General features: G+C 39.6%; 1 long non-coding RNA gene across 1 annotated transcript; it reads left to right on the top strand.

Annotated features, from left to right (window-relative positions):
* Positions 1 to 48,132: 48,132 nt before the first annotated feature.
* Positions 48,133 to 57,432, top strand: LOC147340966 (uncharacterized). The gene is made up of 3 exons (XR_015158973.1): positions 48,133 to 48,218; positions 56,158 to 56,245; positions 56,972 to 57,432. It is a non-coding gene; the product is annotated as an uncharacterized LOC147340966 (long non-coding RNA).
* Positions 57,433 to 72,089: the final 14,657 nt, after the last annotated feature.

Genomic DNA, 72,089 nt, shown 5'->3' with positions numbered 1-72,089 from the left:
GCTGGAGAGGGTGTGGAGAAAAGGGAACCCTCTTACACTGTTGGTGGGAATGCAAACTAGTACAGCCACTATGGAGAACAGTGTGGAGATTCCTTAAAAAACTGGAAATAGAACTGCCTTATGATCCAGCAACCCCACTGCTGGGCATACACACTGAGGAAACCAGAAGGGAAAGAGACACGTGTACCCCAATGTTCATCGCAGCACTGTTTATAATAGCCAAGACATGGAAGCAACCTAGATGTCCATTAGCAGATGAATGGATAAGAAAGCTGTGGTACATATACACAATGGAGTATTACTCAGCCATTAAAAAGAATACATTTGAATCAGTTCTAATGAGGTGGATGAAACTGGAGCCTATTATACAGAGTGAAGTAAGCCAGAAGGAAAAACATAAATACAGTATACTAACGCACATATATGGAATTTAGAAAGATGGTAACAATAACCCGGTGTACGAGACAGCAAAAGAGACACTGATGTATAGAACAGTCTTATGGACTCTGTGGGAGAGGGAGAGGGTGGGAAGATTTGGGAGAATTAAATAAGATTTTTTTAAATTCACAGTTCTAATATAAAAATTTTATCTGAGACCATTTTAACAGCACTCAAAGAATTCACTCATTAAAGGTGTACTGAATTTTGAATTAGCCTATGGATTTTAACTTATATAGAAATCATCTTCTCACCTCCTTAGTTATGAACAAGAGAATATATTTATGGTCATTTGTTTCTGAATCTACATCACTTAAAAAAAGAGTATATCACTTCAAGGTATATTGTCTATTGAACACACAACATATTGCCCCTAAATTTAGCAGCTTAAAGTAATTAAAAGTATTTGCTGTTGCACACAGTTTTTTTTTAATATAAATTTATTTATTTTAATTGGAGGCTAATTACTTAACAATATTGTATTGGTTTTACCATACATCAGCATGAATCCGCCACAGGTATACACGGGTTCCCCATTCAGAACCCCCCCTCCTCCCTCCCCATACCATCCCTCTGGGTCGTCCCAGTGCACCAGCCCCAAGCAACCAGTATCATGCATCGAACTTGGACTGGCGATTCATTTCATATATGATATTATGCATGTTTCAATGCCATTCTCCCAAATCATCCCACCCTCTCCCTCTCCCACAGAGTCCAAAAGACTGTTCTATACATCTGTGTCTCTTTTGCTATCTCGCATACAGGGTTATCATTATCAACTTTCCAAATTCAATATATATGCGTTAGTATACTGTATTGGTGTTTTTCTTCCTGGCTTACTTCATTCTGTATAATAGGCTCCAGTTTCATCCACCTCATTAGAACTGATTCAAACTATTCTTTTTAATGACTGTATAATATGCCATTGTGTATATGTACCACAGCTTTCTTATGCATTCATCAGCTGATGGACATCTAGGTTGCTTCCATGTCCTGGCTATTATAAACCATGCTGCAGTGAACATTGGGGTACACGTGTCACTTTCAATTCTGATTTCCTCGGTGTGTATGCCCAGCAGTGGGATTGCTGGGTCGTATGGCAGTTCTATTCCCAGTTTTTTAAGGAATATCCACAATGTTCTCCATAGTGGCTGTACTAGTTTTCATTCCCACCAACAGTGTAAGAGGGTTCCCTTTCTGCACACCCTCTCCAGCATTTATTGCTTCAGACTTTTGGATCGCAGCTGTTCTGACTGGCATGAAATGGTACCTCATAGTGGTTTTGATTTGCATTTCTCTGATAATGAGTGATGTTGAGCATCTTTTAATGTGTTTGTTAGCCATCTGTATGTCTTCTTTGGAGAAATGTCTATTTAGTTCTTTGGCCCATTTTTTGATTGGGTCGTTTATTTTTCTGTAATTGAGCTGCAGGAGTTTCTTGTATATTTTTGAGATTAATTCTCTGTCATTTGCTTCATTTGCTATTTTTTTCTCCCATTCTGAAGGCTGTCTTTTCACCTTGCTTAGAGTTTCCTTTGTTGTGCAGAAGCTTTTAACTTTAATTAGGTCCCATCTGTTTATTTTTGCTTTTATTCCCAATATTCTGGGAGGTGGGTCATAGAGGATCCTGTTGTGATTTATGTCAGAGAGTGTTTTGCCTATGTTCTCCTCTAGGAGTTTTATAGTTTCTGGTCTTATGTTTAGATCTTTAATCCATTTTGAGTTTATTTTTGTGTATGGTGTTAGAAAGTGTTCTAGTTTCATTCTTTTACAAGTGGTTGACCAGTTTCCCCAGCACCACTTGTTAAAGAGTTTGTCTTTAATCCATTGTGTATTCTCGCTTCCTTTGTCAAAGATAAGGTGTCCATAGGTGCGTGGATTTATCTCTGGGCTTTCTATTTTATTCCATTGATCTATATTTCTATCTTTGTGCCAGTACCATACTGTCTTGATGACTGTGGCTTTGTAGTACAGCCTGAAGTCAGGCAGGTTGATTCCTCCAGTTCCATTCTTCTTTCTCAAGATTGCTTTGGCTATTAGAGGTTTTTTGTGTTTCCATGCAAATTGTGAAATTATTTGTTCTAGCTCTGTGAAGAATACCATTGGTAGCTCGATAGGGATTGCATTGAATCTATAGATTGCTTTGGGTAGTATATTCATTTTCACTATATTGAGTCTTCCAATCCATGAACATGGTATATTTCTCCATCTATTAGTGTCCTTTTTGATTTCTTTCATCAGTGTTTTATAGTTTTCTATATATAGGTCTTTAGTTTCTTTAGGTAGATATATTCCTACGTATTTTATTCTTTTCGTTGCAATGGTGAATGTGATTTGGGAGGGGTTTAACTGTGTCTTTCTGGCTCAAGATCTCTCATGAAGCTGTGGTAAATATGTCTGCTGGGGTTGTAGTCTATTGAAAGCTTGACTAAAACTGGAGGATCCTCTTCCAATATGGCTTTCTCATATGGCAGACAAATCAGTGCTACCTGTGAATGAAAGTCTATAACTTTTCCTTACTTGCTCTGTTTTTAAGACTGCTAGGGTATCCCCATGATATAATTAACTGCATTACTTAGAATTAATGATCCAAGAGACAGCAAGGTAGAAGTCATAATACTTGTTTTGATCCTAGTGTCAGATGTCACACTCTGTTATTTCTGCAGTGTCCTATTGGTTACACAGTGTATTACAGCTGGTCCTCCAAGAAAACTGACACCAAGATGGATTCAACCATGTAAGAAATTTATCAAAGGAAACGTCCCTTAGAAAAATCAGGGAGGGAGATGGTAGTGACTGGAAAAACTGATAGTCCATAAGGACACTGACAGACTATGGAAGTCTGACTCCCAGTTAAGAAAAGAGGGAAGGAAGGGAAGGAGGTCAGGTGGAAGCATTTTCAACTGTAATGCAGTTCAAGGAAAGTTTCACAAAGCTGTCAAGAAATCTTGAATCCAAAGCAGCCTATTATAAGAGGCCCACATCTCCTAGAGACAGGCCTGCTTTAGTTTCTCAGCTGTACTCAATCACTGGCTGGGATAAGCCCTTGGAAACCATGGGCCTTGACCTAAACATTGTCAGATATTTCCAGACAGAGTAGATGGGCCTCTTGATCAACAATGCACCCTGTAGTAGAGATCTAGAAGATGCATTCTCTTGGTTACCACAGTCAACCTCTGGGCCCACACCTCTACTCTTCCACACATGTATGAGAAGAAGCTCATCTATAGTTCCTATGCTCTCTATCTGAGAGGAAACTTAGAATACAGAGGTTAGTGGGATGAACTTCAGCATCAGACTCTGCAATTGATCTTTGGGCCACATCTGAAACTCATCCTATCCCTCTTCTACTCTAAATTCCCTTCACCCTCCTGAATTACTTTTGCAGGTCTTAATGGTGGGGTTCAAACCTTCATTCTCAAGGAGTCTGGACCATTGATGATAATGGTCTCCTCGGTCTTCAACTTCTGTACTTGTCTGCTCAGAGTTTTGATGGATCAAGGAAGTGAAGGGAGGGACCTTCCAATTGACCAATTCATGGATCAATTGATTTCTCCATACATTCCTCCTGTTATCCATTTCATAAAAGAAGCTCTGCTGTTTAAGCTCAATGATACTTGCCAAGATATGTGACTCCTCTTCTTGCCTCCTTTTTCCTAGGTGCAAGTAAGTGTGTCCTGGTAGCAGCTGCAATCTGTAGTTCAGTGGAACTTTTATTGTGTCCCCTGGCAAAATACCTTCTTTGGTGACCAGACTCTAAACTTGCAGAGTCCAGCGTTGTGGGGGCAAGAATCACAAAATCCCATAATGGGTCATTGGAAGTGATGGTAAGTGAACCCACTTCTGATTCTATCTTTTGGTCCTAGGACCCATGTATTCTTCCTGTGCATGGGTGCATGCTAAATTGCTTCAATCATGTCCGACTCTGTGAACCTATGGACACACCAGACTCCTCTTTCCATGGTATTCTCCAGGTAAAAATACGGGGATGGGTTGCAATGCCTTCCTCCAGGTGATCTTCCCAACCTAGGGATTGAACCCAAGTCTCTTACATCTCCTGCCTTGGCAAATGGGTTCTTTACCACTAGTGCCACCTGGGAAGTATTCTTACTACTGGGTACATAAAACCATATAGGGGTATCTAATTTAATGAATACACTGCATCTGGAAGTATGGCACTCCATTCTTTGAAAGTTTTGCCTTAGATTTCATGCTTCAGTTACACCTTCATAAACCAAGTCCATAATTCTGAGTTCAGCTAATTACGGATAGTGAGGTATATTGATCATGCTACTGCACCTCTTTCATTGTGAAGTGAGTCATCTGGTCAGATGCTATGGTATATGGAATTTTTGCCTATGAGCAGGTATTCTGCCAACCTATAAGTAGTAGTGCAGGCTGAGGCTCTGAGAGCAAGAAAAGAAGACCTATACCCAGAATAGCTATCTATTCCTGTGAAGATAAACTGCTGGTCCTTCCAAGATGAAAGGAGTCAAATATATTCAATTTGATTTCCTTAATAAATAGTGCCATACAGGGGTTTCAGGTTTGGTTCCTACTGCTCAATGTTTGGACATTCAGAGGCCATGTTAGATTAGTTTTGGGAAGTGGATATCCATGCTAGTAGGACCTTGTGCACTCTGCCACTGTGGCTTCTATGTTGATGTGTCCATTGTTTAAGTGTGAGCTGGCTGATGATAAAGGCTAATTAATATCAACTGGTACAGTCATTGTGAGCTTCCCTTACCATATTCTTTAGATGGTAAAGAATATATCTGCAATATGGGAGACCTGGGTTCGATCCCTGGGTAAAGAAGATCCCCTAGAGAAGGGAATGGTTATCCACTCCAGAATTCTTTCCTGGAGAATTCCAAAGACAGAGGAGCCCGGTGGGCTACAGTCTGGGGGGTCATAAAGAGTTGGACACCACTGAGTGGTTAACATTACTACTGTACTCATTTTGAGTACTTGGCTGTTCAGTGCCTCTCTGTGGTGGATGTTTTCTTGCCGGGAGCTGGTGAGAGGCACTCCACTCATGACAAAGGTCATGAGGAAGGAGGCTTGGCATACACAAAGGTGGGATCGAGCCTCAGGAGTCTCCCTGGATATTCTCGAGCATCTACCCTCAAAAACCAGAGTCTGCCTACTTTACTGCTTTGTGCTCTCACCTCTGACTTTACTGGGGGCTGTCCCCCACCACCATCTCGCTCTCTGACAAAGAGTTAACTTACAGCTCCAGTTAATAAGTTCCTGGGCATTAGGAGTGTTTAAATCTAAACCCCTCAGATAGCTCTCTAACTCGCCTGACAAGTTTACCTGGACTCCTACAGCTATGCATACGATTGTTTACAGTCTCTCAGCCTCGAGAGGCACGGGAAGCTTAAGATATTCAAATAGCTTAGAGCCTCTCAGAGATTTAGAAACTGTCAAAATAAAACTAGTAAAAGATTTCATTGATGAGCCAATGCTTGCTGCCAAGTTTCCACATCCCCTGTATTGTATCCTTGAATGTGTATTAATTAATATAGTTGGTATGTAGAAAAAATAAGTAGTGGCCTTGGTGTTAGCAACTTTAGACCCTTAAGGTAATAAATTCTTTCCTTTGTTGTAAACCCACTGCACCTCTGCCCTATAGGAATGCAACTTTGTCTAACACCTTTGGAAGATGGCGCCAAACCTTAAAATAATTACTCTTAGAGAAAATAAGTCTTAAGGTTGATAAACCTTTGTCAAGAGTCATAAAATGTTAATAGGCCTTCTGGCCAGAAGATGATGTAAATCACCTAAACCATTTGTATAGGATAAATTTGCAGGAAAGAAACCCTGGTTTTGGATAAGGATCAAAGACTGCTGACTTTGCATGATTTCACATCCCCTATTATCCTCTATGTGTAACTTAGGGTATAAAAGCCCCTGTTGAAAATAAAGCTACGGGCCTTGCTCACCCAAGCTAGGTCTCTCCATGTCATTCTTTCTTTTCACATTCTGGCTGAGTCTCCACCTGGAGCGCAGAGGTCCTCTGCAACCATTTATTTGCCTGGGCTTCTAAGACCCACTCCAGAAGGTGTCTAAGGTGGGGCATCTTCTGCTATTCAAGATGGCACCTGTGGCCTCCGTGGTTAGAGCTAACCTGGTGTCATAGGTTATATTGATTTTCCACGTAAACCAAGCTACTCAGCCTCTTTTCTCCACTGAATTTTCCTACTGAGCTATCCTCATTCTATTACTCTTTATATCTTTGTTGAATATTTAAATAAGTCGCTGATGCCATCTCCCCTTCTAATACCCTGGATCAGCTGGGGCTGGACCCCAGCATTTTCTGGTGAGCATTACTGTGTGATTCAAAAAATTTTATACAGTGTGTTTCCACTCTTATGTTCATCTACCTGCCTCTATTAACTAAATTTAAAACTCACTATAAGTAAAGCTTTCCTAGTTGCCATTGTAATATTGTTGTTTGCTGTGGCATTTGGCAGTTAAGCCATGCCCTACTCTGTTATTTCAGGACCTTATCATCCCCATGGATACTAACCAGCCCAGTTCTGTGACCACTTTTCCTATCATCATCCCTACTCTGCACAGGAGACCCATCACTATACTTTTTAGTGTGGTTGGTGCCCCTCTCTCCAGTATATTCCTGTGACATTGGTGGAATGGTCTATCCTCTGGGTCATTCATATCATTCTCAGCTGGGTCCTTTGGCATATTGGAATATAGTCTTTTCATTCTGCTCACCTCCCTGAGACTTTGTATTTCTTCCTCTATTTTATGTGAGAGAGCCTTAGTCATCTCCACTTCTTCATCATGGGACATTGTTTTCTCTATGTTTCTAAGAATCACCATCAGAAAAGAGGTCCTTCATTCCCTGGGATACTTGCTAGGATATTAAAGCCCATTTCCCAAAGAATTGCTCACAGGATAACTAATTCTTGCATATCCAGTCTTACATTCCAGCCTCTTTAGATAAAACACTCTCCAAGTCCTATCTGAGGAGTACTCACTGGATCTTGCAGAACATAGGTACTTTCTGTAACTCTTTATGACATTTTCTCTTTCTTTGAAGGCCCAACATGTTCTCAGCTGCATTATTCTTGGATTCAATCTGTTATCATCCTGATAATCAGGACAGGAGATGTGGGCAGTTTCTGAGAATATTCACTGGTTGCTTTGTGAAAAATAGTTCTTATCATTGTCCTCTAGCACAGGGGAAGTGCTAGATTTTACAGAAGAAAGCTAGGCCATGTCTTCAGGGCCACAGAATTTTTGGGGGTCCACCAACTGTAGACCCAACAGCATTAGAGGCATATATCCAGATACGCTCATTTAAAGGTTCAGAGATTTCAGGTTTTTTTTTTCTTCTATCAAGGCCTTGACTTTTCCATAACTGACTTGCCTTCAATAAAAGTTATGTAAACATAATAATTAGATATTCATCCTGCCACTCATTTTTGTCTCCCCTTCTACCTAAGAGCTAAGTACTTGAAAATGACCAGAGGCCTATGGCTGTAATACTTAAGTATTAATTACTTGTTAATGGTCCTTAGTCTCTTTTTATCCTTTTACAGAGTGTCAATATGACTTACTATTAACCAGCCAGCTCTGCTATTCTTGTAGGCATTTGCTCTAGTCTAAATATTTGTGTTCCCCCAAAATGCATGTTGAAATCCAAATGCCCGGTGCTATAGAGTTGTGGTCTTTGGGAGGTGATTAGTTTATCAGGGTAAAGCCCTCAAGAATAAAATTAGTGCTCTGATGAAAGAAGCCCAGGAGAACTACTTTGTCCCCTTTTCCATGTGAGGTTCAGTAAGAAATCTCCAACCTGGAACAAGACTCTCACTCTACCATGCCGACACACTGATTTTGAGCTTACAGCTTCCAGAATTGTGAGAACTAAATTTCTGTTGTTTAAATGCTATTCTGCCTGTGGTACTTTGCTATAGCAGCATAAATGGACTAAGACTTTTCCATGTTTACATCATTATATTCTCCATTGTCCCAATGGAGATTGGGACATTTTCTTAAGACAACCATGGTAAAATATTTAGTGATTGAGTCACCATCTTGTCCCAGTGACTATATGTGATTACCTACTAACTAGTTGTTCTCTTTGCTCCCAGATGCTAGATACGACTGTTCCAAATCCATACCTTACTATTTGCTTTCTTGGACCACTCCTGGCCCCACTTTTGCCAGTTTGGGTCATTTGAGAAGCAAATGCCAAAACACAAAAACAGGATTGCTTATGAAATACGTTTTATTAACATGAGTATCTGTGAGAGGAAAATGAGAGGAAAAAAAAAAAAAAACTAGAAGAAGCTCGGAGAGCCATTAAACCATTATTTCCTTCCCTCTATGCTATTATATCTCTGAGCTCATCTCCTGGATCTAGGTTAGCAACATATTGTCTTTAGGCCAAATCCAGTCTGTGGTCTGTTCTTATACAACCCAAGAATTTTTTTTTTATATTTTTAAATGTTTGAAAAAAATCAAACACAATATTTAGTTACATGTGAAGTTATATAAAGATCAAATTTCAGTGTCCATAAATAGCTTCATTGGAACACAACTACTCTCATTCATTTCCATATAGTCTATGGCTGCTTTCATGCCACAGGCAGAGTTGAGTAGTGACATAGACTATATGGTCATGAATCTAAAATATTTACTACTTGGTCCTTTACAGGAAAAAAAAAAACAAAAACAACTTTGCTGATTCCTGGATTAGATATTATTTCATTGGTCCACTTGGTTCCAGCAACATTGGCTGTTCTAACACTCTTGTCTCAGGGCCTTAGGATTGGCTGTCCTTTCTGCTTGAAATATTCTTCATTCAGATATCAGCATGGCTCGCTGCCTTACCTCCTTCTAGGCCTAAAGTCAAATGCCACCTTCTCATTGAGACCTACTCTGGTTATTTTATTAAAAATAGAAATCTGCCGACCCTATATTCCTTTCCAATTCCCCTTGCCCTGCTCCATTTTTTTCATAACACATATCATATTCTAATGTTAATGATTAACTTATTTATTATGTTTGTTTTTATTGCCCATCTCTCCTCACTAGGACATAAGCACCATAAGGCAAACATCCTTGTATGTTCACTGATACATCCTCAGCTCCTAGAAGCATGTCTGGAATATACTAAGTGCTCAATAAATATTTGATGAATTTGGGGAGGTTTCCTGACCTCTTAGCCTTAGGTTCCTCATCTGTAAAATGGAGACAGAAATGCCATGTGAATTTATTATTTGTTTAAAGATTAACTGAGATTAATCTTTAGTGTGATGCCTGACATATAGCATTGGGTTGGCCAAAAAGTTCATTTGGACTTTTCCATACCATCTTACTATGTTAATTTTTCCATACCATCTTCATTGGAAGGACTGATGATGAAGCTGAAACTCCAATGCTTTGGCCACCTGATGCAAAGAACTTATTCATTGGAAAAGACCCTGATGATGGGAAAGATTGAAGCCAGGAGGAGATGGGACAACAAAGGATAGGATGGTTGGATGGCATCACCTATTCCATGGGCATGAGTTTAAGCAAGCTCTGGGAGTTGGTGATGGACAGGGAAGTCTGGCGTGCTGCAGTCTATGGAGTCAAAAAGAGTCAGAAACAACAGAGTGACCAAACTGAACTGATACCATCTTAGAAAAATCCCTGAAGGAAATTTATGGCCAACCCACTATATTCCATTTTGTTATATTAATGAAAATATCCTTTTCATTATTTTTGCATACAAATGGAAGCAGTTGATGAGCATTATTTTATATTTTGCTTTAGAGGCCAGTCCATAGCATAACGTTATGTTATCCTTTCTCACAGCTGCATAATGTTCCACAGAATAGATATATCCTAAAGTTATTTTTTCTTTCTTTTTTTTTTTTAACTTTATAGTATTGTAGTGGTATATGCCACAATTTGGTGTGAATCAGCCATGGGTGTACATGTGTCCCCCATCCTGAACCCCCTTCCGACATCCCTCCCATTCTATCCCTCAGGGTTATCCCAGTGCACTGGCCCTAAGTGCCTTACCTCATGCATTGAACCTGGACTGGTGATTTATTTCACATAAGGTAATATACATGTTTCAATGCTATTCTCTAAAATCATCCCATGCTTGCCTTCTCCCACAGAGTCCAAAATCTGGTCTTTACATAGGTGTCTCTCTTGCTGTCTCACATATAGAGTCATCGTTACCATCTTTATAAATTCTATATAGATGCGTTAATATACTGTATTGGTGTTTTACTTTCTGACTTAATTCACTCTGGATAATAAGATCCAGTTTCATCTGCCTCATTAGAACTGATTCAAATGCATTTTTAATAGCTAAGTAATATTCCATTGTGTATATGTACTACAGTTTTCTTATTCGTTCGTCTTCTGATGGACATCTAGGTTGCTTCCATGACCAGGCTAATGTAAACAGTGCTGGGATGGACATTCGTGTACATGTGCCTCTTTCAATTCTGGTTTCTTTAGCGTGTATGCCCAGCAGTGGGATTGCTGGGTATTGTGACATTTCTCTTTCCAGTTTTTTAAAGAATCTCCAAACTGTTCTCCATAGTGGCTGTACTATGTTGCATTCCCACCAACAGTGTAAAGGGTTCCATTTTCTCTGCACCCTCTCCAGCACTGATTGTTTTTAGACTTTTTGATATCAGCCATTCTGACTGCATGAGATGGTACCTCACTGTGGTTTTGATTTGCATTTCTCTGATAATGAGTGATGTTGAGCATTTTTTCATGTGTTTGTTCAGTTCAGTTCAGTCACTCAGTCATGTCCAACTCTTTGTGACTTCATGAATTGCAGCACACCACTCCTCCTTGCCCATCACCAACTCCCAGAGTTCACTCAAACTCATGTCCATTGAGTCGGTGATGCCATCTAGGCATCTCATCCTCTGTTGTCCCCTTATCCTCCTGCCCCTAATCCCTCCCAGCATCAGAGTTTTTTTCAATGAGTCAACTCTTCGCATGAGGTGGCCAAAGTACTGGAGTTTCAACTTTAGTATTATTCCGTCCAAAGAACACCCAGGGTTGATCTCACTTAGAATGGACTGGTTGGATCTCCTTGCAGTCCAAGGGACTCTCAAGAGTCTTCTCCAACACCACAGTTCAAAAGCATCAATTTTTCGGTGCTCAGCTTTCTTCTCAGTCCAACTCTCACATCCGTACATGACCACTGGGAAAAACATAGCCTTGACTAGACGGACCTTTGTTGGCAAAGTAATGTCTCTGCTTTTGAATATGCTATCTAGGTTGGTCATAACTTTCCTTCCAAGGAGTAAGTATCTTTTAATTTCACGGCTGCAATCACCATTTGCAGTGATTTTGGAGCTCCCAAAAATAAAATCCAACACTGTTTCCAATGTTTCTCCATCTATTTCCCATGAAGTGATGGGACCAAATGCTATGATCTTAGTTTTTGGAATGTTGAGCTTTAAGCCAACTTTTCCACTGTCCTCTTTCAATTTCATCAAGAGGCTCTTTAGCTCCTTTTCAATTTCTGCCATAAGGGTGGTGTCATCTGCATATCTGTGGTTACTGATATTTCTCGCGCGAATCTTGATTCCAGCTTTTGTTTCTTCCAGTCCAGCGTTTCTCATGGTGTACTCTGCATATAAGTTAAATAAGCAGGGTGACAGTATACAGCCTTGACGTACTTCTTTTCCTATTTGGAACCAGTCTGTTGTTCCATGTCCAGTTCTAACTGTTGCTTCCTGACTTATAGGTTTCTCAAGAGGCAGGTCAGGTGGTCTGGTATTCCCATCTCTTTCAGAATTTTCCAAAGTTTATTGTGATCCACACAGTCAAAGGCTTTGGCATAGTCAATAAAGCAGAAATAGATGTTTTTCTGGAAGTCTCTTGCTTTTCCCATGATCCAGTGGATGGTGGCAATGTGATCTCTGCTTCCTCTTCTTTTTCTAAAACCAGCTTGAACATCTGGAAGTTCATGGTTCATATACGGCTGAAGCCTGGCTTGGAGAATTTTGAGCATTACTTTACCAGCGTGTGAGATGAGTGCAATTGTGTGGTAGTTTGAGCATTCTTTGGCATTGCCTTTCTTTGGGATTGGAATGAAAACTGACCTTTTTCAGTCCTTTGGCCTCTGCTGTTTTCCAAATTTGCTGGCATACTGAGTGCAGCACTTTCACAGCATCATCTTTGCAACTCCATGTCCAAGGAGCAGTGGCTGCATGGGTGCAGGAGGGTGGAGAGGAGCTACTCCACATTCAAGGTCAGGAGGGGCGGTGGTGAGGAGATACCCCTCGTCCAAGGTAAGGAGCAGTGGCTGCCCTTTGCTAGAGCAGCCATGAAGGGTGCCTCATATTCAAGGTAAGAGAAACCCAAGTAAGATGGTAAGTGTTGTGAGAGGGCATCAGAGAGCAGACACACTGAAACCATAATCACAGAAAACTTGTCAACCTAATCACATGGACCACAGCCTGGTCTAAGTCAATGAAACTAAGCCATGCCCTGTGGGGCCATCCAAGGCGGACTGGTCATGATGGAGAGGTCTCACAGAATGTGATCCACTGGAGAAGGGAATGGCAAACCACTTCAGTATTCTTGCCTTCAGAACGCCATGAACACTATGAAAAGACAAAATGATAGGATACTGAAAGAGGGACTCTCCAGGTCGGTAGGTGTCCAATATGCTACTGAAGACCACTGGAGAAGTAACTCCAGAAAGAATGAAGGGATGGAGCCAAAGCAAAAACAGTACCCAGTTGTGGATGTGACTGGTGACAGAAGCAAGGTCCTATGCTGTAAAGAGCAATATTGCATAGGAACATGGAATGTCAAATCCATGAATCAAGGCAAATTGGAAGTGGTGAAACAGGAGACGGGAAGAGTGAACATTGACATTCTAGGAATCAGCGAACTAAAATGGACTGGAAGGGGTGAATTTAACTCAGATGAGCATTATATCTACTACTGTGGGCAGGAATCCCTCAGAAGAAATGGAATAGCCATCATGGTCAAGAAAAGAGTCCGAAATGCAGTACTTGGATACAATCTCAAAAATGACAGAATGATCTCTGTTCATTTCCAAGACAAACCATTCAATATCACAGTAATCCAAGTCTATGCCCCAACCAGTAACGCTGAAGAAGCTGAAATTAAACGGTTCTATGAAGACCTACAAGACTTTTTAGAGCTAACACCCAAACAAGATGTCCTTTTCATTATAGGGGACTGGAATGCAAAAGTAGGAAGTCAAGAAACACCTGGAATAACAGGCAAATTTGGCCTTGAAATACGGAATGAAACAGGGCAAAGGCTAATAGAGTTTTGCCAAGAGAATGCACTGGTCATGTGTTTTTTAGCCATCTGTAATATCTTCTTTGGAGAAATGTCTGTCAAGTTCTTTGGCCCATTTTTTTATTGGATCGCTTATTTTTCCTGAATTGAACTCCATGAGATGCTTATATATTTTGAGATTAATTCTTTGTAAGGTACTTCATTTGCTATTATTTTCTCCCATTCTGAAGCCTGTCTTTTCACCTTGCTTAAAGTTTCCTTCCTTGTCCAAAATCTTTTAAGTTTAATTAGGTCCTATTTGTTTATTTTTGCTTTTATTTCCATTAATCTGGGAGGTGGGTCATACAGGATTCTACTATGATTTTTGGCAGAGACTGTTTTGCCTATGTTTTTCTCTAGGAGTTTTATATTTCTGCTTTTACATTTAGATTTTCAATCCATTTTGAGTTTTTTTTTTTTTTTTTTTTTTGTATGGTGTTAGAAAGTGTTCTAGTTTCATTCTTTTATAAGTGGCTGACAAGTTTTCCCAGCAACACTTGTTAAAGAAATTGTCTTTTCTCCATTGTATATTATTGCCTCCTTTGTCAATGATAAGGTGTCCATCAGTTCAGTACAGTTCAGTTGTTCAGTTGTGTTTGACTTTTTGCGACCCCATGAATTGCAGCACACCAGGCCTCCCTGTCAATCACCATCTCCCGGAGCTGACTCAAACTCACATCCATCGAGTCGGTGATGCCATACAGCCATCTCATCCTCTGTTGTCCACTTCTTCTCCTGCCCCCAATCTCTCCCAGCATCAGAGTCTTTTCCGATGAGTCAACTCTTCGCGTGAAGTGGCCAAAGTACTGGAGTTTCAGCTTTAGCATCATTCCTTCCAAAGAACACCCAGGACTGATATCCTTTAGAATGGACTGGTTATATCTCCTTGCAGTCCAAGGGACTCTCAAGAGTCTTCCCCAACACCACAGTTCAAAAGAATCAATTCTTTGGAGCTCAGATTTCCTCACAGTCCAACTCTCACATCCATACATGACCACAGGAAAAACCATAGCCTTGACTAGACAGATTTTTGTTGGCAAAGTAATGTCTCTGCTTTTGAATATGCTATCTAGGTTGGTCATAACATTCCTTCCAAGGAGTAAGCGTCTTTTAATTTCATGGCTGCAGTCACCATCTGAAGTGATTTTGGAGCCCCAAAAAATAAAATCTGACACTGTTTCCACTGTTTCCCCATCTATTTCCCGTGAAGTGATGGGACCAGATGCCATGATCTTAGTTTTCTGAATGTTGAGCTTTAAGCCAACTTTTTCAAACTCCTCCTTCACTTTCATCAAGAGGCTTTTTAGTTCCTCTTCACTTTCTGCCATAAGGGTGGTGTCATCTGTATATCTGAGGTTATTGATATTTCTCCCGGCAATCTTGATTCCAACTTGTGGTTCTTCCAGCCCAGTGTTTCTCATGATGTACTCTGCATAGAAGTTAAATAAGCAGGGTGACAGTATACAGCCTTGAAGTACTCATTTTCCTATTTGGAACCATTCTGTTGTACCATGTCCAGTTCTAACTGTTGCTTCCTGACCTGCATATAGGTTTCTCAAGAGGCAGGTCAGGTGGTCTGGTATTCCCATCTCTTTCAGAATTTTCCGCAGTTTATTGTGATCCACACCATCAAAGACTTTGGCATAGTCAATAAAGCAAAAATTAATGTTGTTTTTTTTTTTTCCTGAAATTCTCTTGCTTTTTTGATGATCCAGCAGATGTTGGCAATTTGATCTCTGGTTCCTCTCCCTTTTCTAAAACCAGCTTGAACATCTGGAAGTTCACGGTTCACTTATTTTTGAAGCTTGGCTTGGAGAATTTTGAGCATTAATTTCCTAGTGTGTGAGATGAGTGCAATTGTGCAGTAGTTTGAGCATCTTTGGCATTGCCTTTCTTTGGGATTGGAATGAAAACTGACCTTTTCCAGGCCTGTGGCCACTGCTGACTTTTCCAAATTCGCTGGCATATTGAGTGCAGCACTTTCACAGAATCATCTTTCAGGATTTGAAATAGCTCAGCTTTAATTCCATCACCTCCACTGGGTGCATGGATTTATTTCTAGGCTTTCTATTTTGTTCCATTGATATATATTTCTGACTTTGTGCCAGGACCATACTTTCTTGATGACTGTGTCTTGTAGTATAGTCTGAAGTCAGGCAGATTGATTCCTCCAGTCCATTCTCCTTTTTCTAGATTGCTTTGGCTATTCGAGGTTTTTTGCATTTCCAACAAATTGTGAAATTATTTGTTCTAGTTCTGTGAAAAATACCATTGTTAGATTGATAGGGATTGCACTGAATCTGTAGATTACTTTGGGTAGTATATTCTGTTAATTAGATTGATTATTCTGATCCATGACCATGGTATATTTCTCCATCTATTTGTGTACTCTTTGATTTTTTCATCAGTGTTTTATAGTTTTCTATATATAGGTCTTTTGTTACTTTAGGGAGATTTATTCCTAAGTATTTTATTTTTTTTCTAGAAATGGTGAATGGAATTGTTTCCTTAATTTCTCTTTCTGTTTTCTCATTGTTAGTGTACATGAATTCAAGGGATTTCTCTGTGTTAATTTTATATCCTGAAACTTTAGTATATTCATTGATTAGCTCTAGTAATTTTCTGGTGGAGTCTTTAGGGTTTTCCATGTAGAGAATCATGTCATCTTCAAACAGTTAGAGTTATACTTCTTCTTTTCCAATGTGGATTTCTTTTATTTCTTTCGCTTCTCTGATTGCTGTGGCTAAAACTTCCAAAGTATGTGGAATAATAGTGGTGAGAGGGGGCACCCTTGTCTTGTTTCTGACTTTAGGGGAAATGCTTTCAATTTTTCACCATTGAGAATAATGTTTGCTGCGGGTTTATCATATATGGCTTTGATTATGTTGGGGTATGTTCCTTCTTGGAGAAGGAAATGGCAACCCACTCCAGTGTTCTTGCCTGGAGAATCCCAGGGATGGTGGAGCCTGGTGGGTTGCCGTCAGTGTGGTCGCACAGAATCGGACACGACTGATGCAACTTAGCAGCAGCAGCAGCATGTTCCTTCTATGCCTGCTTTCTGGAGGTTTTTTTTTTTTTTTTAATGTCATAAATGGATTTTGATTTTGTCAAAGGCTTCCTCTGCATCTATTAAGATAGTCATATTGTTTTTATCTCTAAGTTGGTTAATGTGGTGTATCACATTGTTTGATTTGTGAATATGGAAGAATATTTGCAACCCTGGGATAAAGACCATTTGTCATGATGTATGATCTTTTTAATATGTTGTTGGATTCTGTTTGTTAGAATTCTGTTGAGGATTTTTGCATCTGTGTTCATCTGTGATAGTGGCCTGTAGTTTCTTTTATTGCAGCATCTTTGTCTGGTTTTGGTATCAGGGTGATGGTGGCCTTATCAAATGAGTTTGGCAGTTTACCTTCCTCTACAAATTTCTGGAAGAGTTTGAATAGGAGAGGTGTTAGATCTCCTCTAAATTTTTGGCAGAATTCACCTGTGAAGACGTCTGGTCCTGGAATTTTGTTTGTTGGAAGATTTTTTATTGCAGTTTCGATTTCTGTGCTTGTGATTGGTCTGTTAAGATTTTCTATTTCTTCCTGATTCAGTTTTGGAAAGTTATACTTTTGTAAGAATTTGTTAATTTCTTCAAAGTTGTCCATTTTTGTGTGTATATAGTTGCTGATTGTAGTCTCTTATGATCCTTTGTATTTGTGTTTTCTGTTGTGATTTCTCCATTTTCATTTCTAATTATATTGATTTGATTCTTCTCCCTTTGTTTCTTGATGAGTCTGGCTAATGGTTTGTCTATTTTATTTATCTTCTCAAAGAGCCAGCTTTTAGTTTTGTTGATTTTTGCTATAGTCTCCTTTGTTTCTTTTTCATGTATTTCCTCCCTAAATTTTATGATTTCTTTCCTTGTTCTAAGCCTGGGGTTCTTCATTTCTTCTTTTCCTAGTTGCTTTGGGTGTAGAGTTAGGTTATTTATTTGATTTCTCTCTTGTTTTTTGAAGTAAGCTTGCATTGCTATCAACCTTCCCCTTAGCACTGCCTTTACTGAATCCCATATGTTTTGGGTATTATTTTTTTATTTTATTTCATTTATATGCATATTGTGATTTCCTTTTTGATTTCTTCTGTGATATGTTGGTTATCCAGCCTCCATATGTTTATATTTTAATAGGGTATTTTTTCCCCCTCTAGTTGACATTTAATCTTACCACATTGTGATCAGAAAAGATGCTTGGAGTGATTTGAAATTTTTTGAATTTACCAAGGCTAGATTTATTGCCTAGGATGTGATCAATCTTGGAGAAGGTTCAACATGCACTTGAGAAAAAGGTGAAATTCATTGTTTTGGGGTGAAAAGTCCTATAGATATCAATTAGGTCTAGTTGGTCAAATGAATCATTTAAAATTGTGTTTCCTGGCTAATTTCCTGCTTAGTTGAACTATCCATAGGTGTGAGTGGGGGTATTAAAGGCTCCAGCAGTGGTGGAAGTCCTATGATGACAGAGGAATAGGACAGGGAGACCACTTTCTCCCCAAAAATTCATCTAAAGAACATTTGAACGCTGAGCAAATTCCACAAAACAACTTCTCAATGCTGGCAGAGGGCATCAGGCACCCAGAAAGGCAGCTCATTGTCTTCTGCAGGAGGTAGGACAAAATAGAAAAGATATAAAGACAGGCAAAAGAGTTAGGGATGGAGACCCATCCTGTGAAGGGAGTCTTAAAAGAGGAGAAGTTTCCAAACACCAGAAAACCCTCTCACTGGCGGGTCTGTGGGGAGTTTTGGACTGCCAGAAGGCAACATAATGGGGAGGAAAAATAAATAAATAAGTGAAATCCACAGATTACATGCCTAATGGCAACTCACAGCAGAGAAGTAGCCCAGACTCTCGTATCAGCAACCAGCAAGTGATGACTGAAAAGGGAGGCATGGGCTGCATTGCTTAAGTTAAGGACCAGGCCTGAATGCCCTGAGGGGAATCTGAGGGAACTACGGTGAGATAGGAACCCAAACTATGGTTTGGGTTTGCCAGAGAGGAAAAAAAAAAAGAGAGAGAGAGAGAAGTTTCCTGCTAAAAGCTCTAATCTAAGGCACTGCCGGGTCTGCACACAGAACAAAGGACTGAGAGAATACCAGAGGAGAGCTAGCCCGCTGAGGACTGGCCCACCCACCACCGGAGGCAGAGAGGCAGGCAAGCAACTGCCAGAGCCAGAGGGAGAGGGGCAATCTCGGCGCCAGAGATGGCATCCTCCCAAACTGTGAGCAGGCCCCTAGTTGCTAACCAAGTCTTCCTGGGATCCTGGACGGTTGACATCCACCAGGAGGGTGGCAGCCAGAGATCAGCTCCCCAGAGGAGACACACAGCACACCTGAGACAGAGCTCCCATTGCACACCAGGAAACCTAGCGGCTGGGGTGGGGGAGGTGATAAGACTCACCGCCACACCTGGGAAGAGTGTGCTTTCAAAGCACCTGGTTGCCTGAGGTGCTCGGACATGGGAAGGGCAAAAAGTGCAGGCCCAAACGAGTCTGTGCCTTTGTGGAGTACCCCAGAACTTGAATGTGTGTGGCTTAGACCTGGGAAGTGCACACAACCCAGGGCCCACTTTAGAAAGTTCCCCTGCAGAGCAACCTGGAGCCTGAGCAGTGTAGACAGGGAAAGCATGCACGCCATGAGCAGGGGTAAACCCAGTGTGGCCCAGACACTGTGAACACTCCTCAACATGCCAGTGATATTTCTTTGCAGTGTTTCTCCCTCCCCAAAGCACAACTGAACAAGTGAACCTAAATAAGTGACCACTTTTGCCCTCTTGTGTCAGGGCAGAAATTAGACACTGAAGAGACTTGAAAACAGAAGAAGTCAAAATAAACAGAGGGAACCGCATTGGAAGTGACAAGTGTAACAGATTAAAACCCTGTAGTTAGCACCAAATACATTGGAAGGGGCCTATACACCTTGAGAAGAAGTATAAGCTGGAACAAGAAACTATCTGAAACTGATCTGAACCCACAGTGCACTCAACAGCTCCAGAGCAATTCTTAGATAGATTTTACTATTATCATTTTATAAATTTTTAATTTTTTTTAAATTTTAGTCTTTCATTACTCCTTTAACTTTCATTTTTATAACCTAATATTGCCTTGCAAAAAAAGACCCTGTTTTTAAGGTAAATATCATATATATTTTATAACATTTGTGATTTTGTTTTTACTCTATTTAATTTTTAATTAATTAATTTATTTTTTGGAGGCTAATTATGTTAAAATATTGTATTGGTTTTGCCGTATATTAACATGAATCTGCCACTGGTATATATGTGTTCCTGATCCTGAACCCTCCTCCCACCTCTGTCCCCATCCCATCCCTCTGCATCATCCCAGTGCACAAGCCCCGAGCACCCTGTATTATGCATCAAACCTAGACTGGTGATCCATTTCACATATGATAATACACACGTTTCAAAGCCATTCCCGCAAACCATCCCACCCTTGCTCTCTCCCACAGAATCCAAAAGATTGTTCTATACATCAGTGTCTCTTTTGCTGTCTCGCATACAGGGTTGTCATAACCATCATTCTAAATTCCATATATATATATATGTTAGTATACTGTATTGGTGTCTTTCTTTCTGGTTTACTTCACTCTGCATAATAGGCTCCAGTTTCATCCACCTCATTAGAACTGATTCAAATGTATTCTTTTTAATGCCTGAGTAATATTCCATTGTGTATATGTACCACAGCTTTCTTATCCATTCGTCTGCTGATGGACTCTAGGTTGCTTCCATGTCCTGTCTATTATAAACAGTGCTGCGATGAACATTGAGGTACACATGTTGCTTTTAATTCTGGTTTCCTCGGTGTGTATGCCCAGCAGTGGGATTGATGGGTTATATGACAGTTCTATTTCCAGGTTTTTTAAGGAATCTCCACACTGTTCTCCATAGTGGCTTTACTAGTTTTCATTCCCACCAACAGTGTAAGAGGGTTCCTTTTTCTGCACACCCTCTCCAGCATTTACTGCTTGTAGACTTTTGGATAGCAGCCATTCTGACTGGCGTGAAATGGTACCTAATTGTGGTTTTGATTTGCATTTCTCTGTAATGAGTGATGTTGAGCATCTTTTCATGTGTTTGTTAACCATCTGTATGTCTTCTTTGGAGAAATGTCTGTTTAGTTCTTTGGCCCATTTTTTGATTGGTCACTTATTTTTCTGTAATTGAGCTGCAGGAGTTGCTTGTATATTTTTTAGATTAATTCTTAGTCTGTGGCTTCTTTTGCTATTATTTTCTCCCATTCTGAAGGCTGTCTTTTCATCTTGCTTATTGTTTCTTTTGTTGTGCAAAAGCTTTTAATTTTAATTAGTTCTCATTTGTTTATTTTTGCTTTTATTTCCAATATTCTGGGAGGTGGGTCATGGAGGATGCTGCTGTGATTTATGTCGAAGAGAGTTTTGTCTATGTTTTCCTCTAGGAGATTTATAGTTTCTGGCCTTACTTTTAGATCTTTAATCCATTTAGAATTTATTTTTTTGTATGGTGTTAAAAAGTGTTCTAGTTTCATTTTTTTACAGGTCGTTGACCAGTTTTCCCAGCACCAATTGTTAAAGAGATTGTCTTTTCTCCATTGTATATTCTTGCCTCCTTTGTCGAAGAATAGGTATCAATAGGTGTGTGGATTTATCTCTGGGCTTTCTATTTTGTTCTGTTGATGTATATTTCAGTCTCTGTGCCAGTATCATACTGTATTGATGACTGAGGCTTTGTAGTAGAGCCTGAAGTCAGGCAGATTGATTCCTCCAGCTCCATTCTTCTTTCTCAAGATTGTTTTGGCTATTCGAGGTTTTTTGTATTTCCATACTAATTGTTAAATTATTTGATCTAGTTCTGTGAAAAATACCATTGGTAGTTTGATAAGGATTGCATTGAATCTATAGATTGCTTTGGGTAGTATATTCATTTTCACTATATTGACTCTTCTGATCCATGAACACAGTATATTTCTCCAACTCTTAGTGTCCTCTTTGATTTATTTCACCAGTGTTTTATAGTTTTCTATATATAGGTCTTTTGTTTCTTTAGGTAGATGTATTCCTAAGTAATTTATTCTTTCATTGCAATGGTGAATGCATTGTTTCCTTAATTTTTATTTCTATTTTCTCATTATTAGTGTATAGGAATGCAAGGAACTTCTGTGTGTTGATTTTATATCCTGAAACTTTACTATATTCATTAATTAGCTCTAGTAATTTTCTGATTGAATCCTTAGGGTTTTCTATTTAGAGGATTATGTCATCTGCAAACAGTGAGAGTTTTACTTCTTCTTTTCCAATGTGGATTCCTTTTATTTCTTTTACTGCTCTGATTGCTATGGCCAAAACGTCCAAAACTATGTTGAATAGTAGTGGTGAGAGTGGGCACCCTTGTCTTGTTCCTGACTTTAGGGGAGATGATTTCAATTTTTCACCAGTGAGGATAATGTTTGCTGTGTGTTTGTCAGATATAGATTTTATTATGTTGAGCTATGTTCCTTCTATTCCTGAATTCTGGAGGGTTTTTAATCATAAATGGATGTTGAATTTTGTCAAAGGATTTCTCTGCATCTGTTGAGATAATCATATGGTTTTTATTTTTCAATTTGTTAATGTGGTATATTACATTGATTGATTTGCAAATATTTAAGAATCCTTGCATCACTGGGATAAATCTCACTTGGTCATGATGTATAATCTTTTTAATATGTTGTTTGATGATTGCTAGAATTTTGTTAAGAATTTTTGCATCTATGTTCATCAGTGATATTGGCCTGCAGTTTTCTTCTTTTTGTGGCATCTTTGTCAGGTTTTGGCATTACAGTGATGGTGGCCTCATAGAATGAGTTTGAAAATTTACCTTTCTCTGCAATTTTCTGGAAGAGTTTGAGTAGGATGGGTGTTAGCTCTTCTCTAAATTTTTGGTAGAATTCAGCTGTGAAGCTGTCTGGACCCGGGCTTTTGTTTGCTGGAAGATTTCTGATTACAGTTTCAATTTCCATGCTTGTGGTGGGTCTGTTAATATTTTCCATTTCATCCTGGTTCAGTTTTGGAAAGTTTTACTTTTGTAAGAATTTTTTTTTTCCATTTCTTCCAAGTTGCCCATTTTATTGGCATATAATTGCTGATAATAGTCTATTATGATTCTTTGTATTTCTGTGTTGTCTGTTGTGATCTCTCCATTTTCATTTCTAATTTTATTGATTTGATTTTTCTCCCTTTGTTTCTTGATGAATCTGGCTAATGGTTTGTCAATTTTATTTAACTTCTCAAAAAACCAGCTTTTGTTCGTTTTTGCTATGATGTCTTTTGTCTCTTTTGCATTTATTTCTGCCCTAATTTTTATGATTTCTTTCCTTCTACTAACCCTGGGGTTCTTCTATTTTCCTTTTCTAGTTGGTTTAGGTGTAGAGTTAGGTTATTTGTTTGACTTTTTTTTTTTTTTTCCTGTTTCCTGTATTGCTATAAAGCTTCCTGTTAGCACTGCTTTTACCATGTCATATAGGTTTTGGGGTGTTGTGTTTTCATTTTCATTCGTTTTAATGCATATTTTGATTTCTTTTAAAATTTATTCTGTGATTTGTTGGTTATTCAGCAGCATGTTCTTCAGCCTCCATATGTTGGAATTTCTAAAATTTTTTCTTCTCTAATTGACATCTAATCTTCCTGCATTGTTGTCAGAAAAGATGCTTGGAATGATTTCAAATTTTTGAATTTACCAAGGCCAGATTCATGGCCCAGGATGTGATCTCTCCTGGAGAAGTTTCCATGTGCACTTGAGAAAAAGTTGAAATTCATTGTTTTTATGTGAAATGTCCTATAGATATCAATTAAGTCTAACTGGTCTATTGTATAGTTTAAAGTTTGTGTTTCCTTGTTAATTTTCTGTTTAGTTGATATATCCATAGGTTTGAGTGGGGTAATAAAGTCTCCCACTATTATTGTGTTATTATTAATTTACCCTTTCATACTTGTTACCATTTGTCTAACATATTGCACTACTCCTATGTTGCTGGCATATGTATTTATAATTGCTATATCTCCTCTTGAATTGTTTCTTTGATCATTATGTAGTGTCCTTTTTTGTCTCTTTTCACAACCTTTGTTTTAAAGTATATTTTATCTGATATGAGTATTGCTACTCCTGCTTTCTTTTGGTCTCTCTTTGTGTGGAATATCTTTTTCCAGCCCTTCACTTTCAGTCTCTATGTGTCCCTGTTTTGAGGTGGGTCTCTTGTAGGCAACATATATAGGGGTCTTGCTTTTGTATCCATTCATCCAGTCTTTGTCTTTTGGTTGGGGCATTCAACCCATTTACATTTAAGGTAATTATTGATAAGTATGATCCCATTGCATTTTACTTTATTGCTTTGGGTTCGAGTTTATATACCCTTTCTGTGTTTCTTGTCTAGAGAAGACCCTTTAGCATTTGTTGGATAGCTGGTTGGGTGGTGAATTCTCTCAGCTTTTGCTTGTCTGTAAAGCTTTTGATTTCTCTTTCATATTTGAATGAGATCCTTGCTGGGTACAGTAATCTGGGCTATAGGTTCTTTTCATTCATCACTTTAAGTATGTCTTGCCATTCCCTTCTGGCAAGAAGAGTTTCTATGAAAGATAAGCTGTTATCCTCCTGGGAATCCCATTGTGTGTTATTTGTTGTTTTTCCTGTGCTGCTTTTAATATTTGTTCTTTGTGTTTGATCTTTGTTAATTTGATTAATATGTGTCTTTGGGTGTTTTGCCTTGGGTTTATCCTTTTTGGTACTCTCTGGGTTTCTTGAGCTTGGGTGACTATTTTCTTCTGCATTTTAGGGAAATTTTCAACTATTATCTCCTAAAGTATTTTCTCATGGCCTTTCTTTTTGTCTTCTTCTTCTGGGACTCTTATGATTCGATTGTTGGGGCATTTAACATTGTTCTAGAGGTCTCTGAGGTTGTCCTCATTTCTTGTAATTCTTTCTTTTTCCCTCTCTGTTTCATTTATTTCTACCATTCTATCTTCTACCTCACTAATCCTGTTTTCTGCCTCCATTATTCTACTCTTAGTTCCCTCCAGAGTGTTTTTCATCTCATTTATTGCATTATTCATTATTGACCGACTCTTTTTTATTTTTTCTAGGTCCTTGTTAAAGATTTTTTGCATCTTCTCGATCTTTGTCTCAAGGCTATTTATCAGTAACTCTATTTTTTTTCAAGATTTTGGATCATTTTCCCTATCATTAATTGGAATTCTTTATCAGGTAGATTCCCTATCTTTTCCTCTTCTGTTTGGTTTGGTGGGCATTTATCCTGTTCTTTTACTTGCTGGGTATTTCTCTGCCTTTTCATCTTGTTTATATTGCTGTGTTTGGGGTGGCCTTTCTGTATTCTGGCAGTTTGTGGAGTTCTCTTTATTGTGGAGTTTCCTCACTGTGGGTGGGGTTGGATGTGTGGTTTGTCAAGGTTTCTTGGTTAGGGAAGCTTGTGTTGATGTTCTGTTGGGTGGAGCTGGATTTCGTTTCTCAGGAGTGCACTGAAGTGTCCAGTAATGAGTTTTGAGATGTCAGTGGGTTTGGTGTGACTTTGGGCAGCCTGTATATTGAAGCTCAGGGCTATGTCCCTGTGTTGCTGGAGAATTTGTGTGGTATGTCTTTCTCTGGAACTTTTTGGACCTTGGTTGGTGCTTGGTTTCAGTGTAGGTATGGAGGCGTCAGATGAGCTCCTATCAATTAATGTTCCCTGGAATAAGGATTTCTATGGTGTTCTCAAGATTTGGACTGAAGCCTCCTGCCCCTGGTTTTCAGTCGTATTCTTACAGTAACCTCAAGACTTCTCCATCTATACAGCACCAATGATAAAATATCTAGGTTAATGATGAAAAGTTTCTTCACAGTGAGGGACACCTGGGGAGGTAAACAGAGTTGCATGGAGAAGAGAAGAGGGAGGAGGGAGATAGTGGTGACCAAGAGGAAAAGAGGGGGAGTCAAAAAAGGAGAGAGCAAGGTAGCCAGTAATCACTTCCCTATGTGTTCTGCCCAGTCTGCACCCCTCAGAGATGTTCATGGAGTTACACAGTGGAGAGAAGAGTGAGAAAGGAGATAGAGGTGGCCAGGAGGATAAAAGGGGGAATCAAAAGAAGAGAGACAGATCCAGCCAGTAATCAGTTCCCTAAGTGTTCTCCACAGCCTGGAACATGCAAAGAGATTCACAGGGCTGGGTAGAGAAGAGAAGGGGGAGGGAAGAGATAGAGGCAACCTGGTAGAGAAAAAGGAGAGTCCAAAGGCAGAGAGAGCAATCCAGCCTGTAATCTCACTCCCAAGTAAAAATGGGTACTGAAGATTGGGTTCTTAAAGGTACAAAATTGATAACAAATACCAAAAAACAAAGATCACAAATCTAGAGTAAAGTTTAAATTCTCAAAAATACAATATTAAAGAAAAAAAACAGTCACAAAAATTATATATATAATTAAAATTAAAGGAGTAATAGAAGACTTAAATTTTTAAAAAATTAAATATATATATATATATATAATAGTAAAAATATATCTAGGACTTTCTCTCTTGTTATTGTTGTGGACAGTGTGGGGTCAGTTCATTTTCAGATAGTTCCTTGATCCGGCTTACAGTTCTCAAGATCTATAGGCCCATTCCTATGTAGTTGGTGCTAACTGCAGGGTTTTAATCTATTGCAACTGTCACTTCTGAAGTGGTTCCCTCTATTTTAGCTTCTGTTTGCTGTCCTTTTCAGTGGCTAATTTCCACCCTGATACAAGGGGGCGGTGGTGGTCATTTTTTTTAGGCTTACTTGTTCAGTCATGCTGTGGCAAGGGAGGAAGACTGCAAACAAATATCACTGGCATCTGTGGGGAGTGCTCCCAGTGTCTCGGCCACACTGGGTTTGCCCCCACTCACGGCGTCTGTGCTTTCCCAGTCTATATTTCTCAGGCTCTAGATTGCTGTGCCAGGAACTGTCTGAGGCCGGTCCTGGGTTGAGTGCACTTCCCAGGTCAAAGTCACTCAGGTTCAGGTTCTTGGGTACTCCATAAAGGCTCAGACTTGATTAGGCCTGTGTTTTGCGCTCTTCCCCGATCGCAGCAGCTCGGGTGACCAGGTACGTGGTGAGCTGTGACTTATCTCCTTCCCCGTCCCAGCCGCTTGGTTTTCTGGGTTACAATGGGCGCACCTTCTCAGGTGTGCCTTGTGTCTCCTCTGGGGATCTGATCTCTGGCTGTGACCCTCCCAGCAGATGTCGACCACCCAGAATCCCAAGGAGTCTTGATTAACAATGAAGCCTGCTTGCCGTTTGGTAGATGATGCCTCTCTGGGGCTGTGATTGCCCCCTTCTGGGTCTGGCTGCCCTCGCTTGCCTGTCTCCCGGGGGGGAATGGACTGGTCCACAGCCAGCTAACTTGGCTCAGTCCTTTGTTCTGTGAGCAGGCCTGACAGTGTTTTAGGTTAGGGCTTTTTGTGGTATAGCTATCCCACAGTCTGTTTTGCTATCTCAAGTTTGTTCCCTCAGATTGCCCTTGGGGCATTCAGGCCCAGTCCTTACTCTACGTGATGCAGCCCACGACTCCCTGCCCAGCCCCCACTTGCTAGTGGCAGATGCAAGTGTCTGTGCTGCTTCTCTGCTGGGAGTTGCCTTAGGTATGTAATCTGTGGGTTTTAATTATTTATTTATTTTTTGTCCCAGTTATGTTGCCCTCTGAGATTCCAAGGCTCACCACAGATTCTCCACTGAGAGTTTTTCTGGGTGTTTGGAAACTTTTTTTTTTTAAGACTCCATCTCAGGATGGATCTCTGTCCTTCCCTCTTTTGTCTCTCATTTTATCTTTTATATTTTTTTTCCTACCTCCTTTCAAAGACAATGGTCTGTCTTTCTGGGTGCCTGATGTCCTCTGCCAGCATTCAGAAGTTGTTTTGTGGGATTTGCTCAGCGTTCAAATGTTCTTTCGATGAATTTGTGGGGGAAAAAGTGATCTCCCCATCCTATTCCTCCGCCATCTTAGGACTACCCCCCCTTTTGTTTAATATTGTATTTTTGAGAGTTTAACCTCTACTCTAGATTTTTAGGGAAGCTTGCTTCAGTGTTCTGGTAGTTGGACCTGGATCTCTTCTCTCTGAAGTATCCAGTATTGATGTTTGAGGTGTCTATGTGCTTGATGTGACTTTTGACAGCCTGTAATTTAATGCTCCAGGTTATGTTCCTGCATTGTTGGACAATTAGTGTGGTATGTCTTGGTCTGAAACTTGTTGGCTCTTGGGTAAAGCTTGGTTTCAGTGTAGGTATGGAGACTTTTGGATGATCTCTTGTCAGTTAATGGTCCCTGCAGTCAGGAGTTTTCTGGTATTCTCAAGTTTTGAATTTAAGCCTCCTGCCTCTGGCTTTCAGTCTTATTCTTACAGTTGCCTCAAGACTTCTCGATCCATACAGCACAGATGGTAAAAACATCTAGGTTAATAGTGAAAAGATTCTTCACTGTGAGGGACACCCAGAAAGGTTCACAGAGTTACATAAAGAAGAGAAGAGGGAGGAAGGAAATAGAGGTGACTAGGAGGAGAAGAGGGGGAGTCAAAAGGAGAGAGACAAATCTAGCCAGCAATGAGTTTCCTAAGTGTTCTCCACAGCCCAGAACACACAAAGAGAATCACAGAGTTAGATAGAGAAGAGAGGGGGCAGGAAGAGATAGATGTGACCTGCAGGAGAAAAAGGAGAGTCAAAAGTGGAGAGAGCCATCAAGGCAGTAATTGCACTCCTAAGTAAAAATGGATACTGAAGGTTACATTCTTCAAAGTACAAAATTGATAACAAATACCAAACATCAAAGATTACAAATCTAGAATAGAGGGTAGACTCTCAAAAATACAATATTTAAAAGGAACAAAACAAAATCAGAAAAACTAAAAAATGTGTATGTATATATATATGTGTGTGTGTGTGTGTGTATATATATATATATATATATATATATATATATATATATGTCAGAAACCGCATTAAGCTTTACTGACAAAATGGAGGCATGGCCCCAACCCCCTCTCCTCATCTTGCAGGCAGGGTCCCGGGATGAAGGAGTTAAACCTTGTGATTCTGACTTGTTCTTTCCTTTCTTTGGTTGAGTTGGCTGGAAGGAATGTTAAAGTGCTTGAGAGAAGCATGAGAAAGGACAAAGCCTTCTACAGTTGTGCCCAGAAAATAATCTATAAAATAACCATTGACATTTGTGCAAGGATCTTTATGAAGAATGCCCCAGGATGAGCACATAGGCCACAGCTTGAGGCCATGGGAAGGATTATTATCTGAGACCTGTTTTGAGGGAAATGTTTCTGGCAAAAGAAATTTGCTGAGTTTAAGGTTTAGGATTAATTAAGAATAACTAGAAGCCATTTTAGGAGATAATGATCTTAAGATGCTAGGGGCAAACAGGATTTAGAAAGATAAGAAATAAACTGAGGAATGTAGCATGAGTTACAATGTAATCACAAGTTAAGCACAGTAAATTTGGGTGGGGGAAACTAAAAATGTCAAATCTCTGACCTAATGCTTTTGTCAAAGTATAAAAGAGAACCTGAAGCTTGAAATAAGCAGGTAGTCCCATACTATGAGTCAGAGACTACGTCATTGTCACCAACACCATCCGTCTCTTCAGATTGAATCCCTGGCTGCTGGATCTGGACTCCGGCAAGTGGCACCCAAACAGGGGACACTGAATAGTAAGTAATTTGTGATTGTAACGCAGGACACTTAGGATTGTACCTGTGGGGGACTGGCACCCCTCTGCAGTTTAGGCAGGGTGAGGAGGGTACAGAATGAATAAGAATATTCTCTAGAAGAATGGGTTTCTCTGCATCTAAGAATAGACAAATGTTTATTGAAATATTACTTCATATGTTAGCCCATAGAGGCAGAGGCGTTAAAGTAAGCACAGGAAGGCTGTCTAAATTTCTACGTTTGTTTTATACTTTGCATGGGCCAGAAAAGATTCCTGTAGATTCTTTTGCTCTGTGGAATATGATTAGAAACATCCTGGACTCCCATCATGAGGCTGTTAGATAGCCTATGGGGGAAGCTATAGTGGTCGATGGTGGGTCTCCACCTTCTGCGCAGATCATATTTTCTGCCATTGATGAAGAAAAGGAGGGAGACTGTGCTCCTCCCTCGAGACTTCTTCCCGAAGAAGGAGAGGGCTTACAGGACGCTGCGGCCAGGTGCACTGGCGAGCCCCCTCCCCCTCTACGCAAACCTTTAAAAATTTATTCACTACTGTCTGGTTCAAGACAATCACCACCACCTCCACTTGTGCCTCCCAGGGCCTAGGAGTTCCCCACTTTGCCCCCAAAGCCTCCCAGAGCATTGCCTAAAGCTCAGAAAGATTAAAGAGTTTTTTTAAAAAAACAACGGAGCTTTTAAAGCAGAAGCATGCACAATATACAGAGCCTGCTCCTTGGAGAAAACCCCCTCGGGGGGCGTCACCCAGGCTAAAGAAAAAAAAAAAAAAAAAAGACTAATCCTAATGGAAATGATTCTACAAATAAAAAATGTTTTTCTTGTGGCCAAATGGGGCTTTTTTGCTGGCAATGTCCTGCCAAGCAGGGAAAACAAGCCTTGACAATACAGACTAATACCAACCCCCCAAAGGCACTTTGCCCCCAGTGCCAGAAAGGGTATCACTGGGCAAAAGACTGTAGATCTAAATTTCATAAGAATGGGACTACGCTCACCCTCCAAGTACAAGAAAGTAACTTTTCCCTGTTTCAGGGAAATGGGCAGAAGGGGCAGCCCCGGCCCCAGACAACCATAAGGGCAGTTGCGTTGAATCCCTTTGTTCCCTTTGTTCCGTCTCGGAACTCCTTAGAGCAACCTCAGGTAGTGCAGGACTGGACCTCAGTTCCACCATGGCAACAATATTAACCAACCCTGATGTATTGGTTAGTCTGATTCCAACAGGAGTGGCTGGCCCCCTGCCTGAGGGCATTGTAGGGCTTGTGCTAGGGTGTAGCTCTCTCTCTCTCTTCAAGGAATTTTGGTAGTGCCTGAAAATCATGGCATCCGGTCCCATCATTTCATGGGAAATAGATGGGGAAACAGTGTCAGACTTTATTTTTGGGGGTTCCAAAATCACTGCAGATGGTGATTGCAGCCATGAAATTAAAAGATGCTTACTCCTTGGAAGGAAAGTTATGACCAACCTAGATAGCATATTGAAAAGCAAAGACATTACTTTGCCAACAAAGGTCCGTCTAGTCAAGGCTATGGTTTTTCCTGTGGTCATGTATGGATGTGAGAGTTGGACTGTGAAGAAGGCTGAGTGCCAAAGAATTGATGCTTTTGAACTGTGGTGTTGGAGAAGACTCTTGAGAGTCCCCTGGACTGCAAGGAGATCCAACCAGTCCATTCTGAAGGAGATCAGCCCTGGGTGTTCTTTGGAAGGAATGATGCTAAAGCTGAAACTCCAGTACTTTGGCCACCTCATGCGAAGAGTTGACTCATTGGAAAAGACTGTGATGCTGGGAGGGATTGGGGGCAGGAGGAAAAGGGGACGACAGAGGATAAGATGGCTGGATGGCATCACTGACTTGATGGATGTGAGTCTGGGTGAACTCCGGGAGTTGGTGATGGACAGGGAGGCCTGGCGTGCTGCAATTTATGGGATCGCAAAGAGTCGGACACCACTGAGTGACTGAACTGAACTGAACTGGTGTAGTAAATTATGATTATACTGGGGAAAATAAAGTTTTGATCTTGCCACCTGCCAGAACTGTGCAAATTAATAAAGGTAAAGGAATAGCACAGCTTTTGTTTTTACCTTATTATCAGACAAGAAAAACCTTGATTTCTCAAGCTAGGGACCCCAGAGGATTCAGATCCATTGATCTAGCTTTTGGGGTGCAGGAAATTACAGCTTCTAAGCCTTTGAAAGATCTTTTAATTCAAGAAAATAAAATGTCATGGCTGTTAGATACTGGAGCAGACGTCTCTTGCATTGCTGGAAAAGATGGGCCCTCATCCTGGCTGACACATCTGACAAATGCTGGATTGGTAGGAATAGGGTCAGTATCCTCTGTTGCTAAGAGCTCACGAATTTTGACATGGTCAGATGAAAAGGGGGCACAAGGCACCTTTTGTCCATATGTGACTCCTTCACTACCTTTTTCTTTATGGGGGAGAGATATATTATTTCAGATGGGAATGCTTTTAAACAGCCCAGATGGAAAGGTTACTAATCAAATGCTGCAAATGAGGTATAATCCTGATAAGAGGCTTGGTAAAGATCATCAGGGAATTGCTTCTCCATTAGAGGCAGTTCCTAACATGAATAGAGAAGATCTGGGATATTCAAATTTTTCCTAGAGGCTGTTTTTTTGCTGCTGACCCTATTACCTGGAAATCTGATGACCCGGTATGGGTGGAGCAATGGCCCTTAACAGCTGAAAAGCTGCAGGCAGCTGAGGATTTATTATGGAACAACTGGCAGCGGGCCATATAGAGCCTTCTAATAGCCCCTGGAATACTTCCAGTTTTGTCATTAAGAATAAATCAGGAAAATGGAGATTGTTACAAGATTTGAGAGCTATAAATGCAACTATGGAAGACATGGGGGCCCTCCAGTCGGGCCTCCCTTCCCCAGTAGCTGTGCCTTTTCAATATAATGTGATAGTCATAGATCTACAGGATTGCTTCTTTACCATCCCCCTGGCTGTGCAGGATTGTAAACGGTTTGCCTTCAGTCTCCCTTCAGCTAATTTTAAACAGCCCTATAGAAGATTTCAATGGAAGGTTTTGCCTCAGGGAATGAAAAATATACCCACCTTGTGTCAGAAATTTGTAGACCAAGCTGTGCAAAATGTTAGAGGAAAGTATAAAGATCTGTATTTGATACATTATATGGATGATATTTTGGCAGCTCATAAGGACAGAGCTTTGTTGCAAGAAATCTTATCTGAATTTATTGAGGCCTTGGAAAACTGGGGTTTAAAGATAGCTCCAGATAAGATACAAGTAAATCCTCCTTTCTCTTATTTAGGGAGGGTATTAAGTACCCATACTGTGAGTCATGCCCCTTTGCAGCTGTGGAGAGATTGTTTACTAACTTTAAATGATTTCCAGGGGATATTAATTGGATACACCCACATTTAAAACTGACCACTGCAGATTTAAATCCTCTGTTTGATTTCTTAAAAGGCAAAACTAATACAATTATGTAAAGTTTAAAAATAAAATAAAATTAAAAAAAAAAAAAAAAAGGCGATCCTAATCCCAGTTCTAAGAGAGAATTGACTAGTAAGACCGAATCAGCTCTTGTTAAAGTGGATGAGGCTTTAAATGATCAGTTAATTAGGAATAATATTACCAGAGAATGGGATTTAATTATTCTCACCACGGAACATACACCTACCAAATGTTTGTGGCAAGAAGGCCCATTGGAATGGCTCCATCTACCACTGATGCCAAGAAAAATAGTTTTGTCTTATCCCAGTTTTGTGGCACAATTAATTATAAAAGGTAGAAAAAGAAGTGTGGAACTTTTTGGAATGGAAGTAGCAAATATAGTGATTCCATTCAATAATGATCAACTGCAATTTCTTTTACAAAATAGTGATGATTGGCAAGTTGCCCTGATAGATTTCAGGGGTCAAATTTTGTTTCATTTGCCCTCAAGCCCCCTTTTGCACTTTTTGAAAGCACATCCACTGATTTTTCTGAAGAAATTTTCTATTCAACCTTTGGAAGGGGCAATTTTAGTTTTCACAGATGGTTCCTCTAATGGTAAAGCAGTCACAATTATTGATGGAAAATCCCATGTTCAGGTAACTGAAGAGACATTGGTCCAGAGAGCTGAGTTGAGGGTGGTTATTTGGGCTTTTCAACATTTAAGAGACTGTACCTTCAATCTTCTGACTGACTCCTGATATATTGTAGGGTTGTTTCCCCATATTGAGACTGCTAATATTCCAGAAAACTAAACTACCATTTTTTCCTTGTTATCTGATTTACAGGAGGAGATTAAACAGAGAGAAAAAAATATTTTTGTGTGACAAATTAGAGCCCATTCCAGCTTGCCCGGCCCTTTGCATGAAGGAAATGCTTTGGCAGATGCATTAACTAAAGTAATTGCTTTAAACTTACATGAAAAGATTGACAAGGCCAAAAATTTTCACAAAATTCACCATCAAAATGCAGCTCATTTAAGGTATGAGTTTCATATCCCTAGGGAAGCAGCTAGACAAAGAGTTGTGTCCAAATTGCCCAACATTTAATCCATCTCCACCTTTAGGAGTTAATTCCCAAGGCCAAGCCATAGTGGAAAGGGCACACCAGACTTTAAAAAATCAGATAGTTAAACTAAGGCAGGGAGAATTTAAGTATTCCTCTTCACATCATGTTTTACACCATGCTTTGTTTCTAATTAATCATTTAAACATGGACACACAGGGGCAGACTGCAATGATGAGACACTGGATTCCTGAAGGGGCTATGACTCGGCCTTTGGTCAAGTAGAAAGAACTCCTTACAGGAGAATGGAGAGGGCCAGATGCGTTGCTAACTTGTGGGAGAGGGTATGCTTGTGTGTTTCCACAGGATTCCACTTCTCCTGTTTGGATTCCTGAAAGACTAATTCAACATGTCTGGTCCCATGAGACCTCCAGGATCACAAATACCCCTGAGGTCACTGAGATCTCTGGGGTCCTGGAGCCTGGGACCGAGGAAAGATGGGGAGATCAGAAGCTCGTTGAGTCTGGACCTGAGGGAGCCAAGGAGAAGCCCAACGGTGAGTGACCCTTCACCTGAGACTTTACCGCTAGTACATCGCTTCAGGCACCTGGCGCTTCAGGAGAGACATGCTAATCAAGTCCAACCGTATTCTGCTCCATCTCATCACCATCATCATACTCAAGCAACTACCTCCAGCATGGTGCCAACTAGGGGCCAGCTGAAACATCTCGCTCAACAGGCTGAAGAATTAATAGAAAGGGGGAGACATGAGGCCACTCCTATGGTAATGTTTGTGGCTATGCTTGCTGTGTTGGCTTGTCAGCCGAGGCCTTCCAGTGCAGAAAAGGTTCATTGGGCCTACTTGCCTAATCCACCTTCTTTCCAGCCTGTTGATTGGATGAATAAGCCCATTTGTGTTTTTGTTAATGATACTCTTCTTTTGGGCAGAGGTCTATCTATCCTAATAATGCTAAAACAGTGGTCAGCGCTCCCTTCAATTTTTCAGGCGTGTCCGTTTATCCACCTATTTGCTTTGCTATACCTTCCTCCTTACAAGGATCAGCTCTGGTGTTGAATGGATGTGTTAGCACTTCCTTAAAAGGCATGCTTACTGATTCTCCAAGAAGTGATGGCAAGAGAGACTTTTGGTCCTTACAGCTGCTGATGCCCGGGGTGCAGGGAAGACTATATGATGCCATAAAACAGGCAGCCCCTCATTTAAAGGACTTTCTGAGCTGTGCACTCCCTCCTCCGGATTCTGATGAACAAGGACTATAGGCCTGGGAAAGCATAAGCAGAATTTCTGGCTTTCCTTGTTGGAAAGAATGCATGTATGCCATAAAGTTACCTATTCCCACTGTTGCCACCAGACATTTTCTGACTGAATCGGGGTGCCCCTATCTTTCGGATCAACAATTGAACTTGATTTTTTAAGAACCTCATAGATCCCTATGGAATGATTCATTCATTCCTTATCCTTTAGCAATTACTAGGTAGCAAGTTAATGGATGGGTTCCTCCTTTAGTGAGTTTCAATGGAACAGGTCCCATGCAGCCTGAACTATGGAGAGCATTGGCTGCAATGGCACTTGTGATTTTACATAGACCTTTAAATGAACAAAGATATATTGTATGGGCCTGCACACATTCTCCCTATGCATTTTTGTTGGCCAGAAATCAGAATGAGTTGAGAAGTTTTGAAGGAGAGTTTTGAAGGAGAAACTGTTTATAATGTTGAAGGTGTGGATTGTTTTATATCAAATTGTGTTGATGGGAATGATTATAGTAATTATAAGGCTGTGATGATTGTAAAGCAACCACCATATTTGATGGTTCCTGTAAAATTAGAGGGACAATGGTTTGATGATTATGCATTGAAAGTTTTGTATGAATTTAATGGCTTAATTTCTCCACCTAAGAGATTCATTGCAGCTCTGATTGTGGGAATAATTGCCTTGATTGCCATAATTGCTTAAGTTACAGTTTCTGCTGTTGCCCTGTCAAGAGAAATATATACTGCCTCGTTTGTCGATCAGCTGTCCAGAAATGTCTCCTTAGCTCTTACTACACAGGAAATTATAGACAGGAAAATAGAAAATAAGGTCAATGCTTTAAAAGTAGCAGTCCTGCTTATAGGGCAAGAAATTACAAATTTAAAAATTAAGTTGTCTTTAAGGTGCCATGCTGAAATTAAATGGATGTGTGTTCCCCCTCTACAAGTGAATGATTCTGTACATTCTTGAGAACACATTAGGAATCATATTTTAGGCGTCTGGAATCATTCAGATTTTAGTATTAATATTTATAAGTTACATCAGGATATTCAGAATATGAAGCAGGTGGAGTCTGACTTTTCCTCTCAATGGCTTTATAATTCCCTCTTTGAAAATCTGGAGGGATATCTTTCCCATGGATCCTTTGTTATAATAATGATTCATGTGGCCATGTGCTTATGCCTATGATTCTGAGTTGTGTAATAGCCCCGTGCCTTTTCAGAATACTTAACCAAAGTGTCTCTGCTTTATCTACTGAGTTTCATACTTATGCTCTAAAAAATAAGAAAGGGGGAGATGTCAGGAGCTGCATTAGGCATTAATGACAAAATGGAGGCATGGCCCCAACCCCCTCTCCTCATCTTGCAGGCACAGTCTTGGGATGAAGGAGTTAGGCCTTGTGATTCTGACTTGTTCTTTCCTTTCTTTGGTTGAGTTGGCTGGAAGGAATGTTAAGGTGCTTGAGAGAAGCATGAGAAAGGACAAAGCCTTCTACAGTTGTGCCCAGAAAATATCTATAAAATAACCGTTGACATTTGTGCAAGGATCTTTACAAAGACTGTTCCAGGATGAGCACGTAGACCACAGCTGGAGGCCACAGGAAGGATTATTATCTGAGAACTGTTTGTGAGGGGAATGTTTATGGCAAAAGAAGTTTGCTGAGTTTAAGGCTTAGGATTAATTAAGAATAGCTAGAAGAATTTTTAGTAGATAATGATCTTAAGATGCTAGGGGCAAACAGGATTTAGAAAGATAAGAAATAAACTGAGGAATGTAGCATGAGTTACAATGTAATCACAAGTTAAGTACAGTAAATCTGGGTGGAGGAAACTAAAAATGTCAAACCTCTGACCTAATGCTTTTGTCAAAGTATAAAAGAAAACCTGAAGCTTGAAATATGCATGTAGTCCCATACTATGAGTCAGAGGCTACATCATCATCACTGACAACGTCCATCTCTTCAGGTTGAATCCCTGGCTGCTGGAGCTGGACTCTGGTGTATATATATATATATATATATATATATATATATATATATATATATATATATAATATATATATGAAACTTACTTTAAAAATAGGGGTTTTTGCAAGGTAACAGTAGGTTATAAAATGAAAATTAAAGACTAATAAAGAACTTAAAATAAAGATTAAATTAAAATAATTATAAAATATATCTAGAAATTTCTCTGGAGCTGTTGAGGGCAGTTCATGCTCAGATAGTTCCTTGTTCCAGCTTATACCTCTCAAGTTCTATAGGCTCCTTTCAATGTAGTCAATGGTAACTACAGGGTTTTAATCTCTTGAACCTGTCACTTCCAAAGCGGTTCCCTCTTCTTTTTTTGTTTTTGCTTGCTCTGTTTGCAAGTCTCTTCAGTGTCTAATTTCTGCCCTGACACAATGGGGCGAAAGTGGTCACTTTATTTAGGCTCACTCATTCAGTTGTGCTGTGGGGAGGCAGGAACACTGCAAACAAATACACTGGCATGTGCTGGGAGTGCTCCAGTATCTGGGCTACACTGGGTTTGCCCCCAGTCATGGCGTGTGTGCATTCCCAATCTACACTGCTTAGGCTCCATGTTGCTCTGTAGGGGAACTGTCTAAAGTGGGCCCTGGGTTGTGTGCACTTTCCAGGTCTAAGCCAGGTTCAGGTTCTTGGGCATCCCAGAAAGGCACAGACTCAGTTGGCCTTGTGTTTTGTGCCCTTCCCAGGTCTGAGCATCTCAGGTGACCAGATGCTTGGAGAGCGCACTGTCCCCGATGTGTGGTGCGTCTTATCACCTCCCCGTTCCTAGCTGCTCCGTTTCCTGTGTTTGCAGTGAAAGTGCCATTTCAGGTGTGCCGTGTATCTCCTCTGGGGAGCTGATTTCAAGCTGCAACCCTCCTGGTGCATGTCAACAGTCCAGGATCCCAGGAAGACTTGGTTAGCAACTGGGAGCCTGCTCACAATTTGGTGGAGGATATGTCTCTGGGGCCGAGATTGCCCCTTGCGTTCCAGCTCTGGCTGTTACCGCCTGCCTCACTGCTTTTGACAAGGGGATGGGCCGGTTCTGCAGCTGGATAGCTCTCCTCTGGTATGTGCTCAATCCTTTGTTCTATGAGCAGACCAGTCTCTGCCTTAGGTTAGAGCTTTTCACTGGAAAGTTCTCTCTCTCTCTCTTTTTTCTTTTCTCTCTCTCTGATTAAACCACAGTTTGGATTGCTATCTCATGTTAGTTCCCTCAGATTGTTCTCAGGGCATTCAGGCCCGGTCCTTACCCTAAGCATGCAACCTGCACCTCCCTGTTCAGCCCCTGCTTGCTGGTGGCCAACACAAGCATCTGGGCTACTTCTCCACCGGGAGTTGTGGTTAGGCGAGTATTCTGTAATTTTTTTTTTTTTCCCCTTCCTGCTTATGTTGCCCTCTGAGATTCCAAAACCCCACAGACCCGCTGGGGAGAGGGTTTCTTGATGTTTGGAAACCTCTCCACTTTCACAACTCCCTCCCTGGGACAGGTCTCCATCCCTAACTCTTATGTCTCTCTTTTTGTCTTTTATATTTTGTCTTGCTGCTGCTGCTGCTAAGTCGCTTCAGTCGTGTCTGACTCTGTGCTACCCCATAGATGGCAGCCCACCAGGCTCCTCCATCCCTGGGATTCTCCAGGCAAGGACACTGGAGTGGGTTGCCATTTCCTTCTCCAATGAATGAAAGTGAAAATTGAAAGTGAAATCCCTCAGTCGTGTCTGATTCTTAGCGACCCCATGGACTGCAGCCCATCAGGCTCCTCCATCCATGGGATTTGCCAGGCAAGAGTACTGGAGTGGGGTGCTATTGCCTTCTCCATATTTTGTCCTACCTCCTTTAAAAGAGAATGGGCTGCCTTTCTGTGTGCCTGGTGTCCTCTGCCAGCTTTCAGAAGTTGTTTTGTGGATTTTGCTCAGCATTCAAATAATCTTTTGACGAATTTGTGGGGAATAAAGTGGTCTCCCTGTCCTATTCCCCCACCATCTCAGGGTAGCCCCCCTCAACAATATTTTTAAATGTTATAAATATACTTGAGTGACTTGTTTTTATTCTCAATATTCATTGCCATATGAGAGTATGCAGGAAAATTCTATTTTCAGCAGGATTTGTAATCACACTTTTAAAATACTAACCTTTTGTACTTCATTTTTTTTTTTCATTTCTCTCACACATTTTGCCTAGGCAATGACCTCCATATCCATGGTTTCATCTACCAGTTGTGCAGTGATGAATGTCTTCTGACAAGCTTTTTTCCTGAGCTCCAGATTCATGTATGTCCTACTCTTACCACCCTTTGTCACTTTGCTCAATTTTCAGTCTAAGAGGGTGGGTTAATTATCTGCACAGTTCCATTCAGTCTCTCAGTCATGTCTAACTCTTTGTGACCCCATGGACTGGAGCATGCCAGACTTCCCTGTCCACCACCAACTCCTGGACCTTGTTCAAACTCATGTCCATTGAGTTGGTGATGCCATCCAGTCATCTCATTCTCTGACAGAGGCTACTCCTCCATGTGTCCTGAGGGCTCCAGTATCTGCTGCGCCCTAATAGCTGTTGCCCAAGTAGTGAGTGTTCTTTTGTCCTTAATCTTCTTTGTGTCAAAGATCAGGTCATTGAAAACTCTGATTCATTGAAAACAGGTCAGATATTTAGCAGATTTTCTGACAGGTTATGAAGGCGATTCCTTGACCTGTTTTCACCACTGCTTTTCCCTCCCATCCTTCAGCTCCTCTCCATCTCTTCCACCACTTACAAAGTATTGTGCAGGTCATCTTCATTCCATTTCTGAAAGTTGTGTTTGAATCTGTTTACCAAAGATTGGGACTCAAACCTACATGCCATGGATTGTGCTATGCTTAGTCAATTGGTTGTATCCTACTGGGACTTGAGCCAAGCCAAAACCCACTGTGCCTGGCTTCAGGACCTAATGAAGCTCAGAAGCTCATTGCAAAAATAATTCAATGAGAGACACAGCAATAAGTAAGAGGTAGATTTGTTTGGATTCAGAGAAATGCACACTCCAAGGGTTTGGGCCATCGCAGAGGGTGAGTGTGGCAGCCATGGAATGTGGCATGGTTAGTTTTTTATGGGCTGGGTAATTTCATATGCTAATTGTAGATCCCACAGAGACTGGGCCAGACCTGCCTTTGAGTATTTGAGTGTCTCCTGCAGAGGTACGGCTCAGCAGTGGCCTACTACAGGGGCAGGGGCTCTGGGTGAAGCAGACCTGGGTGTGGCATAAACCCTCATGGAGGAGGTTGCCATTAACCCCATATAGAGCTTCCAGAACGTGCACGAGGCTGGAGAAACAGACTCTTGGAGGGTACAAACAAAATCTTGTGTGCACCACGACTGAAGAGAAAGCAGCAGTGACCCCACAAGAGACTGACATAGATTTGCCTATGAGGGTCCAGGATTCTCTGGCAGAGGTATGAGTTGGTAGTGGCCTGTTTCAGGGTCAAGGGAACTGAGTGGGGTAGTGTATGCACGGGGCCTTTTGAATGAGAGCAACATTATCTTCATTACCTCCACCATATTTGGGTCTCAGGTAAAACAACAGGGAGGGAACTCAGAAATGCCCATTAACAGAAAATTAAATATTCACTGAGATTGGCCCCACCCATAATAACAAGATCCAATTTCCCCCACAGTTAGTCTTTCCCATCAAGAAGGTTCCATAAGCCTCTTATCTTTATCCCTCAGAGGGCAGACAGAATGAAAACCACAATCACAGGAAACTAATCAAAATGATCACATGGACTACAGATCAGATCAGATCATATCAGTCGCTCGGTAATTTCCAACTCTTTGCGACCCCATGAATCGCAGCACGCCAGGCCTCCCTGTCCATCACCAACTCCCGGTGTTCACTCAGACTCACGTCCATCGAGTCAGTGATGCCATCCAGCCATCTCATCCTCTGTCATCCCCTTCCGCTCCTGCCCCCAATCCCGCCCAGCATCAGAGTCTTTTCCAATGAGTCAACTCTTCGCATGAGGTGGCCAAAGTACTGGAGATTCAGCTGTAGCATCATTTCTTCCAAAGAAATCCCAGGGCTGATCTCCTTTAGAATGGACTGGTTGGATCTCCTTGCAGTCCAAGGGACTCTCAAGAGTCTTCTCCAACACCACACTTCAAAAGCATCAATTCTTTGGCACTCAGCTTTCTTCACAGTCCAACTCTCACATCCATACACGACCACAGGAAAAACCATAGCCTTGACTAGACGGACCTTTGTTGGCAAAGTAATGTCTTTGCTTTTCAATATGCTATCTAGGTTGGTCATAACTTTCCTTCCAAGGAGTAAGCGTCTTTTAATTTCATGGCTGCAGTCACCATCTGAAGTGATTTTGGAGCCCAGAAAAATAAAGCCTGAAACTGTTTCCACTGTTTCCTCATCTATTTCCCATGAAGTGATGGGACCAGATGCCATGATATTCGTTTTCTGAATGTTGAGCTTTAAGCCAACATTTTCACTCTCCACTTTCACTTTCATCATGAGGCTTTTTAGTTCCTCTTCACTTTCTGCCATAAGGGTGGTGTCATCTGCATATCTGAGGTTATTGATATTTCTCCCAGCAATCTTGATTCCAGCTTGTGTTTCTTCCAGTCCAGCGTTTCTCATGATGTACTCTGCATACAAGTTAAATAAACAGGGTGACAATATACAGCCTTGACGTACTCCTTTTCCTATTTGGAACCAGTCTGTTGTTCCATGTCCAGTTCTAACTGTTGCTTCCTGACCTGCATACAAATTTCTCAAAAGGCAGATCAGGTGGTCTGCTATTCCCATCTCTTTCAGAATTTTCCACAGTTTATTGTGATCCACACAGTCAAAGGCTTTGGCATAGTCAATAAAGCAGAAATAGATGTTTTTCTGACACTCTCTTGCTTTTTCCATGATCCAGCAGATGTTGGCAATTTGATCTCTGGTTCCTCTGCCTTTTCTAAAACCAGCTTGAACATCAGAAATTTCACGTTTCACATATTGCTGAAGCCTGGCTTGGAGAATTTGGAGCATTACTTTAAGTACTAGCGTGTGAGATGAGTGCAATTGTTTGGTAGTTTGAGCATTTTTTGCCATTGCCTTTCTTTGGGATTGGAATGAAAACTGACTTTTTCTAGTCCTGTGGCCACTGCTGAGTTTTCCAAATTTTCTGGCATATTGAGTGAAGCAGTTTCACAGCATCATCTTTCAGGATTTGGAATAAATCAACTGGAATTCCATCACCTCCACTATCTTTGTTCATAGTGATGCTTTCTAAGGCCCACTTGACTTCACATTCCAGGATGTCTGGCTCTAGGTCAGTGATCACACCATCGTGATTATCTGGGTCGTGAAGATATTTTTTGTATAGTTCTTCTGTGTATTCCTGCCATCTCTTCTTAATATCTTCTGCTTCTGTTAGGTCCATACCATTTTTGTCCTTTATCAAGCTCATCTTTGCATGAAATGTTCCTTTGGTATCTCTGTTTTTCTTGAAGGGATCCCTAGTCTTTCCCATTCTGTTGTTTTCCTCTATTTCTTTGCATTGATCGCTGAAGAAGGCTTTCTTATCTCTTCTTGCTATTCTTTGGAACTCTGCATTCAGATGCTTATATCTTTCCTTTTCTCCTTTGTTTTTCACTTCTCTTCTTTTCACAGCTATTTGTAAGGCCTCCCCAGACAGTCATTTTGCTTTTTTGCATTTCTTTTCTATGGGAATGGTCTTGATCCCTGTCTCCTGTACAATGCCACGAACTTCATTCCATGGTTCACCAGGCACTCTATCTATCAGAGATAGTCCCTTAAATCTATTTCTCACTTCCACTGTATAATCATAAGGGATTTGATTTAGGTCATACCTGCATGGTCTAGTGGGTTTCCCTACTTTCTTCAATTTAAGTCTGAATTTGGCAATAAAGAGTTCATGTTCTGAGCCACAGTCAGCTCCTGGTCTTGTTTTTGCTGACTGTATAGAGCTTCTCCATCTTTGGCTGCAAAGAACATAATCAATCTGATTTCGGTGTTGACCATCTGGTGATGTCCATGAATAGAGTCTTCTCTTGTGTTGTTGGAAGAGGGTGTTTGTTATGACCAGTGCATTTTCTTGGCAAAACTCTAGTAGTCTTTGCCCTGCCTCATTCCATATTCCAAGGCCAAATTTGCCTGTTACTCCAGGTGTTTCTTGACTTCCTACATTTGCATTCTAGTCCCCTATAATGAAAAGGACATCTTTTTTGGGAGTTAGTTCTAAAAGGTCTTGTAGGTCTTCATAGAACCGTTTAACTTCAGCTTCTTCAGCGCTACTGGTTGGAGCATAGACTTGGATTACTGTGATATTGAATGGTTTGTCTTGGAAACGAACAGAGATCATTCTGTCATTTTTGAGATTGCATCCAAGTACTGCATTTCGGACTCTTTTCTTGACCATGATGGCCACTCCATTTCTTCTGAGGGATTCCTGCCCACAGTAGTAGATATAATGGTCATCAGAGTTAAATTCACCCATTCCAGTCCATTTCAGTTTGCTGATTTCTAGAATTTCGACATTCACTCTTGCCATCTCTTGTTTGGCCACTTCCGATTTGCCTTGATTCATGGACCTGACATTCCAGGTTCCTATGCAATATTGCTCTTTACAGCATCAGACCTTGCTTCTATCACCAGTCACATCCACAGCTGGGTATTCTTTTTGCTTTGGCTCCATCCCTTCATTCTTTCTTGAGTTATTTCTCCACTGATCTCCAGTAGCCTATTGGGCACCTACTGACCTGGGAAGTTTCTCTTTCAGTTTCCTATCATTTTGCCTTTTCATACTGTTCATGGGGTTCTCAAGGCAAGAATAGTGAAGTAGTTTGCCATTCGCTTCTCCAGTGGACCACATTCTGTCAAATCTCTCCGCCATGACCTGCCCATCTTGGGTTGCCCCATGGGCATGGCTTAGTTTCAGTGAGTTAGAAAAGGCTGTGGTCCTACTGTGATTAGATTGACTAGTGAGTATGAGTATGTGAGTATGGTTTCAGTGTGTCTGCCCTCTGATGCCCTCTTGCAACACCAACCATTTTACATGGGTTTCTCTTACCTTGGGCGTGGGGTATCTCTTCACTGCTGCTCCATCAAAGTGCAGTGGAAGTGAGAAATATATTTAAGGGCCTAGATCTCATAGATAGAGTGCCTGATGAACTATGGACTGAGGTTCGTGACATTGTCCAGGAGACAGGGATCAAGACCATCCCCATGGAAAAGAAATGCAAAAAAGCAAACTGGCTGTCTGGGGAGGCCTTACAAATAGTTGTGAAAAGAAGAGAAGCAAAAAGCAAAGGAGAAAAGGAAGGATATAAGCATCTGAATGCAGAGTTCCAAAGAATAGCAAGAAGAGATAAGAAAGCCTTCTTCAGCAACCAATGCAAAGAAATAGAGGAAAACAATAGAATGGTAAAACTAGAGATCTCTTCAAGAAAATCAGAGATACCAAAGCAACATTTCATGCAAAGATGGGCTTGATAAAGGACAGAAATGGTATGGACCTAACAGAAGCAGAAGATATTAAGAAGAGGTGACAAGAATACACAGAACTGTACAAAACATATCTTCATGACTCAGATAATCACGATGGTGTGATCACTGACCTAGAGCCAGATATCCTGGAATGTGAAGTCAAGTGGGCCTTAGAAAGCATCACTACAAACAAAGCTAGTGGAGGTGATGGAATTCCAGTTGAGCTCTTTCAAATCCTGAAAGATGGTGCTGTGAAAGGCTGACTCAATATGCCAGCAAATATGTAAACCTCAGCAGTGGCCACAGGACTGGAAAAGGTCCGTTGTCATTCCAATCCCAAAGAAAGGCAATGCCAAAGAATATTCAAACTACTGCACAATTGAACTCATCTCACATGCTAGTAAAGTAATGCTTAAAATTCTCCAAGTCAGGCTTCAGCAATATGTGAACCGTGAACTTCCTGATGTTCAAGCTGGTTTTAGAAAAGGCAGAGGAACCAGAGATCAAATTGCCAACATCCACTGGATCATGGAAAAGCAAGAGTGTTCCAGAAAAACATCTATTTCTGCTTTATTGACTATGCCAAAGCCTTTGACTGTGTGGATCACAATAAACTGTGGGAAATTCTGAAAGAGATGGGAATAGCAGACCACCTGATCTGCCTTTTGAGAAATTTGTATGCAGGTCAGGAAGAAATGGTTAGAACTGGACATGGAACAACAGACTGGTTCCAAACAGGAAAAGGAGTACATCAAGGCTGTATATTGTCACCCTGCTTGTTTAACTTATATGCAAAGTACATAATGAGAATCGCTGGACTGAAAGAAACACAAGCTGTAATCAAATTGCCGGGAGAAATATCAATAACCTCAGATATGCAGATGATACCACCCTTATGGCAGAAAGTGAAGAGGAACTATAAAGCCTCATGATGAAAGTGAAAGTGGAGAGTGAAAAAGTTGACTTAAAGCTCAACATTCAGAAAACGAAGATCATGGCATCTGGTCCCATCACTTCATGGAAATAGATGGGGAAACAGTGGAAACAGTGTCAGACTTTATTTTGGGGGGCTCCAAAATCACTGCAGATGATGACTGCAGCCATGAAATTAAAAGACGCTTACTCCTTGGAAGGAAAGTTATGACCAACCTAGATAGCATATTCAAAAGCAGAGACATTACTTTGCCAACAAAGGTCCGTCCAGTCAAGGCTATGGTTTTTCCTGTGGTCATGTATGGATGTGTGAGTTTGACTGTGAAGAAGGCTGAGCACTGAAGAATTGATGCTTTTGAAGTGTGGTGTTGGAGAAGACTCTTGAGAGTCCCTTGGACTGCAAGGAGATCCAACCAGTCCATTCTAAAGGAGATCAGCCCTGGGATTTCTTTGGAAGAAATGATGCTACAGCTGAAACTCCAGTACTTTGGCCACCTCATGTGAAGAGTTGACTCATAGGAAAAGACTGTGATGCTGGGAGGGATTGGGGCCAGGAGGAAAAGGGGACGACAGAGGATGAGATGGCTGGATGGCATCACTGAGTCGATGGACATGAGTCTGTATGAACTCAGGGAGTTGGTGATGGACAGGGAGGCCTGGCGTGCTGCGATTCTTGGGGTCTCAAAGAGTCAGACACGACTGAGTGACTGAACTGAACTGGTGGAAGGATAAAGAAATATAGATGGAATGGAAAAGAAGAAATTATAAACATGACAGTTATGTAAAATTCTAAGTGTAATAAATGTCGAGACTGCCTCAAAACTGTTTCAAATGAATGAATAAATACAAGAAGCAGTGAATACATTTTGTACATGAAACTACTCCCAAGTTATCAATTAAGCCAATCTAGCATTCATGCCTAAAGGAGAATTTTTTTTTAAGAATCCTTGGTTTAGACTAAAGCAAATAAGCATCAATCATATTGATGAAATCTGAATCTTGACATGCATGTGTCATTTACTCACTGTTATTCTTTGTTCTGTGGATTAAAAGGAAACTTTGAAGCATTTGGAGAACTGTTATTTGTACTGCATCTTGGAAAACCAGTTGTGATTTTTCTTTGCTTTACACCATTAGGATAATCCTCTAAATTAGGCTTTTCTGGTATGTGTCTTATAGCTTCCTTGTTTCTACTAAATGAACCAGGTTTACCAAAACAAGATTTTGCCATTTTATGTGTAAGGATATTATATCGGAATTCATGAAACAAATTCATCTTGTCACTGGGGACACATGTTATTTTATTGTCAAGTTCTAGACTTATTAGTTTGGGTTTGAATATGGCTAGAAATTTCAAACTGCCATACTTAGTCTCCCTGCATTCAGCTCCAAAGACTATAGAGTGGAAACTTGATCAGTTGTACGTAATTTAAAGAAAAGTTGTAATTTCTTCTTCTCTGGAGATTCTGATGGCAAGGATTAAGCACTGTCTTTCTGGGATTGTGAGAGTATGATGCTGCCTTACGGCAGCTAAAATAACTATTTTGTATCTTATTTTTACATACTGCTTTTTTTGTGAATTTTGAAAGAATACTTTTAAAAGGGATTAAATATTATAGTTTAGAGAATAATTAGGATTATGTTTCACCAAAAGAGTAAGGCATTTTACACTGGTACAACTCGTAAGTAGCAGTGAAACTAGATGCCTACCCACTATAAATGGTCTTATAAGCCATGGTATGTAAAAGTTAAAATCATATATGTTAACACATGACATATGAATATTTTCTGAAAACATTAAAATATAGTAGGAAACTCATGGTGGTTTGTCCTACACAAACTGAATGCTCTGAGAAACATTCAGTGTCAGGATTCTACTATACTGGCAAAATGGTTGTAATTTACTGAAAAGTACCTTAGTGATCTGAACAATTTAACAATAATTCCAAATAACATTGTATATACTAATATTACTCATCCATGGGATTCTATCTATTTTTTCTAAATCTTTGCAGAAAATATGCATGAGAATTTTGACAGAAATTCATATTGTTTTGTAGCCTTCTATCAATACTCTGATCTTAATCATTTTCCATTTACAAAGCAAGAATTATCTTTACCTCACTTGGAAGACTTTATGAATCTCGATCAATTGATCTGTCCTTGATTTTTAAAGCTTCTTTGATAAAAAAAAAAAAATGACTGGAGACTGAATGGGGAATAACTATCAAAGATAATTACTATGCCAGAGATTTTGAAGGTATCTGAATTTTGACATAATTCAGAAGATGTTAGACAAATGCTGTTGCATTTTAATCAATATTTTAAGCCACTGCAGATATATGTGTGTGTGTGTGTGTGTGTGTGTGAATGTGCTGTCACATTCTGCTTTCAGGAATCTTAAGTGTTGCATAAACTTTAAGCTGTGTCTTTTCTTCACTCTCTTCACAGAGTCAAGCACACAGGGGATTAAGTGATTTGCCCAAGGCAGTGTATTGTGCCAGTAACAGAGCTGAGTATTGAACCAGAAGTCAGGCTCCTAGGTAATGCAAAATCTAAATGAGAAATTCTTTTTTCTGTTGTTGGTTCTGTTGCTTATCCTGTTTCTCTGTATAATAACACACCAACTACATTCCCTTCCTTTATGATCAGGTTTAGTGTTTGTATAGCTATTCTAAATCACTGATGCCTGCTTTAGATGGGAAACTATGAGAAGGTAGGGACTATTTTTGCAACAAAGACAAGTGGATTTAACAGTCAGCTCTCCAATAAATCTACAATTCTTTTATAATCTGACAAAATCTACAATAAATATGGCTAAAAACATTGCAGTATAAGGGAGCAATGAGGCTTTCTTCCAACAAGTAATTTTCTTTCCACTTCCCTTTTCAGAACTACTATTCGAAGGGGGTATTAGAGATATCATGATAGAAGAATAATTTCTCTCAACCAACGGCTATAAAGAGAGAACTTCTGAGGTTTCTGTTGGTCACTATGATGAAAAAATAAAATTGATGTAGATTGAGTATATTTTATTTTTATAATGCCAATATTTATTGTCAGAGTTCATTCAGTTCAGTTCGGTTCAGTCACTCAGTCACGTCCGACTCTTTGTGATACCAAGAATCGCAGCACGCCAGGCCTCCCTGTCCATCACCATCTCCAGGAGTTCACTCAAACTCACGTCCATCGAGTCAGTGATGCCATTCAGCCATTTCATCCTCTGTCGTCCCCTTTTCCTCCTGCCCCAAATCCCTCCCAGCATCACAGTCTTTTCCAATGAGTCAATTCTAAGCATGAGGTGGCCAAAGTACTGGAGCTTCAGCTTTAGCATCATTCCTTCCAAAGAACACCCAGGGCTGATATCCTTTAGAATGGACTGGTTGGATATCCTTGCAGTCCAAGGGACTCTCAAGAGTCTTCTCCAACATCACAGTTCAAAAGCATCAATTCTTCGGTGCTCAGCTTTCTTAACAGAGTTCATTAGTCATTACCAATTTTACCAGCTTGCCTCCTAGTGAGGCAGAAATTAATTCAGCAGACAATTAATCTGATAGTAAAATGAAACAAAGACCATAAAATAAGTCACAGCCTCATCATCATATTAATAATTTAAATTAGCATGTTAAGATTCATCAAAAATTTTTCAAAACACCATTGCATTTGATCCTCACTATTGTCTCACCAAGACATAAAATCTTATCCCATTTTATTTGTGATCTATTTTGATACCTGATAGGTTTAAGTCAAGTGATAGGCTTGAGATTAGAGAGTGATATGGCTACTATAGTGTCCATTATACTATGCTTCTAGAAAGGTCTTCAAACTCATCAGACCTGGATAATTGATTTTAATCAAGAGAGACAGTATTTCTGTATTACCTGAAACCCAAATGCCATATTCTTCTCTAGCTCTAGATCACACAGATATCTCCTAGGGAGGTTTTATAAACTCATCACATCATGCTATTTTACCTTTAAACAAATTTTACTCCTTTTCAGATGCCATATAATTAATATGTCTAGCATGATTCACTTTGCTTCTTTGTTAAACATGCTTTTTGTTACAATATATTTGAATTATAAAAAGCCAATGTTTTTTACCTAGATGATCTTATTATCTTACCTAGACTTGGACATGTAGTTGTCTAGTAGACTTTGCCACAATTTATATAAATTCCACTCATTATCATCTGTACTATCTTCACTATTCCTTCTTATATTGCTGACCAAAGGTGGACCAATACACTGATTTGGGAGGGGAAAGGGGAAGCCCTAATTTATAGCATTTAATGATTTACATTGTGTAAATTCTCCCATCATTGTTGACTTCAAGCTAATAATAAGACAATATTAAACACAGAATTGAAAAGAGATGCACACATTCAAGCTCTTGTAAGCTGGGATGAGCTGACTCTAGAATACCATGCAAAGGAAGATCTACAATGTTAAATTGTGAGGACATGTGCAGAATAATCATTGGAAGGACTGATACTGAAGCTGAAGTTCCAATACTTTGGCCACCTCATGAGAAGACCTGACTCATTAGAAAAGACCTTGATGCTGGGAAGTATTGAAGGCAGGAAGAGGAGGGGATGACAGAGGATGAAATGGTTGGATGGCATCACTGAATCAATGGTCACAAGTTTGAGCAAGCTCCAGAAGATGGTGAAGGACAGGGAAGCCTGGCATGCTGCATTCCATGGGGTCACAAGGAGTCAGACACAACTGAGTGACTGAACAATTACAACAACCTGTAAATACAGTGTGAAGAAGCTATTCCTTGATTTAAACACATATGAGCACTTACCCTATAACTGGGATTCTTTTAAGTGCTTGTGAGGGGTGGTTGAGATAATAATATTTACCATTTTAAAATGAGTATTATATGTTGGGCAAAATGCTAAGCTCTTTTATGTACACATCTTCATTTTACCTTCACAACCTCTATATAAGGCTTGCATAATTGTCCTCATTTTTTCAGATAAGGAGACTGATGTGCACTGAGATTAAGTGATTTGTCCACTGAACAAGTAGCTAAGTCAGAATGCAAGCTTCTGTCTCAGTGTCTTCAGACACTATATTATACCAAGCTGACCTGGTCAGGGATTCACTGCCTTCAAGGAAATCACAGTCTAGTTGGGACTATGGACAAGACACACAGTCATCATACATTGTGACAGTATTAAGTGTTGCTGAAAGGGAACTTAATTAAGGTTAATGAAAGTTAGGGAAGGCTTCCAAGAGAAAGTGACTTGAGTCAATTCACAAGAGCTTGTAGGAGTTAACCTGACATATTGAGGTAGGGAAGGCATTTCTGGAAGTTGTTATTGTTGTTCAGTCACTAAATTGTGTGTGGGTCTTTGAGACCCTATGGACTGTAGCACGCCAGGCTTCCCTGTCCTTCACTATCTCCCAGAGTTTGCTCAGACTCATGTCCACTGAGTTGATGACGCCATCCAACCATCTCATCCTATGTCGTCCATCTCCTTCTCTTCCTGCCTTCAATCTTTCCTACCATCAGGGTCTTTTCCAATGAGTCAGCTGTTCACATCAGGTAGTCAAAATATTGACGCTTCAGGATTATTCCTTTCAGTGAGTATTCAGGATTGACTGGTTTGATCTCCTTGCAATCCAAGGGACTCTCAAGAGTTTCCTCCAACACCACAGTTCAAAGGTATCAATTCTTCGGTGTTCAGCCTTCTTTCGGGTCCAACTCTGACATCTGCACATGACTACTGGAAAAACCATAGCTTTGACTATACAGACCTTTGCTGGTAAAGTAATGTCTCTGCTTTTTAATATCCTGTCTAGGTTTGTGATAGGTTTCCTTCTGAGGAGCAAGCAAATTTTAATTTCATGACTGCAGTCACCATCTAGAGTGATTTGGGAGCCCAAGAAAATAAAACCTGTCACTATTTTCATTTTTTCTCCTCCTATTTGCTGTGAAGAAATGAGATCAGATAGAACAGCATATTTAAGTGGTAGAGAAGGGATTGTGGAAATTGCAAGTAGATTTGCACTACCTTCATTTGACAAATATGTATTGAGTACTTACTATGTTCTAGACAGTATCCTATGCACTAGATACACAGCACTATAAAACTTAAAAGTCTTGTTCTCATAGAGCTTATATTGTATTGGAGGCAGAAAAAACTGACAAATTTGTAAGTAAATATATATGTCACAAGTTGATTAATTCCATGAGGAAATTAAAAAAAAAGGTGGGGAAGATATGTTGTGTAACTGAGAAGGACCCTGTGAGCCCTTTCTGGGACAGACCTCTCCCCCATATCCTCTATTTTAGCTCCTCTCTGAACTACATAGATAACAACATATGATGCCTCTTTCCTGAGTTTTTCAGGTGCTAAAACCACCACCAAGTGGAAGAAAGGAAATACTTGATCATTAGCAGTAGCCCCCAGACCTTCTGGTGCCTAAGGATTGATTACTGTCAATCAGAGAATTGTACACAAGCTGATCACATACCTTGGGACACCCTTCCCTTACTTGGCCTTTTAAAAAAGCTTTTCTGAAAACTGTTGAGGAGTTAGGGTTTTGTTGTTGTTGTTTTGAACATGAGCCATCTGTTCTCATTGCTTGGTCCTGCAACAAAACTTTCTCACTCTGACCTTTAAATTTGTTTGGCCTCATAGTACACCAGGTACATGAACTTGTGTTTGGTAACAGTTGAGCCATGGAGTGGTTATAATATTAAGGGGTGTAACTGAGAAGGCTGGTACTAAGTTGAGGAATGGGAGTCACTTAAAGCATACAGTTTAAGGAGGCACTCACTCTCAGTTGTTAATCTTGCAATTATACAAGCCTGAAAGTGAGCATTTCCTTAAATTTTGTGTCCTGGATACCTTGTTTGACTCACCCTGTCCTGAGCCCTGGAACAAAGTATTTGACTAGAAAAGTATTTGAGGATACAAGCCATTCTGACATCTGAAGGACAGCATTGCAACATGTTCAAAAGAGCTGAGGCAAAGAGTTTTTGTGAAAACAGCGTGGTGAGACAAAGGAAAGGCAAGTGAGATTTGCAGGAGTGAGAACATGAAGGGCCTTCCTTGCCAACTGAAGAATTTGAAATTTATACTAAAGGTAATGGTGGTGAGAAGGGTGATTAATAAGTTTTAAATGTGGTAGGCACATGCTTCGAATTTTAGAAATGTCATGGTGGTTGAATCATGGAGGATGGTGTGAATAGAGTAGAGAATATATATAAAAGATATTTAAGAGGTAAAAGAAATTAGTCACTGCTGAAGAAGTGTGTTACTAAGGCTTTTACTATGAGCTCAAAGTGAAGACAGAAGATGAACTGAAAAAGCAACTTAGTTTTCCTTAAGATGTTCTTGTGGTCAGTATTAGTCTTCAAATATTTGCACTGTGCAGAAAGATGCACAGTTTGCATATTTCCTTTTCAACACAATGTCATTTGGGTGGTACATAATATCCAAAATGGCAGGTGCCATTGTCTTATTAACTGCTTTTGAACAGACTGGAAAAGACTTTTTAGAGTCCCTTGGACTGCAAGGAGATCCAATCAGTCCATCCTAAAGGAAATCAGTCCTGAATATTCATTGGAAGGACTGATGCTGAAGCTGAAACTCCAAAACTTTGGCCACCTTATTCGAAAAACTGACTCTTTGGAAAAGACCCTCATGCTGAGAAAGATTGAAGGCAGGAGGAGAAGGGAATGACACAGGATGAGATAGTCAGATGGCATCACCTACTCTATGGACATGAGTTTGAGTAAGCTCTGGGAGTTGGTGATGGACAGGGAAGCCTGGACTGCTACAGTCCATGAGGTAGCAAAGAGTCAGACACAACTTAGTGACTGAACTGAACTGAACTGAAAACAATATATGAGCTACACCTCTGTTATTTAGAATGACAGATTAAAGTTTAAATTTTATTTTGTCTACTATCCTCATAATAAATATTCATTATTGAGAATGGACCCCAGAAGGATATTTTGATGGAAGAAAAATAGAAGCTGAAAAAAATGCAGAAAAAATTAAAATGTCCAACATCAATGAAAGAACACCTTTTGCTTCTGTGTGTATATATGTATCTGAATATAACTAATTTTTAGATAAACAAAGAATGGTTTATATCCTTAGCACTTTTTCTAACTTTCCACTCTTGTGATGCTGATCTCTCATGACCCAGGCTGCCTTTTGTTCTTTCATTAGAAGTGAGGACATCAGGGAATATAGAAATGTTATTCTTCATTCTTACAAGAAAATATTTCTATAACATTGTATTAAATGTGGGAATGAAATATATATATCAAGAATGCTTGCACTTTATTTTCTGGATATTTTAATGTCAATTTTTTACTCTTTCATTAATAAAATTTATTTGGCTAAAGGCTAGAAAAGGCCATGTTACTGTAAGTTACACAAAATAAAAAATAATGTATTAAGCCACGTGGTACAGTTCTTGTTAAAATTCCATCAAACAAAATATGTAAAATATTTGGCACACTATATAATACATAAATGCTCAACAAATGTTTTTATTATCAATATTATTTTAGCAAAATATTTACAGAAGCCGGATAACAATTCCAGGCACAACAAACCTATGAGATAGGTATCATTACCCTCATTCTACATATGAGGAATGAACTCAGAGAAGTTAACTGACTATCCCAAGATCACACAGGCAGTGAGTGAAAGACCTGATATATGAATTCAAATTTATTTTTATGGAGTCAAGCAACAATGGGGACTGGAGTTAGTGGAACTGAGAACATGGATAGAGGGTTTTGTCTCTGAGAAAAAGGTCAGGAAAAAAAGGATGAATTTGAAAAATGTCTCCAGTTGAGATGATATTGCAGCAGTCCTCACTAAAGGGAGAAAAGGAAAAGGAAGTCAAATTTGTTTAATATTTGCTTTTATTAGATATTTTGATATTTGCCTTATGTAAAGTATTTTAATATTCACAAGAAACCTATAAGACATGTTATAACCCCCATTTTTCAGGTCAGGAAGCTGAGACTCAGAGTGCTTGACTATCATGACCAAAGTCTTATAGTTACCAAGTGACAGAGTTGGGATAAAAAAGCAAATCTGTTGACTTCAGTAAATCATGTTATCTATACTTTGTCTCTTATAATTGACTTCTTTATGAAATAAAAAATTAGGTCAGGTAAATTATCTAATAAGTGTTATTATGGACTGAATATGTTCCTCCAAATACATTATTTTGAAGTCCTAAATTCCAGTATCTTAGAATGTGACTGGATTTGGAGATAGTCTTTAAATAAATCATTGTTAACATGAGATCATTAGGGTTAGCCTTAATCTAATATGAATCTAATGCAATATGAACAGTGTCCATATAATAAGAAGAAATTAGGACACAGCCATATACAAGTCAATATGAGAGACCTCAGAAGAAACCAACCCTCCCAACACCTTGATCTTGGACGTATAGCCTCCAGGACTAAGCCACCCAATCTGTAGTACTTTGTTATGGCAGTCTTAGTAGACTAATACAGGTGTTTAGAGTAAAATGCAGGTAAAATCATACTCTGAGACAAATAATTTCTATTCTCCTGCATTTATTTAAATAGAAGTTTAATTGTAAAAGTAAAATATATATCTTTATTCTAGAAAATTTGAATATAACAGGAAAGTATTTATCTGAATACAATCACCCTATTTCCTACCACTGAAAGCAAACATTAACATTTTACTATTTTATTTTCTGTTATTTGTAATGCATTTTTCCTTGTATAAAATATTTATATTACTTTTCAACATTACAAATTTAACATTTTTTCATGCTACTGAAAACTTCTCACAATCATATTTTTAATGGCCTTTCTATATTTCATCATATTTGTTTATTTTTGCTATTTAGAATATTTACATTGTACTATTCTGAATCATGTTGCAGGAAGCATCTATATGAGATAAGAGTTTTAAAAATCTGATTATTTCCTTAAGCTAGATTCTGCAAAGTGAGATTATTGGATCACAGTTCATGTCCAACATAAACTATACACCCAACAATCTTGCAAATATTATTAGTTTATGTCACAAGAAGGGAGAATAATATTTATTGGGCACTTATAAACCAAATTCTATGTTAGGCACTTAAATATATATTTCTCAATGTTCACATACAACTGAGAGTCATTTTATATTCGTTTTAAAGATGAAACTGATGCTCAGAAGGGTTAAACAGCTTGATCAATGCCATATAGCTAGTGAGTGGCAGGGCAGTAGGCTACCAAAAGACACAGCTTTATTGAACTGAGGGAAACATTGCAGTATATTCACTGCAGAATTTTATTCATTTATTTGTTGTTTTTTTTCTTATGAGGGGAGCAATTTATACACTAGATTGTATGTCATTCTTCTTTTACTATATGTAGAAAAGCTGTAATTAATTAACAGTGTGTTCTGCTTCTATGGCCCTTATATATGTGCTGTATATATATATTATTCTTTCTAAATCGATGCAGAGAGAAAGTAACCTTTGGGCTTGTGAGAATGAAGCAGTTCTGGCTGTTTTAGGAACTGTCTGAACAGATGACTGCTACAAACCTATGGGTAAGTAAGACAGGCGTGGGCTGGGGAGGGCAAAGTAAAAGACTACACCTTTGCTCTCTGTGCTGTTTTTCTTCAGTGGTGGACTAATTTAGACAACCAATATATACGTTTGTCTGCCTAGCTCCCCTGGTGTGAAAGCTAGTTGGAGTTCACCCCATACCCTGGCAAGCAACTGAATTGTTCCAAATCTTTTGTTTTCAATACTTCTGCTAGTTTTGTCTTTTATTGAGTAGCATAAGGGAACTTGGGAGATGACAGATCAAGGACTGATTACCTTACCATCATTAATAATCCTTATACAGGAATCTAATTCCTAAATATTAAAAGTTTATTCCTTGTAAAAAGTGTCATCTTCATAGTGCATATATATTTGCTCAACTTGGTCAAAAAAGGAAAATTTGTAATGTATTTTAGCTGAAATAGCAGAGTTATAAATGGCTTCTGATTTGAGTAACTCTGCATTTTTACAGTTTTATAATAGTAGTATTCTGGTGGCTTTATGTAACTTTTAGCTATGATATTGCATTAGCAATTTGCATGGCAAAAGTCAGATTGGAATGATCTAATAATATTTGAGCTCTGACAAGAATAAGTCCATGCTTATATATAAATTATAATTCATGAATGCTGACATCAAAGAAATATAGGTGTGCTGTAGCATTTGTAGGGATTTCATGGTTATTTTTATAACATCTGATATCATATTTTCATTTTGACTTTCTCCAGGTTTACTATAGAATAATTTGCAGGGCATTCATCTATGACATTGTCTTCTTTCAAAATACAGATTCCTGAAGTGAATATTGTGTAGTAATTTCCTGTGTGCACATAAATTGTACATAGTTTCTGGAATAAGTGCTTTTTTATCTATACATGTAATGTGCTTCTGAAACTACCTGTAAGTATAAGATTTATGTGTACAAATACATTAACATGAAAATATTTAAGTAAAATAGGTTCTGTTTATTTGGGCAGTTTCTTGGACAGAGACAATCAATTTATCTTTTTAAGTAAATTTGCTTCATTTTTATTGCAACTATTACAGATTTTAATCAAAATTGATAACTAATTTCCACTCTTGGGAACAAAGCACACTCAAATCTTCAACTAATATCAATTTCTAAAGCTGCCCCTCTCAATGACTCTGAAATCAATTTTGTCCTTCATTATGAGAAAGTGCACAAATGAAATGGGAACTGGGAATGATTTGTGCTGTGCATAATGTATACTGACTGCAGATGGTAACAAGAAAGCTGGGGAAGAGAGATAATTTGATCTCCAAATCATACCTAAAAAAAATTCAGAGAAGTTAAAAAAAAAAATCTCTTCCATTGCTGCAGACAGTGATATAAGCCCTGTCTGTTCAGCAGAACTGCTTCAGAAAAACCGATTATGTGGGTATAGGATGACATCATCAATAAAATGTTACCCTGCAAAATGCTCAGGGAATTATCTACTTGCAGAAATCAATGATTTCTAGAACATGTAGGAGTGGTTTTGAATCCGAATACAGGGAGCAACGTAATACATATATACATGAGTCCTGAATTATATATTTTATTTCTTAAAGAATGCATGCACTCCCACAGTATATATGCGAAAATGACCAGAAACAGAAAATGCCATATTCTGTAAACTCAGTGTTAAAAATCACGTGTTAACACAGCTGAAGGAAAATGACATGCTAGGCACATAGAATATTTATTTAAGGAATTGGAAAACTATTATGCAGTGGTAAGAAAATACCACTGTTTTTTGAAAAAGAACTGTATTTTGAATAAAGAACTTTATACATACCAAATAAGCTTAATCCTTTTATTCTGTTTGGACATAAAAAAAGAAACAGGGAAATAAAAGAAAAGCTTACTTCTCAACAAATGGAAGCTTTTCTTAAAGTCTAGTATTTCTTCATAGAATGTAAGCTTGGGTCAGTCATCTTGCCATATTATACTTCTCATCAGAAGGCTTGACAATTCATGTATCCCTTTGGGGTTGATGATGGGTAACATAAAGATACTGTGCTGTGCATTGTGAATTTTATTTGTAATATAAAGTATCATTTTTTAATTGAAAAGTAAGCCATGGTCATTGTGAAAATAAAAGTATGTAAATACAAATAAAGTAAGCAGTGAAAATAATCCTTCCCCATTTTAAAATCCTAGGATGAATGACAAAGTTTTGGCATGGATCTTTTCAGTCATCTGGGCTTAAAGCAACATGTACACAGAGGCATACACACTACAGTATGTAGGATCCAACTACATACACATCAGGTTTGTGGGTAATTTTTTACTTATATTGTTGCAGAAACTAGTAATTGAGAAACCAAGCACCATACTCGGAGTGTTGGAGAATTCAGGTTTATAATGCTAGTGGGCCCAGAGGAGTTAACACTCCAACCTCTGAGCCCCAGCACAGGGGTTACAGAGTTTTTATAGACAGACTATAGTTGGAAAAACTAGCTGCTAAAAGGCTGTTTTTTAAATTTTTATTATTATTTTTAATATAAATTTATTTATTCTAATTGGAAACTAATTGCTTTAAAATATTGTAGTGGTTTTGCCATACATTGACATAGATCTGTCATGGGTGTACATGTGTTCCACATCCTGAACCACCCTCTCACCTTTCTCCCCATCCCATTCCTCTGGGTCATCCCAGTGCACAGCCCCGAGCACTCGGTCTCATGCATCAAACCTGAACTGGTGATCTATTTCATATACGGTAATATACATGCTTCAATGCCATTCTCCCAAATCATCCCACCCTCGCCCTCTCCTACAGAGTCCAAAAGACTGATTTATACATCTGTGTCTCTTTTGCTGTCTCGCATATAGGGTTATCATTATCATCTTTCTAAATTCCATGTATGTGTGTTAGTATACTGTATTGGTGTTTTTCTTTCTGGCTTACTTCACTCTGTATAATAGGCCCCAGGTTCATCTACATCACTAGAACTGATTCAAATGTATTCTTTTTAATGGCTGAGTAGTATTCCATTATGTGTATGTACAACAGCTTTCTTACCCATTCGTCTGCTGATGGACATCTAGGTTGCTTCAATGTCCTGGCTATTATAAACAGTGCTACGATGAACATTGGGCTACCTGTGTCTCTTTCAATTCTGGTTTCCTCGGTGTGTATGCCCAACAGTGGGATTGCTGGGTCATAAGGCAGTTCTATTTCCAGTTTTTTAAGGAATCTCCATACTGTTCTCCATAGTGGCTGCACTAGTTTGCACTTCCACCAACAGTGTAAGAGGGTTCCCTTTTCTCCACACCCTCTCCAGCATTTATTGCTTGTAGACTATTGGACAGCAACCATTTTGACTGGCGTGAAATGGTACCTCATTGTGGTTTTTATTTGCATTTATCTGTAATGAGTGATGTTGAGCATCTTTTCATGTGTTTGTTAGCCATCTGTATGTCTTCACTGGAGAAATGTCTGTTTAGTTCTTTGGCCCATTTTTTTTATTGGGTCATTTATTTTTTCTGGAATTGAGCTGCAGGAGTTGCTTGTATATTTTTGAGATTAATTCTTAGTCCATTGCTTCTTTTGCTATTATTTTCTCCCATTCTGAAGGCTGTCTTTTAACCCTGCTTATTGCTTCCTTTGTTGTGCAAAGACTTAATTTTAATTAGGTCCCATTTGTTTATTTTTGCTTTTATTTCCAATATTCTGGGAGGTGGGTCATAGAGGATCCTGCTGTGATTTACGTCAGAGAGTGTTTTGTTTTGTTCTCCTCTAGGAGTTTTATAGTTTCTGGTCTTACATTTAGATCTTTAATCCATTTTGAGTTTATTTTTGTGTATAGTGTTAAAAAGTGTTCTAGTTTCATTCTTTTACAAGTGGTTGACCAGTTTTCCCAGCACCACTTGTTAAAGAGATTGTCTTTAATCCATTGTATATCCTTGCCTCCTTTGTCAAAGATAAGGTGTTCATACATGCCTGGATTTATCTCTGGGATTTCTATTTTGTTCCATTGATCTATATTTCTGTTTTTTTGCCATTACCATACTGTCTTGATGACTGAAGCTTTGTAGTAGAGCCTGAAGTCAGGCAGGTTGATTTCTCCAGTTCCATTCTTCTTTCTCAAGATTGCTTTGGCTATTCAAGGATTTTTTTGTATTTCCATACAAATTGTTAAACTTTTTGTTCTAGTTCTCTGAAAATTACTGTCAGTAGCTTGATAGGATTTTCATTGAATCTATAGATTGCTTTGTGTAGTATACTCATTTTCACTATATTGATTCTTCTGATCCATGAACATGGTATATTTCTCCATCTATTTGTGTCCTCTTTGATTTCTTTCATCAGTGTTTTATAGTTTTATATGTATAGATATTTTGTTTCTTTAGGTAGATATATTCCTAAGTATTTTCTTATTTTCGTTCCAATGGTGGTAGAATTGTTTCCTTAATTTCTCTTTCTGTTTTCCCATTGTTAGTGTATAGGCATACAAGGGATGTCTGTGTGTTAATTTTATATCCTGCAACTTTATTATATTCATTGATTAGCTCTAGTAATTTTCTGGTGGAGTCTCTAGGGTATTCTGTGTAGAGAATCATGTCATCTGCAAACAGTGAGAGTTTTACTTCTTCTTTTCTAATCTGGATTCCTTCTATTTCTCTTTCATCTCTGATTGCTGTGGCCAAAACTTCAAAACTATGTTGAACAGTAGTGGTGAGACTGGGCACCCTTGTCTTGTTCCTGACTTTAGGGGAAACACTTTCAATTTTTCACCATTGAGGATAATGTTTGCTGTGGGTTTGTCATATATAGCTTGTATTATGTTGAGGTATGTCCCATTGTGCGGGCGGCTGCGATGGCACACAAGCGCAGGTGGCTGCGACGGCACACAAGCGTGGCCAAGAGGAGCTACCCCACCTCCGAGCCCAGGGATGCTGGCCCCGGAGGAGCTACTCCACGTCCGAGGTCAAGGGCGGTGGCCAAGAGAGGTGGCTGCATGGATGCAGGAGGGCCTAGAGGAGCTACTCCAGGTTCAAGGTCACGAGAGGTAGCAGTGAGGAGATACGCCTCGTCCGAGGTAAGGAGCTGGTGCTGCGCTTTGCTGGAGCAGTCCTGAAGAGATAACCCACGTTCAAGGTAAGAGAAACCCAAATAAGATGGTAGGTTGCGAGAGGACATCAGAGGGCAGACACATTGAAACCATAACCACAGAAAACTAGTCAATCTAACACACTAGGACCACAGCCTTGTCTAACTCAATGAAACTAAGCCATGCCCTGTGAGGCCACCGAAGACAGGAGGGTCATGGTGGAGAGGTCTGACAGAATGCGGTCCACTGGAGAAAGGAATGGCAAACCACTTCAGTATTCTTGCCTTGAGAACCCCATGTGCGGGGAGCGAGCTCTGCCCCTGGCAAAGGTCTTGAGGAAGGAGGCTTGGCGTATGCAAAGGCGGGATCAAGCCTCAGGAGTCTCCCTGGAAATTCTTGAGCATCTACCCCCAAAACCAGAGTCTGCCTACTTTCTGCTTTGTGCTTTAACCTATACCCTCAGACTTTACGGGGGCTGTCCCCCACTACCTATCTCTGAAACAAGAGTTAGCTTACAGCTCCAGTTAATTCCTGGGTGTGACAGTGTTTCAACCTACAAACTCCTTTGGAAATCCTCTAGCCTGCCTGAATAGGTTTTTCCAGCCACATGTGATTGTTCAGAGCCTCCCAACTGTGAGAGGCATGAGATGTTCTAAACTGTCTAAACACAGATTCCTTTGAGCAGTTAAAAGATTGATTAGAAATTGTATTGGTGAAGGATTTTCACTTTTTGGGCCAATGTTTGCTGCTAAGTTTCCATATCCCTTACCTGCTGTGTCCCTGGCAGTGTATTGATTAATATAATTGGTGTAAATAGTAGCTTTAATGTTTGTAACCTGGGACCCTTGAGTTAATTCTTTTTCTTGTTATAGCCCACCACACTTTTGCTCTGTAGGAATGCAACTTTATCTAATGCTTTTGGAGGGTGGCGCTTGACTTATCACCTTTAGAGAAAAATAAGTTTTCTGAAGAAAGGGTCTTAAAATGTTAACAGGCCTCCGGGCCAGAAGATGATGCAAATCACCTAAGCTTTTGCATATGATAAGTTTGCAGGAAGAAAGCATGGCTTGCTGCCTGACTCTACCCCTTCCCCCATTATCCTCTATGCATAACTTAAGGTATAAAAACTACTTTGGAAAATAAAGTGTGGGCCTTGTTCACCAAAACTTGGTCTCACCATGTAGTTCTTTCTCTTACCTTCTGGCTGAATTATTCAGCCTCTTTTCTCCACTGAATTTCTTGATTGAGCTATCCTTATTCTATTACTCTTTATATCCTTAATTAAAGTTTAATTAAGCAGTTGTTTCCTGATCCTCGCCGACGCCGTCCCTGCTTCGAATTCCCTGGATCCACCGGGGCTGGACCCCAGCACCCATGAACAGTATGAAAAGGCAAAATGATAGGACACTGAAAGAGAAACTCTCCAGGTCAGTAGGTGCCCAATGCTGGGAGGGATTGGGGGCAAGAGGAAAAGGGGACGACAGCAGATGAAATGGCTGGATAGCATCACCGACTCGATGGACGTGAGTTTGAGTGAACTCCGGGAGTTCGTGATGGACAGGGAGGCCTGGCATGCTGCAATTCATGGGGTCACAGTCGGACAAGACTGAGGGACTGAACTGAACTGATGTTCCTTCAATTCCTGCTTTCTCGAGGGTTCTTATCATAAATCGATGTTGAATTTTGTCAAAGGCTTTCTCTGCATGTATTGAGATAATCATTTTGTTTTTATCTTTCAATTTGTTAATGTGGTGTGTTACATTGATTTGTGGATATTGAAGAATCCTTGAATCCCTGGGATAAAGCCCTCTTGGTCATGATGTATGATATTTTTAATATGTTGTTTCATTGTGTTTGCTAGAATTTTGTTAAAGATTTTTGCATCTATGCTCATCAATGATATTGGCCTGTAGTTTTCTTTTTTTGTGGCATCTTTGTCTGGTGTTTGTATTATGTGATGATAATAGAATGAGTTTGGACATTTACCTTCCTCTGCAATTTTCTGGAAGAGTTTGAGTAGGATAGATGTTAGCTCTTCTCTAAACTTTTGGCAGAACTCAGCTATGAAGTCATCTGGTCCTGGGCTTTTGTTTGCTGGAAGATTTCTGATTACAGTTTCAATTTCTGTGCTTGTGATGGGTCTGTTAAGATTTTGTATTTCTTCATGATTATGTTTTGGAAAGTTTTACTTTTCTGAGAATTTGTCCATTTCCTCAAATCTGTCCATTTTATTGGTATATATTTGCTGATAGTAGTCTGTTATGATCCTTTGTATTTCTGTGTTGTCTTTTGTGATTTCTCCATTTTCATTTCTAATTTTGTTGATTTGATTTTTCTCTCTTTGTTTTTTGTTGATTCTGGCTAATGCTTTGTCAATTTTATTTATCTTCTTAAAGAACCAGCTTTTAGCTTTGTTGATTTTTGCTATGGTGTCTTTTGTTTCTTATACATTTATTTCTGCCTTAATTTTTCAGATTTCTTTCCTTCTACTAACCCTGGGGTTCTTCATTTTTTCCTTTTCTAGTTGCTTTGGGTGTAAAGTTAGGTTATTTATTTGACTTTTTTCTTGTTGCTTGAGGTAACCCTGTATTGCTATGAACCTTCCCTTTAGCACTGCTTTTACCATGTCACATAGGTTTTGGGGTTTTGATTTTTCATTTTCATTCATTTTAATGCATATTTTAGTTTGTTTTTTTTTTTCTTCTGCGATTTTTTGGTTATTCAGCAGCATGTTGTTCAGCCTCTATATGGTGCAATTTTTAATAGTATTTCTCCTGTAATTAACATCTAATCTTACTGCATTGTGGTCAGAAAAGATGCTTGGAAAGATTTCAGTTTTTTTACCAAGGCTAGATTTATGGCCCAGGATGTGATCTCTCTTGGAGAAGGTTCCATGTGCGCTTGAGAAAAAAGTGAAATTAATTGTTTTGGGATGAAATGTCCTATACATATCAATTAGGTCTACCTGGTGTATTGTGTCATTTAAAGTTTGTGTTTCCTTGTTAAATTTCTGTTTAGTTGATCTATCAATAGGTGTGAGTGGGGTATTAAAGCCTCCCACTATTACTGTGTTATTATTAATTTCCCCTTTCATACTTGCTAGCATTTTCCTTACATATTGCAGTGCTCCTATGTTGGGTGCATACATACTTATAATTGTTATATCTTCTTCTTGGATTGATCATTTGATCATTATGTAGTGTCCTTCTTTGTCTCTTTTCACAGCCTTTACTTTAAGGTCATTTTATCTGATATGAGTATTGCTACCTCTGCTTTCATTTGGTCTCTATTTCTGTGGAATATCTTTTTCCAGCCATTCACTTTCAGTCTGTATGTGTCTCTTGTTTTGAGGTGGTCTCTTGTAGACAACATATATAGGAGTCTTGTTTTTGTATCCATTCAGTCAGTCTTTGTCTTTGGTCAGGGCATTCAACCCATTTACATTTAAGCTAATTATTGATAAGTATGACCCTGTTGCCTTTTTTTGTTGTTTTGTGTTCGAGTTTATACACCCTTTCTGTGTTTCCTGTCTAGAGAAGATCCTTTAGCATTTGTTGGAGAGCTGGTTTGGTGGTGCTGAATTCTCTCATCTTTTGCTTGTCTGTGAAGCTTTTGATTTCTCCTTCATATTTGAATGAGATCCTTGCTATGTACAGTAATCTGGGCTGTAAGTTTTTCTCTTTCATCACTGTAAGTATGTCCTGCCATTCCCTCTTGGCCTGAAGAATTTCTATTTAAAGATCAGCTGTTATCCTTATTGGAATCCCCTTGTGTGTTCTTTGTTGTTTTCCCTTGCTGCTTTTAATATTTGTTCTTTATGTTTGATCTTTGTTAATTTGATTAATATGTGTTTTGGGGTGTTTTGCCTTGATTTTATCCTGTTTAGGACTCTCAGGGTTTCTTGTACTTGGGTGACTATTTCCTTCCCCATTTTAGGGAAATTTTCAACTATTATCTCCTCAAGTATTTTCTCATGGTCTTTCTTTTTGTCTTCTTCTTCTGGAACACCTATGATTCGAATGTTGAGGCGTTTAACATTGTCCCAGAGGTCTCTGATGTTGTCCTCATTTCCTTTAATTATTTTTTTTTCTTTTTTCCTCTCTGCTTCATTTATTTCTACTATTCTTTCTTCTACCTCACTTATCCTATCTTCTGCCTCCATTATTCTACTGTTGGTTACCTCCAGAGTGTTTTTGATCTAATTTATTGCATTATTCATTATATATTGACTCTTTTTTATTTCTTATAGGCCCTTGTTAAACATTTCTTGCATCTTCTCAATCCTTGTCTCCAGGCTCTTTCTCTGTGACTCCATTTTGTTTTCAAGATTTTGGATCATTTTCACTTTCATTATTTGGAATTCTTTATCAGGTAGATTCCCTAACTCTTCCTCTTTTTTTGGTTTGGTGGGCATTTACCCTGTTTCTTTACCTGCTGAATATCTCTATGCCTTTTCCTCTTGTTTATATTGCTGTACTTGGCATGGCCTTTCCATATTCTGGCAGTTTGTGGTTCCTCTTTCTTGTGGAGGTTCCTCACTGTGGGTGGGGTTGGGCGGGTGGCTTGTCAAAGTTTCGTGGTTAGGGAAGCTTGTGTCAGTGTTCTGGTGGGTGGAGCTGGATTTCTTCTCTCTGCAGTTCAATGAAGTGTACAGTAGTGAGTTTTGAGATATCCATGGGTTTTGTGTGACTTTGGGAAGCCTGTATATTGAAGCTCAGGGCTATGTTTTTGTGTTGTTGGAGAAATTGCTTGGTATGTCTTGCTCTGGAACTTGTTGGCTCTTGGGTGGTACTTGGTTTCAGTGTAGGTATGGAGGCTTTTGATGAGCTCTTATCAATTAATGTTCCCTGGAGTCAGGAGTTCTCTGGTGTTCTGGGATTTGGACTTAAGCCTCCTGCCTCTGGTTTTCAGTCTTATTCTTACAGTAGCTTCAAGACTTCTCCTTATATACAGCATGATGATAAAAACATGTAGCTTAATGATGAAAAGTTTCTTCACAGTGAGGGATACCCAGAGAGGTACACAGAGTTACATGGAGAAGTTGGAGGAGAGAGATAGAGGTGACCAGGAGGAGAAGTGGGAGAATCAAAAGGGAGAGAGCAAACCAGCCAGTAATCACTTTCCTATGTTCTCTCCACAGTCTGGACCCTCCAGAGATGTTCATGGAGTTACACAGAGAAAAGAAGAGGGAGGAAGGAGACACAGGTGTCCAGGAGGAGAAAAGGGAGAATCAAAAGGAGAGAGACAGATCTAGCCAGTAACCAGTTCCCTAAGTGCTCTCCACAGCCAAGAACACACAAAGAGATTAACAGAGCTGGGTAGAGAAGAGAAGAGGGAGGGAAGAAATAGAGGTGACCTGGTGGAGAAAAAGGAGAGTCAAAAGAAGAAAGAGCAATCAAGGCAATAATCTCACTCTCAAGTAAAAATGATTACTGAAGATTGGGTTCTTAAAGGTACATAATTGATAACAAATACCAAAAAGCAAAGATTAAAAATCTAGAGTAGAAGTTAGATTCTCAAAAATACAATATTAAAAAAAAGTCACAAAAATTATAAAAAATATGTATGAAGCTTGCTTTAAAAAATGGTATTTTTTACAAGATAATGGTTATAAAAATGAAAATTAAAGGAGTAATAGAGGACTTAAAATTTAAAAAAATAATAATTAAAAATGATAATAGTAGAAATATATTTAGGAATTTCTCTGGAACTGTTGTGGACAGTGTGGGGTCAGTTCATTTTTAGATAGTTCCTTGATCCAGCTTATACTTCTCAAGATGTATAGGCCCCTTCCAGTGTAATCGATGCTAACTAGAGTTTTAATCTGTTTCACCTGTCACTTCCAAAGTTGTTCCCTCTGTTTATTTTATTTTATTATTTTTTTACCTTCTTCTGTTTGCTGGTCTCTTCAGTGTCTAATTTCTGCACTGACACAAGGGGGCGATGGTGGTCACGTTTTTAGGCTCACTTGTTCAGTCATGCTGTAGGGAGGGAAAAACACTGCAAACAAATATTACTGGTGTGTGTGGGAAGTGCTCTCAGTCTTTCAGCCGTACTGGGTTTGCACCCATTCACAGCATGTGTGCTTTCATGGTCTACACTTCTCAGGCTCTAGATTGCTCTGCCGGGAACTGTCTGAGATGGGCCCTGGGTTCCATCCACTTCCCAGGTTTAAGTTGCTCAGGTTCAGGTTCTTGGGTACTTCACAAAGGTGCAGACTCGGTTGGGCCTGCGCTTTGTGCCCTTCCCAGGTCTGAGCAGCTAGGTGCTTGGCGAGCACAGTCACCCCCAGGTGAGGGTTGCATCTTATTTCCTCCCCCATCCCAGCCACTCAGTTTTCTTGGTGTACAATGGGCGTGCCTTCTCAGGTGTGCCACGTGTCTCTTTTGGGGAGCTGATCTCTGGCTATAACGCTCCTGGTGGATGTCAACCATCCAGAATCCCAAGAAGTCTTGGTTAGCAATGAAGCCTACTTGCAGTTTGGTAGAGGATGCCTCTCTAGGACCATGATTGCCCCTTTCTGGCTCTGGCTGCCCCCACATGCCTGTCTCTGGCTGGGGATGGGCCGGTCTTCAGCCAGCTAGCTCTGCTCAGTCCTTTTTTCTGTGAGCAGGCCTGGCAGTGTCTTAGCTTAAGGCTTTTCACAGGATTGTCCTCTCTCTCTCTCTCTTCTTTTCTTTTTCCTCTCTCTCCCTGGCTATCCCACAGTCTGGATTGCTGTCTCATGCCAATTCCTTCAGATTGCCCTCGGGGCATTCAGACCTGGTCCTTACCCTAAGCAATGCAGCCCATGCCTCCCTATCCAGGCCCTGCTTGCTAGTGGTGGATGCTGCCATCTGGGCTGCTTCTCTGCTGGAAGTTGCCATTAGGCACATAATCTGTGGCTCTGATTAATTATTTATTTATTTTTCCTCCCAGTTATGTTGCCCTCTGTGATTCCGAGACTTGCCACAGACCTGCCAGTAAGAGTGTTTCCTGGTGTTTGGAAACTTCTCTCTTTTTAAGACTCCCTTCCCAGGATGCCTCTCTGTCCTTATCTCTTTTGTCTCTCTTTTTATTTTTTTATTTTGTCCTATCTCCTTTCAAAGACAATGGGATGCCTTTCTGGGTGCCTGATGTCCTCTGCCAACATTCAGAAGTTGTTTCGTGGAATTTGTTCAGCGTTCAAATGTTCTTTTGATGAATTTGTGGGGGAGAAAGTTGTCTCCCCATACTATTCCTCTGCCATCTTAGGACCTCCCCCTCTAAAAGGCTGGTTTAAACTAAGGGGTTTTGTGCACAGGAACAGCAGTCAAGATGGGGAGGGGGATGCCTGACCTTTACACGGGAAGGCATGATTAAGCAGGTTAACATGGCTGGACAATTCCAAAGAGAAGGACACGGCTGAGTGAGATAAGCTCCAGTTGCTAGTATTGCAACTCCCCACTTTCTGAGACTACATGACCTACGTGATCCAGACTTTGCAAGGAGCAAGCTGAGTTACAGGGGAAGAACAGGCAGGAGGTTATGTAAAATTTCAACTTTTCCTCTTCAATATTTCTGGATAGTTATGTAGTCTTAAAATTGTTGCCTTACACAAAGGCTGAAGTGAATATCCTTATACACATATTCTTGTGTAAGCTTGCAAGAATAGAGATTCCTACAATATAATTGCTGAGTCAAAGGGAGAACACATTTTAAATTAGGATCGAAACTGGATTGCTTCTAAATATTTATACCCCACAAAGGGTTTATGAGTATACTTTCTATTCTATACTCTCCCCAACCTGAATGCAACACATTCTGTGGTTATATTTTGTTATTCTTTCAAGGAAAAATGAAATTTCAATAAACTTTAAATTTTTTATGTACAACATATTGTTAATTTAATTTTTAGTAAACTCTTATCTCTTCAGAAATATCATTTAGTGAACTCTCCACCCCCACAAATCTTTAACCTTTCCCTTGAGAATTCTTTAAAATTATTAATAATATATGGTCAGCAATGCTTTCAACTTCTTCATACCTCCATCTAATTCCTTTATTAAAATAAAAAAAATTGTTTAAGATCACATATCAATCAAAAGAGCTGCAATTCTTTATGCCTTATAGTTTTTCACACTTTAGCTCTCAGCTTTTCTGGTAACTTTCTTCATCAATTATCACCTCTTCTTTTCTATATTCAATATTTACCTCTCCATTGATTCTCTCATTGAGCTTTAAAATATTCTCAGGTTTCTTCCATTTCAAAGTAAAGTTTCTCATGGGGAGTGGCATAAGTAAAATTGCAGAATAGGCAGCTCCAAACTCCAGTCCCTCCACAGGAAAAAAAAAAGTAGAAACAGTCAAACCCAACTTTGTCAGAACTCTGGAAAGCAGTCAGAGGTTTATAGCAACCAAGTGAATGCTGAATCAATGAATAGGCAACTTAAAGTCTTAAGAAAGTTTTGAGGCATTTTACTTGATTTTTCCTTACCCTGCCCTTAGGTCAGAGATGGTCTTGAAGACATCCAGTCACAATTCCAAGTGTAGAACCCCAGTCCCTGGTTCCAAAGAAAAGTGCATTTCTTATACACAAGTTCTTATTTGTTTGTTCTAACCAGTCAGGAGGCTACCTGAAATGGCACTAGGCACTTGGTCTATGTTTTGCCTAACTTTGAATGCCTTCAGGGTTGAGAAAAGGCAAAATTTACAATTAAGTGCTTTGTTCAAAAATATTGTAAGTTAAAATAAAAGTCAGTGTTTACTTGGGGCAAAGGTGACCATTGAGACAATGAACTCCATAATGTACTCGCTGGGGAAAAATAAAAGCTAGGGAGAGAGGTTATTCAGGAAATTATTATATTCTAAAATTTTTGGAATTTAAAAAGTCACAAATATGTCCAATGCAGGACACAAGTTCAGAAAAGACCTGAGATGACTCCGAATTTTTATCTCTATCTGGTATCAATTCAAGCAGGAAAAGAAGGCTAGAGCAGACTGGTAAACAGCCTAGCCAACTGATTTATTATTATTGTTCCTATTACTGTTATTATAAGAACACAAATGAAATCTACCCTGTTAAGAAACTTTTATGTATATAATACAGTACTCTTAAGTATAGGAACTGTGTTGTACAGTAGATTTCCATTTCTTCTTCATCTCATATAAACTGAAAGTTAGTATTTTTTGACTTACCATTTCCCCCTCTCCCAGCTCCTGGAAACCACCATTTTACTCTCTGCTTCTAGGACCTTGACTATTTTAAATTCTTCATAAAAGTGATATAATGTAGTTTTTGTGCTTTTGAATCGGGCTTATTTCACTTAACATAATGTCCTCCATGTTCATCTATGTTGTCACAACAGGGAGGATTTCCTTTTTGGAAGGCTGAATAATATTCCATTGTACATATGTCCCTCCTTACTATTCTTTGGAACTCTGCATTCAAATGGGCATATCTTTCCTTTTCAACTTTGCCTTTAGCTTCTCTTCTTTTCTCAGCTATTTGTAAGGCCTCCTCAGACAACCATTTTGCCTTTTTGCATTTATTTTTTCTGGGGGATGGTCTTGATCACTGCCTCCTATACAATGTCATGAACCTCTGTCCATAGTCTTCAGGCACCCTATCAGACCTAATCCCTTGAAATTATTTGTCACTTCCACTGTATAATCGAAAGGGATTTGGTTTAGATCATACCTGAATGGTCTAGTGGTTTTCTCTACTTTATTCAATTTAAGCCTGAATTTTGCAATAAGGAGTTCATGATCTGAGCCAGTCAGCTCCAGGTCTTGTTTTTGCTGATTGTATAAAGCTTCTCCATATTTGGCAGCAAAGAATATAATCAATATGATTTCAGTATTGACCATCTGGTAATGTCCATATGTAGAGTCTTCTCTTGTTGGAAGACTGTGTTTGCTATGATGAGTGCATTCTCTTGGCAAAACACTGTGAGCCTTTGCCCTTCTTCATTCTGTGATCTTCCTCCATCAGTGATCAACGCAAAGAAATAGAGGAAAACAATAGAATAGGAAAAACTAGAGATCTCCTCAAGAAAATTAGAGATACCAAGGGAAAATTTCATGCAAAGATGAGCACAATAAAGGACAGAAATGATATGGACCTAAAAGAAGCAGAAGATATTAAGAAGAGGTGACAAGAATACACAGAACTATACAAAAAAAGATCTTCATGACCCAGATAGCCACTATGGTATGATCACTCACCTAGAGCCAGACATCCTGAAATGTGAAGTACAGTGGGCCTTAGGAAGCATCACCACAAACAAAGCTAATGGAGGTGATGGAATTCCATTTGAGCTATTTAAAATTCTAAAACATGATGCTGTGAAAGTACTTCACTCATTTTGCCATCAAATTTGGAAAACTCAGCAGGGGCCACAGGATTGGAAAAGGTCAGCTTTCATTCCAATCCCAAAGAAAGACAATGCCAAAGAATGCTCAAACTACTGCAAAATTGCACTCATCTCACATGCTGGTAAAGTAATGCTTAAAATTCTCCAAGCTTGGCTTCAACAGTACATGAACAGAGAACTTCCGATGTTCAAGCTGGATTGAGAAAAGGCAGTGGAATCAGAGATCAAACTGCCAACATCTGTTTGTTCATAGAAAAAGCAAGGTAATTCCAGAAGTTCATCTAATTCTGCTTCATTGACTATGCTAAAGTCTTTGACTGTGTGGATCACAACAAACTGGAAAATTCTTCAAGAGATGGGAATATCAGAGCACCTTACCTTCCTCCTGAGAAACCTGTATGCAGGTCAAGAAGAAACAGTTACAACTGGACACAGAACAACAGACTGGTTC

This window comes from Bos grunniens, chromosome X (genome assembly GCF_055505025.1).
Source record: "Bos grunniens cultivar Pamir isolate PY7600 chromosome X, Bosgru_T2T1.0, whole genome shotgun sequence".
NCBI classification, from domain to species: domain Eukaryota; kingdom Metazoa; phylum Chordata; class Mammalia; order Artiodactyla; family Bovidae; genus Bos; species Bos grunniens.
The sequence above is the reverse complement of the archived record's forward strand: the minus strand, read 5'-3'. Positions and strand labels throughout refer to the sequence as shown.